Here is a 69,939-nt window from a genome sequence, read left to right on the forward strand (position 1 = left end):
GTAACCCGGCACCGGCAGAAGACAGTTTTTAGTCTTAGCCATGAGCGGAGAATGCAGAATGGCAGAGGAGGCAGTGGTGGAAACACAATCAGAAGTTGTGTGCTACGCTAACGCAACTTTACGGATCAAACCAACCGATGCTTATTTCGGTGCTTATGGTGGTCCTGACTTACGTTGACTGCTCATGTTTGTTTGTTTCGATAATATTGGGACAGCACCCGCATGATCACGATGCTTTTGCAGCGCACAAATATTTGTCTACAGTAGGACTTAAGGATATGGTGTTCTGGATGGCGGTGTATCTGCAAGGGTTGAAAATATTGCATTTTTATGTGGTGCACGGACCCGGGGCAGCACGGCAATGTTATTGAAGTTAATGTTTGGACAAAAAGCATATTCTATAAGTTTATAGGAAGCTCTGTTTCCTTTTTAAGAGGCTTTTGTTTAAGTTCATGTTTTGGCAAAAAAGCATGCTCTTTAAATTTATAAGAGGCTTTGTTTCGTGTGTTTAGTTTATCACGATCTGCTTCGTTCGTCTACGGTCCTTATGCACAAGTCGATGCTAGAATGTTTTCCGTGATAGAATCGGAAACTAACATAAGCCGCATGACACCACATCAGGATGTAGACTACCCAATCTTCAGGAGGACCTTTTAAGGCATAACACATAGCAATCGAACCCTTCTTCATGACAAACGTGCAAATTTCAGGCCAAGGTTTGGTTGATTATTTCTGCGACCGTTGTTAGGAGCCAATTGGCCCAGAGAAAAATACGGGAACGTTTAACGTGCGGCCATAAACGTATGCCTCATATGCACACATATACATAAACGTACACCTCGGTCTAAAAAAAAAATGTGGGATCCCTGTGCTTTGACTCAGAGTCTTTGAAACCGAAAGCAGCGAATAGTTCAATGTGTAAGCAATCGAATCATTTTCGGCTCGGTCCCCTACACTCAAATAAGGATATTTTATGCCAAGCTTAACTTAATACGCGGTTAAAAACAAATACGATCCTCAACACACGTTGATTTTAAGGACAATGCAATTGATTTGAGAACTGTCGCTGAATGGCCACAGACATGGCACCGTTCCAAATCAGATTCGGTGTAGAAAGTGGTCCAGTACCGGTCTATATTTGGGAGATGTTGTGATCGGATTGAGAAATCGGCGTTTGGCAGCCATCTTGCCAGCTGAATTGTTCAACGCCTTCAAATGTGCTGACTTCTTCGGTTCCTCTCTCTTTATCAAGGCTTGCTGCCTGGGACCACAGCAGTTTGCACTCTTGATGGTTAATGGATTACTGAACCACTTCACGATCGCAAACAGTTGTTGTGCTATTTGATTGTGTTCGGCGTTTCGATCACATTGGGGCATTCGTCCGTCTCTCGCCATCTATTACGACTATTTGACCAACTAAGGCCTTCCGACCATTTCCGGCGCCTCAGCGTCCCACGCGGCCATTGGGTACCTCTCGATTGACCCGGGCCTCCTGACGCTCTAGAAACATTCACCTCGCTCTTTTCGGGTTCATTTGACCGTCCCGGGGTCACAGGGTCGTCCTGGGGTCGCACCTGCGTCTCTCGAGTCCATTGATAATGTATTCCATAGAAAGGCCAAAGGATTCAGCTCGATTTGACTTGCTTGCATGAAAATGGACTGTAAGAAATGCATCTGGACGAGGGAGGGGTCAGGGAGGGAGGAGGAGGACCGCGTCACACGACCGAGACCTGGCCGGCCGGTCGAAGGGACGGGGCCGGGCGGAGCGAGCTCCCAGCCGGACGGCGACGGTGGCCCCAGGCGATCGAGGCCGGCCGCTGCAGCCTGTGACGGGCGGCAGAACTGACGTCGGCACCCCGCACCATGGCGGCGGAACCCGACCTGGTCCATTTGTCGCATGGGCTCTCCTGGTTGGATTCAAGGCCTTGCGGTGGTTGGGGGTTTTGACTGTTCATATGTTTGCGGGTTTTGACTACTAGTGCTTGTGGGTTGCTTAGTGTTCAGGTACCTGTGGGTTTTTGAGTGTTCATGTGTTTGTGGGCGTGTGACTGTTCAGGTGTTTGTTGGCTTTTTCCCTTACCGAAGTAATCCAGTGGCCGCATCGTGGTTTAGTGTCCATCTTTAGTGATTCACCGCTACATAGGTCTGGTAATTCTCAGTAAGATGTGCACAGACTGCTTAGGCATCTGAAATCAATGTCAAAGCCACATCAGGTTATCAGCCATATTCCGAGAGGGTGCAGGTAGCTTAAAAGTAAATCTTCACGCTTCACTTGGCAAATATCGAGCTCAGTTGTGAAGCAAAAACCAAACTAAGCCGCTTTGCCTTGCATTGCACAATTAGATATGCACCCGGCAATGGCGTTTTGGCGTAAAAGTGGTCTTACAGGTGTTTTCATGACATACTCGTGTAGCTTGTGATATCAAACCAAGACATTATGCACCTAGAACAATGTTTCGGAAACAAATGAGGTCTGTGATGATTTCAAGATATCGTTTGCGTGGAAGGAGTGACGCTCTTGGGAAGGAAAATCTGCAAAACAAGAAATATCCATGCTAGAGAGCATTCTTTAAGCAAATTCAAATCGTAATAAGATTTGGTCCATGTTCGAACTGAAAGTCATGTAATCCTGTGACTTAGATATACCTAAAAATTTGAGGTTATGGTGGAAACTGACGTGGAATGACGCACAGATGCTTGAAGAGCATGACGTGAGTGAATCAGTAGCTGTTCTGAAAAGTATTGCGAGTGGGTGAGCAGATAACACTGGTGCAATGGCTGAAATGTATCAACATGATGAAGCATCCTAAAATCTAGAAATTAAGCGATCAAACCTTGATCAGAAACTGGATTTTGGGGACTAACTAATTTGGGGGGACTAATAATTAACTGCTTTCAAGACTCGGCCTGGTACCCACACGCAGGTCATACCTCTACGTATGTATGGGGTCATCCTGGACGCAGCAGTCAACAAAACCAAACACTCACCTAACTTTGAATACGAAATGGCTCCTATTATCTGGAAAAAGGATCTGGAAAACCCGATTACTCCAATGCCGCCATGTTTTTACCACAATGATGGCGTGTGAAACAGCTTGGATTGGCATACAGAGGCATCAAATACACTATCATAAGCTGCAGTACAGCAAAGTCAACGTGCAGAATAACAAAAATGGCCAGTAGGAAAACGAAATCCATTCACGCCAGACGTTCAACATTTATGTGCTTTTTGTCAAACTATGTTTTCGAACTTACTCACTTGACGTTATTATTGCGTCACGGATTTCTGGATGACCTTGCAATAGTCTCCATGAAAAAATATGCACATTTTCGCGGGCGTTTAGCTCAGAAACTAGACGGGTTTATGCCTTAAGAAGGGCAGGGCTGTGAACTGTTCCGAATGATCTTAAAGATGGTCATTTCAGTTCAAAACCTCATTTAAATGTGGAGCATTTAAATGTATGAAAAATATCAACATATAACGCTAATAAAGCATTCGACAAGCACCGAAACGTGCAGTCAGCGGGACATGTGAAATGTAGAAAGAGTTCTTACAAATTATGTTTGCAATTGCGTTTTGTTCTCACTGAAGGTTTTTCTGTAAAATGTTACAATACGCCCGGTATTTATACTATTGCTAAATGTCAGTGTTGTCACGGGCAAATAGAGGCAAATATTCGTGATTAAAATAGTTACTGTTATCCTTGCCTTCACGCAATATCACACAAGCGGCTCGGCGGTGGTTGCGGGTTGGAACATGGATAATAGCAAGAGACAAATGTGGACCATATCAAAGCTATAAAGTTTTTGTTTGGTGTTGTCGCATGATGTATCCACTTAAGAACAGCAAACATCTGATACAGGACTAACTCTAGTTCTTAAATTCGTGTTACGGAATTGTGGCAATCGTGACGCGATCGGATTATGTCTACAACATCCGCAACTTGTGCTCGTGGACAGTGAAATAAAATGAGGAGACTTCCCATGACTTGAAACCATCCATCCATCCATCATTTTTTTTTTTACGTTCAGTGCAATGACATCAGTTGATGCACTCAATTTTAGAGAAATGGCCTGTGGTATATTGAAAAGGGGACAAAGGCGAATCTCCTTGGTATATCCGGATGAACGACACCTTTAATGTACTCTTTTTTCCTTCTCATTTGTAGTTTAAAACTGTCAGCAGAGTGCTTAAGATCTACTTTGATGCATTAGATATTACATTTTCCAGGTACATTGATTGCCGCTCCTTAAGCAACATCATAAGTGTTCGACAAAACAAAATGTTGTGCATTGGATGACACTAACGTGCCATTTTATGCATGCTTAGTATAGGTGTAAGGTTAAGGTGAAATAATAAAATGCATGCTGCAATAACTTAGTACTCGCGGATTGCTGGTTGGTCAGTGTCGTAGCATAGCAGGCTTTCGCGGGCTGGATCACCAGGCTGGGCGGAGTGGGCTGGGCTGCAGGCTGATGTTTTGAAGAAAGTTGCATCTCTAGTATGACCGATACCTCTCCTCGTGGATGAGACGCGTAGCTCGTCGCTGAACTCGCTCCGGTCGCTCCTCGTCCAGTTTGCCGAACGGGCCCCAGATGTTGTTTTACTGGAAATATGGGCGTATTATGGTCTTGAACACCAGTGGCAGCGTGTAAACATCGATGTTGGTATGTGACCACCCCACGACCACCAGCATCTGGTTGGTCTTTGAAATCGCATCCACTGTCTGCACGTGGAACGCAAGCCTGTGACCCACGAAGATTCCGAGGACCTTCTCGGTGGGCTCGACCGTGATTTCAGCGACGTTCAGGAAATAAGTCAGTCTCAGATTGAAGTTGCCAGTATGCGTTACTTTGCACCTTGTTGCATTGAAGGGAGCAGCCACTCCTCCGATCACTTGACCAGGACGTCGAAGGTTGGTCTGTAGAGCAAACGCAGTCGGGGGCCTCAGAACACGGCAGTACACCTTAGTGTGACCCGCGAAACATCTTGACCGCGCTTCACACTTGATCTTATAGGTCGTTAACGGAGATAATGAGTAGTGCTAGTCCCAGCACTGATCCTTGTGGGATGCCGCTGACAACGTCGATCCAGTCCCACTTCAAGCCCTGGAGCTGCACTCCCTACATCCGGTTGGTAAGGAAAGCCCTGATCCAGCGCAGCAAGTTGCCTCTCACACCATAAGCATGGACCTTGGAGAGCAGACGGTTATGAGGCACAGAATCAAATGCTTTTCTGCAGTCCAAGTACGTCACGTCCGCCGGTTCTCCACCCTCGACCACGGCGCTCCAATCTTCCACGACTTCCAATAGCTGGGTGACACAGGATCGCTTCGGGAGAAATCCATGCTGGGCTACATAAAGGAGTCCAGTCTCCGAGAAGTGGTTAATTGGGACATCTCCCACGAATAAGATGAGGAAACGGCGGTAAGGCTCACTGGGCGATAGCTTGTTGGGGACTGTCGGTTACCTTTATTAAAGATCGGGACTACCTCACCCACTTCCTGGGGGAGCCTTCAGGATGCCGCTGATTTTCAGAAAAGCGTGCTCAGGGGCACTGCTAGGACGTCTGCAGACTCATGAAGAGGCCTTGAGGGCATCACAGTCTGGGCTGGGAGCGCTAGAAGTCTTCAGTGGTGTCAATTCCTTTGCCACTGTCGGGATGCATATATCCACGTCATTCAGAAACTATCCGTCAAAATTGCAAGGCACCACAGGCACGGCACCGCACCCTTCGTTGGTTCAAACGCTGGCGAAGAATTTGCAGAGAACACTGATCTTTCTCTCGTTGCTGCTGGTGATGTTCGGCACATATTTCACCAGCAATCACAATTTACAAATGAAGTCAGGGCGGCTCAGACGCTGCATACGGGAGCTAGGGATTCAATCTTATGACTTTTCTTGACCTTTAAAAGATCAGTGCCGTTTGTATGCGAGCGCATTAGTTGGGAAGTGAAAATCCCCAAATAAGTATCACTACAACAGCCAAAGATGTCCAGCTTTACTGATCTGTTTGGCAGTTCTCTGGCCTAGCGTGACCGTGACCTAAGAAATTCGCTTCAGTTGGTCGCGCGATGATCGTCAGAAGGATGCCGGTGCGTTGGACGGCAATGCAATATTTGAGCGAGGATGACCAGGTCTGCCGGCGATGCCGTTGTCTGGAACAGGATGGCGTACTCAAGAGCGCGTATCTGCACCTATTAGCTTAGTTTCGGATGAATAGGCTCGGTAGTGATAAACGTTGACAAAATAGCGACTAGAATAAAGGTTAGATGGCCGGACTAGGTAGCTGGAGACCGTTCAGGTCTAGTGCTTTTTTCCAAAAGTACTTTGGCTGCTTCCTTCCCTTTACTTTTATCATATCCATCCTTGCTATCTACCTCGGTAGCACAAATTTACAGGTCAGGAGCTTATTCTCAGCGAAGATCTGTATTGTTCGCACGTCCTCGTGTGCATGTAATGTCTCCTCACGAGATGCGAAATGAAATTACCGAAAGTTTTGGGCCATATGGATGAAAAACAACTCTCTGCAACAAGTAAAGCCTATTTACGCGAACACAAAAGCAGATGCGCCCCAAGCTGTTCATTAAGCCTCATAATTAAGGACACCATTCGCCTTCCTGGGCTCTTTTCATTCCGAGGCTTTCCAGAGTAGTCCATATGAGCCCTAAAGCAGCAATGCCCGCACGTCCGAAAACGGGCTGTGCCACACTAACGAGCCCAATTAAAATTAGAACCCTTGCGGGAAATGATAAACAAGACGGGGGAGTTGACACCGGGATAAGCTGGGTGATCGCCCACCGGCACCCCGGGCGGTCGCCCGGTCAAGGTCAAAGTTGCGCCAACCGACGCCGATGTCAGCTGGCGTGACCCCAGTAACCGCGGTCTGTCTCTCCCGTTCGCGTGGTGCGCATCGTGTGGCAAAAGTTTCGTGACCAGCAGTGGCCTGTTTGCCCAGGCGATTCTTTATTATGTCATTTGGATACACACACTGGGAGCAACGTTGAGGCAAGAAGACCGTTAAACGAGGGAGTTTATCATGTCCTTCGGACGCATCCTGTTCCAAACGGAACGAATATGCCTAGTTCCATGACCTTCGACAATTTTGCGCTCAGAGCACGTGCACTCACGGGTTCAAGTTATATCATCAGAGTAAAGCATAAGCAATGAACGTAGTAGCAGATGCATTGTAAAAACACCAACGCGAATGCTAGCATTAGAAACCCATAGTTGCAGAAAACCGAGGAAGCTTCGTGGAGACCAATAAATGCTGGTGACAACGAAGAGAATAACAGATGCAGTTGTCAAACCCGTGCTGATACTGATTACCGAAGGTGTATGACGCATAAGTTACGCTTTTCACGCCATCCACGTCATAGCGTCTGACAACTCTCACGTTTGTTATGACCTAGCTCGTCCCTCCCTCTCCACGCGAGGCGTCCTGTTGGTAAGCACGACTTATAGGTGAAACTAATAGGCATTTGCATGCCTTTCCAGGACTTTCCAGAACAGACCTCATCCAAACCAGCATATTTATAAAATAACGCAAACTGACACCTGTGCGTGACGGCAAAAAGATTGCCTCCATGCCCAAAACAACTTTGTCAACATCCGGATTCAAGTGGAATTTCGGTCCATGAAGTCGAAACTAACAATACGTCACGACTGGATCATACACTCCGCATAGTACCTGTATTTTGAGATTTGCTGTACAGACCACGTCCACTTCACGAAACATAAAGCGCTATCCACGTTCACGACAAACAAATCCATCCTTGAAAGTCAAGGACAATAGCATTCGAGGGAGGTATACGTCAGGCGCATCTTGTATGCCTTTGGAGGCATACCTTTGGGGCATATTTCAAGGGCATACTCTAGTGAAACCTCATAACTAGCTACGCCTAATAGCAGCTCGGGTAGTGCAACTGCGGTACCATCAAGATATAATAAGGATATTAATTTTAATTATTTTTCCTTAGTCCCAGTTACACCATCAACACTTTGTAACAGCACTACGCTGCTTCCATTCAGTAGTGACCACCGTCGTTATGACAACCACCGTGCGCACCTTTGCTGGTAAGAATAAAAGAATGTTTGTAACTGGCACAGTGGGCAAGGACCTGCCACTGAAAAGCGCGATTGCTGAAGTTTGAGCCAGTGCATCACTTGGATCATGTGATGCCTGCATTCCCAAAGTCAAAGTGCGTCCTAAAAAGAACCACTTTGGCAAACACCACGGAGGAAAAAATCAAAGCCATAGTATGACGTTTCGCTGAATTTGCGGAAAATATCTTCTTTTTGGCATATTTTTTGCCGAAACAGAACATTCCAAGCTTTCCCAACATTTACTACACAAGCTTTTTTACACATTGATGTGTTACAAGCCGTGCAACGCATACACGTTGGAAAAAGCAAGGCAACTTAAATGTATTACTTTCATAGAAGTGGCAGGCAGTCAAATGAGGTTTCCTTTGCAGGCTCGGCTACTTCAAACCGAAATGCTGGGCTATTCGGAAGCATTTCGAGAAAAGTGATATTACCGATCAAAATGTACGCGTCTGGTGTAACACCAAGTGAAACTTAAAACAGGTGTGATTTAATTAAGTTGTTGGTTTTAGCTTAATGGCCTGTGTAACTACGAGTACACGGCTTAAACATCTACGAGTAATGCCTCCTCAGTCTAGATTACGTCGAAGAACGGTCCAGATACCTCTGTGAACACTCCCCCCCCCCCCCCCCATTCCGCTTGCCCTGTTCCTACACCTATGTGGCAGACACCAGCGAGTGCTGATACCTCCAGCGGCAGACGGCTAGAAACGCCGCTTCAACAGGCACCAAGAGCCTCCCCCAGCGGCAGACACGAAGGGACTGCATTTCTACCGACAACGTCACAGAGCAACCACGATCCCGCTGGCACACAAACCGTGTATCTTCCGGCGGCTGCCAGCAGAAAACCATGGCACCACCACCGAATCGCGACCTTACTGTCAGCCACGAAGTCTTGTCAGTCTCATTGTCAGCCATGTCGTCCTCATTGTCAGCGAGGAACCGTGGGTGCCCCTGGACCGAAGGAACCCGGCTGAAGAGCATAAGCTTCAGCCAGCCCTGAAGGCAATAAGAGCCCAGCGCAAGGAGGAAATCCCAGCGGGATTTTTCTCGATGATCCTGTTTACTGAGACAATTTTCCGTGCGATCCCATTACAGCCCACTTTGGCATGCGCGTCAAGAAGATTGCGACGATGAGCTTTGCAGTCAAATTTCAAATGCGACTTTGTTTTCTAAGTCGAGCAGGGCGCGGGATAAAAGACAGCTGCACAGTGTTAGGGCAGCGTTGGATTCACGTTTTTATGCGCAGCTATATGCGGTTATCCGCCTCCTGCAAATGGGCTTACTCACTTCAATAACATAGCTCACAGTCTTCACGGCACCGGACCAGAAAAGCACGTGAGGTGGTTAGAGGCTCCAAGAGCGGTCAAACCGATTCGATTAATCCCACACTTAAGATATCAATCAAGCGTTGTTGTATCCCTGATCTGTTTCCAATCACTGTGTAATGTTTCTTGTCAACATTTTATGTCAGGGCCTGGACCATATTACAACATGGCCCGGATGATCTATCTACTATCTGTGTGATTTTATAAAGCTTGCATGCGTCTACCCACAGAGAGATCTTGACGTGAATTCATGCAAACATGCTCGGGTTTTGCCAAACACAAATGTTGCATTCAACTAGAACCCTCCACAAGGCAGAGAAGTTCGTGCAAGTATCATCGACCTTGTAGAGATGTTATCCATTTTTACAAAAGGTAACGGTGCAAAAATTTTCTTTGTTTTTTTACAAAAGTTCAAATCTGTTCAAAAGTTGTTAACGCTTATTCCTAAAGACACGGGTTTTACAGAAGCTTTTCGGCTGGAATCCTGTTGCAGATTTAAATCCCTTAGACATTTAAAGACAGTTTTGTAAATAGATTGTTCTGAAAGTGTAATGCTGGATGCGTTCCCACCAAAACTCTTCGAACCTTTTCTTAAAAACTTCGGTGCCCTGTCTGATGTAAACGTGACGAAAAACTTTAGTAGCTTGACTAAGTTCCTGTGAATAGGTATATATCTGTTACAGAGCTGACTCACTTGGCATGGCCACAATTAATTATTATTTAATTGAATGGGCCTCGAAGGTTGCCTTGCTTCACTCGACACTGATGTAAACAGTAATGTTGCGGCCATGTATTCGGCGCCCTCGACCGATCCTACGCCGTTATATGGTCTGCTATCATTCTAGAAATTAAGTGAAGTAAAGGCATGGACTAAAGACGTAAATGCCCATAAAGAGGTTTGCTTTGCGTAACAAACCTTTTTCTAAGTTAAGTAAACGCGCCTTGGCTATTAGACGCGAATGAAAAAGCTTGAAAACCCATTTTCTTGTTATAGTGTGCAACTCATGTTAAAAAAATTTGAAAACATCTTACAAACTTATTGAAAATATTTTCAGCGCAAAAATTATCTGTGAAAACGCCTATTGCCCAAATAATTCAGTAAATTCCTCGAAGAATTTACCCAACTGTTCGCAGAACAAAAGGTTTTTTTCCACAATAATACCTGGCAATTTTACACTCCTAACAGTGCCGGTCCAGTAGCTCATTATATCGTGATCAAATGTCACTGCCAACAAGTGAAAAAAAGTCGGCAATTTGTGACATATGACCTCTGTGCGATTGTGATTAGTCATTTCGAGGGTGTAAAGGTGTCACGTTACTAACGTCATTGATATTTTTAAGGTTTCGAGGTCAAGATCGTGCTGGTTTTAATTTTGTAACTTATGTTAAACTTGCTTATAACCAATTATATCTTGAGACAGCGCGACTTGCGTTTACCAGTGGTACTGTATACTGTTTAGGGCCGAGGTAACGTCAGATGAAGCCTTTCAAAATACCCAGAATATTGCTAGCATATCTTTCACAACATATGCACTAATGTTGTGACGTCCATGGAGACCGTGCGTGCGACGTTCTCCGAGGTCGAGGGTCTGGTAGGTCATGAATCAACATTGGGTAACCTCTCTCCACCTCCTGGACATGACTGCTGGCACGCCTCCATTTGTGTCGGTTTCACTCTGCGAACAGACGCAAAGTTTTGTAGTTGCGGCAGAAGCGCAGGCGGACCTAGTTTGGTCCAAACGGACGGGCCAATTGTGGGAGGCGCTGGAACACGACCAACTTAAAAGGTGCAGGTGTAGCAATGGCCAGCACTTCCGCCGCATTCATGAATTTCTCCCTGTTAATGAGGTGTATGATGGGCAAGAGGAGCATACCAGCTTCCCCTTTACACCTAGGAAGATAGCGAAAGCGGCGAAGCTAACGGAGATGGTAATACGCCATCAGATCACGGACCTGACATAGCCAACGCTTGCAAATTGCGTTCGGGCGGACACAATGCTATGCTCTAATCAGCTTCGACAGCTTTGTCATAATGGCACAGCTACATTCAAATTATTCAAACTGATTTGTCCATGGGTGAGGCGGCACTACACATTGTGATTCTGCTTTAGCAAGTGCGACTCGCAATTTTCTTGCTTACAGAGCCACAACATTCACACTTAAACGCACCTGCTCTCATAAAGGTATTGTTATAGATATAGCTGTTAGCAAATCTGGCAGACTCCCACGCGAACTGCTGAAATTTCCAGATGCGGACGGGAACGGTCTAGACAATGTCCTATCAATGCCTTGGGTGGAGAACTAGAAGCTTTCCCGAAAAAAACACAAATTCACAACAGCCCGAAAATGGAAATGTCTAAATTTACAATAGCCCGAAATCCAACGTATGCCAAAACCCTATCATGTAGCCACAGTTCATTAAATGTCCCAGTTTTGCAGAATGTGGATCCTGTTTGTCACTTTGTCATCGTGCATTTGTTATTTCATCACTGGATATTGCCTATGCTCGGATGAAGCACACGCCGTGAGAAAATTTTACTTTGCCAGTATGTAGGATATTGATGTAAGATAGGTATTGTACATCATCTCCCTCGTTCACGCCTAAAAAAGTTGTCATGTATTCTAAGTTAGAAGTTTATTCATACCGTAAATTGAATGCGTTTCGGCAGTCGCAATTGTAAGCTCTCCAAGTCGAAAATATAGGCATGGATTGTAACTTAACGGTCTGAGCATCTGGTTCTCCGTGGCTGATGTGGAAAAGACCCATACACCCACACCTGTTACCTTCTCAATGATCTAATTTAAGATACCAGATTTATTTGGCTTTTCCACAGCAAGCGACTTTAAATCCCATTTACATAGGGATTCGGAGGGTAGATAAGCGTTCATTGGAAGACGTTGTTAATGGTTCTTGGTGTGAAACATGACAAAATACTACGCCTGCATTGTCTGCTGCGTGTCAGCTGACAGCGCCAACATTAAACCTTCAGTCTTCCGTTCCCGATTCTTACTTTTCCGCATGTTTTATACCTTTGTAATGTCTGTCTAAGTGCTGTCGATTTTCCAGCCTTCCTCTTCCCCCTGGTTACGCGATATCAGACGTAACGTCCCAAAAGAAGCATCCGTTTGGCCCCTTATTGGCCTAGAGGTGCGGCACAAATACCGAGTGCGTTCCTTGGCATGGGAGGACGGAGTGCATGAGAGAGGAGAGAGGACAACAAAGTACCTGGCCTTAAGGCTGAAGCTTTTTAAAGATTCTAGCACGTTTTGCAGCCACACCTGAGCGTAGCGTACCGCTCCCTAATTTTCTCCCTCCCCTCCCTTATTACGCTTCGGGTACGCTCCATCAAATCGCAATGTACGTGTCTATCTTGGGGCAGCGTAATTCATGAACGGCCTCCTAGATGACCGCCATAAGAGTTTCTGTTCTGCGTCGAGATAGAACCACACACTTGACGACTGAAGGTAATTTTGTTGAGCCCAAACTTAACGGGTCATTCGGTACCTACAGCAGGCATTTACAGCGGTCGCAAATAAGGACAGCTCATGATGTCGGATCTGTCAACCAGAGAAGTGTGAATACAGCAGACGGTTGAGCTGCTCGGTGCTGATATCCTTTGTCTGGGGAGGAATATAACAGAACGTTCCTGACATCAGGAGCGGTCCGCTTGGGTAAAAGTATTTGTATTTGTGCATCATGCGAAAACGCTGCTACTACGAATATCTTCAGCAACGCAACTATTTAGCAGCCCTTGCCGAGTCACTTCGTAACTCTGAATTATCTCCAGGGATTTCAGCAAACTTCCGGGAGTCGTATAATGATAACAGCATCAACGCATAATTGAGTTCAGCTAAAACACAAACTTAGTGAGCAAACTTGGCGGCGGCGCAATTTGCGCTTAATGGAAACGTTTCATCGTTATATGCGGTGTCAAGCGAATTTGTGTTAGCTTGCAGGCTGCAAATTCCTCTCTCTCGGGTCGGCAACAATGCTAATTTTGAACTACTTATCATCGACACCTTTTGGTGATAATCAGTTAAGATTCATTGCGCTTGGTCCTAGGTACTCTCCAGGTCTTTAATTCAAATTCGGACATGGACATTAAACAAAAATAGACATTAAATTATGAACACGTCAGTTGCCTGAGGCCAAAAAACAAAGCACCCCACAAGGAAAAAGCCAAATAATTTGTGACCTAGAACGAGACAGGCGCAGATGTGGTCATAAAAGTAAATGGTATTTTACGCGGCCAAGATTGATAAGCGTTTTACTTCGGGAACGTCGCCATGGTTTCTTGTGTCACCACATTCGTATGTGTTCAGGTCCACTCACCTGATGAGAGCTAACTGTGGCTGGCATGGGCAAAAAAAAGCTACCTCTGGTAACGCATAGTGCATTATGTAAGTACAGTACAAGCGTGCAGGAGCGCTCTGCTACGTTATGTTCACAGTACGCTCAATTGTCTTTTCGTCGTCTATAAGTCGGATGAATGTTTTGCCCATACAAACGTAGCATGGTCAGAACGTGGCCTCTGTGGTCTTCAGCGCAACATGGTCTTTATCTATTGGATTATGAGCCGGACAATGTTTAAAAGATTGACCACAGCAAACCGCCCGTTGGCAAGACGATCATGCCTATAGAGACCTCGGTCTCTCGGGAAGAGTCACTGGCAGCGGACGGCCATGTCAGCAAATTTACCACGATACATTTGTGTCGCACGGGCGGTTGCGACCATTGCTTCAGTTGAGACTTAAGGAAGAATTCACACTCCGAGAGGGTCTCCATGAGCATACCTCGAGTAAAATTGAAAACCAGAAGACCATACCTTGCTGCTCATGCCCGTTCACTTCAGCCCCTAAATCATTTCGTTTGTGTCGTTTATTTCATTTCTGGTGATTCAGTAGATCCGAGAAATTCCATCACGAGCTGTCCTCTGTTCTCAGAACCTCACCGAACGTTCTTTGTGCCATTCCCGCGCCCGGTCCGCACTCTGGCCAAATGCCAGTTCACCTCTCCATTCACGTCGGACAAAACCAAAGGATAAAAAATGAGAACGTGCCGGGGGCGGTTAACATCTGACGAAGGAGTTGTGACATCGCACAATTGGCCAACGCTGAAAATATCACCACTAAAAAGACCAGACATCTGTTTTTGAGTAAGTTGGAATATTTGCGGCATATACGTTTCGGTGAGCAGCTTCATAGCTCTAGTCTTGATCACCAGCGTCGCGATTAATAGCCGCTCATATTTATTGGTGTGTACTGGGCAGAATGCGCCAGTTCCTGCAGTCTCAACAACTAGTACTGAAGCTGCATGATGTTGATTGGAATGGAATGAATCTAGTCCTTCAACAATAACATGAACGAAATATTTTGAGGCGTTGAGGGTGATTTGGAGACATGCAGGAGACATGGGATTATAAAAGGCTTATCTGAAAGCCACCAATCGTATTCAGCTTGGATTCATCACTTAATAGCAACAGTAAAGATAAGAAGATAAAAATTTGGGAGGTAGTGATATCTGAAAGATAGCATGATAAAGATAGAAATATGATAACACACGCTTGATAGAGCTGATAAAGATATAATTTGAAAGATTTGAGTTCTATTATATTTAATAGAAATTGGATAACCAAGAAATCATATTCTCAACAAAATGAAGGATGCGGTTTCTTCGGCTGAAGCGCTGTGCGTTTCAGCCCAGGAAATCTCGATGAAGGACTTTATTGAGGTCCTGTTCTTTTTCTTCGGTCGGACCGCTGTGGTCTAAAGTGCTGGCGTAATTGGGCGCATGCGACAGTGCTTCGGACCGTTTTTAGGGCAAATATCGAAGTCGCATTTTCGTACGCATTACGGCATAAAGTGCCAACGGCTGGCACAAGATACAGGATGAAGATGTTGAAACTCTAGATACATTTAACCCAAAAATAATATCTTGCACGATCAATGTCCCGGCCACTGCGCGAACAGGCTTAATAACTGTTAAACATATTACTCAAATGCACACTTGAAGAGGAAGTGATCTTTTCATGGGTGGGCTGGTGAACTGACTGCCAACGTTAAGCTTCCATCTGGTTGTTGATAATGATGGGGTGATGCAAAACTAAAGTTGCGATATCAGGGAAAAGCTCGTTTGAATTATAACACAAATCACAAGTTGGCTGTTCCGTCGTTGGCTGGGATGGTTTTAAACATGGATCTAAGGCGCCATCATCTATTTCGTGCTATGTATTGTAGAGACTAGGCAATTCGACCATCTGAATTCCTTGATGTTCTCACGAAATGGACACACAAGACCCGTCATATAAATATTTCCTGAAGCATTCCAACATTACAATGTAACATGAGTTGCAAACTTCGTGAGAACGGTTCTTGTTCGTCATACCCATGCGGCCTCGGTTCCCGGCGTCAGTTTCGTGGCCGGGAATCCCACTGCTATCAAGCCTGAGCGGGTCGTTGCGAAGATTGACTGCCGACAGGGGGTGAATGTCTGTAGGAGCGGGAGCGTGGCGCCGCTGAATTCACTTGCACTACAAACTATTTGCTTCGCGTCTTCGCGCCACATGCCAGACGGCTGTGCCTGTGCTTTATGTGGCGCAGCTTTGGTCGGTGGCAAAGAGTGCCGGGGCCTGGCACGAAGTCAATGGCTTCCAATGCCTTTTCATCCCCTCACCCTTTCGGGAAGCATGACGTTTTGATGACTACAAAACGGGTCAAACGAACTTAAAACTAGCAATCTCTGGGGAGCACACGAGCAAGGCCTTGCCAATCGTGTTGAAACATTCACCGCCGTTGATTCTGTCTCCGCGGAAGACGCAAAGTTTCAAACTGTGCCCGCCCGGCGTGCCCTTTGGAAAGCATTGCCACAGCAGCCCGTGGTGACCTGGAGGTCACAGCACGTGAATATTTAGCTGTCAAGCATTGACCACACACAGACAATGCGGGTGAAACAAGACCCGATCCAGGAGCGTGGCCAAATGTCATCAAGACGGGCCTGAAGTCATTAAACCGGGCCAGCGCATACAGCTTGGCCAGGCGTCTGAAGTGATGCATAAATACTCAGTGGCAGTTTCTGCGATGAGTTCAGGCGACGGCCGCAGGCGTGGGCAGGGGAATGGGCGGGCAGAGGGAATGGGTAGGGAATGGGCATGGGCAATGGGTAGAAGGGAATGGGCAGGCAGATAAGACCATGGCTGGCCTCTATTCTGACGTGCGAATGAAGCTCGGCCGATTTCACAGTGTCGCAGACGTAGACCTTCCGAAGAACTTTTCCAAATACGTTGCAAGGAGAAAGTTGTGTTACCATTAAACCAGCGGCTCAGTTTCAGTCAATGCAGGAAAACCATACAACCGCAGTTCGTGAGCTTACGCGCCACGCCACACGCCAACCACGGAGCTCAGAGCTCGGCGCTGGGGCTGGCCTCGGAGCGGCCAGCCCCGGGTGACAAAGCTCGGTCGGTGTTTTTGCAGCCATCTGTGAGTCGCCCTGGCGTCACGAAGCCGACCCCCGGCATGACGGTCAGCCGCGATGAGTCGCAGTTAGCCAGACGTTACGGAGAGTGTGCTGTCCAGGCGCGGGGGGCCGGCAGGCGTAGCGGTGACACTTGCGTTGCACCACTTGCATGTGTTCGACCACCGCTGCATTTGCGGACATCGATCTCCACAAGCCCAGCGCACGCAACATTGCAAGCGCAAGGCCGCAAACGTCAACGTTTTCATCAAGAGGAGGGAGATGTCACGTGGTCCTCGAGCGGCATCTTGAACCTGAGTCGGTAGAGCTCGGAGCGGCTCGGGTCCGCCTCCTGACGCGGTCTTGTCGGCGTGTTCGGCAGGATTCGGATGATAAAAGATGGCTTGAAACCCAACGCTGATAGGAACGAGGCAGCGTTGGTGCGTGGTGTCTGTAATCGAGCTGGGAAGTCGGTCGGCCCGGGTCGGCGGCGGACAGCTGGCGCCCCCCCCCCCCCCCCCCCGCCTCGTCTCGAGCGGGCAAGAACACCGAAGTTAGGCGGCGTGGAGGACGCCCCGCCGTGCCTCAGTCTACGACAGCATGTTGAGCAGAATGAGGAAGTAGTCGTTTCTTCTAAGAAAACGTCCATAGGGACCGAACTTCCGCAAGTAAATACCTTCGTCCACGGGTTAGTGAGCTCTCTTTTGTGAGAGTTTATTGAAAGGAGATGCAGGTTAAAAATCCTATTAGAGCCTTTTTCTCTATTCGTCTCGTGGATAAGCGAAGCTTCATGCCTCATGGGCTTCGGCTGGTCTTGGCCGTTGAATGAGTGTTACATTTCAACATTCAGACCGCATTTAGAGCTCCGATGCCCGATACACTCGATGCTACGCGATACCGCCATTGCCACCGGCAGGGTTGCGCGAAGACGGGTGGTGTGAACGGGTGGCTACAATGATCCACACCGAGTGTGACGTTAAAATGATACTTGCCACGAAGATCAGGCATGATGAACGCCGCAGAAACTTTCGTACAAGCCATTTATTTTCTTACATCCTAGCACCTAATGTCCGGTACTATATTGGGGACTGCCCGAAACACAGACTGCTCAGCCGATAGGTTTTGGTGGCCGTAACAAGTTCAAGGATAGACAGAAACTCGCCGGTGGGCGCCAGTTTTCATCCGAACGATTACCTAACTATTCTTAAGCCTGCATAGCCTGAGTGATGTTTCTCAAACTAAGCCTCAAAACGATTTTCGTGCATCCAGTCTCAGACTTAGGTTACGGATGTGCAGCGACACTAATTAAGGAAAAATATCCGAACATTTTGATCGGATGATTATTTCTGGGACCAAAGTCCACGTTATACACACATCAGTGTTCACCTTTGTTGCGTGACCTCTTTCTCCAGCATCCGATCTCGAAATTCCAGTTCAGCTCTCGATTTGGTGGCGAAAGTTTAAAACACCGCGATGCTCGGCACGTCCGCCCAGCCCTCTGACCTCATCTGACCTTGAGTGGCGGCTGCCACCGTCCGCAGGTCATCCCAGCCAGCGGCAAAAGCGACGGAATATCTTGAGGTCTGTGTTATCTTTCTTTGCTGCTAATTTGCTTAGCTTAGAGCAGGTATTTGTCGCACTATGCTCTTTCGCTGCATATCGGTGTGTCACGTGCTCCCCTTGTGGTGCGTACGTTCTCTGGCAACGTGCGCCTACAACATATTCACTCAACCGGTCATCAACCCTGCGTTTTGTTTCTCTTACATGAAATATCCCTGGGCAGACGTGAAAGGATATGGTTCACGCTTCTTTGATACGTGTGTATTTTGTTCCAGTCTACACTCGCGTGGCAATCCTACCCGCAGCTGGATGTGCCGGGGTCCTTTTCTGGGCTGATCGAGCTATGCATTTACTTAAAGCCAAGACCACGAGTTTTATCTTCTTGCACGGTGTAACATCGATGCACGGAAGTTTATTTTTTGTTCATTTGCTTAGTTCCTTTGATCGCCAACAAAGCGGCACTCCAATAACAGGCGAAGTCGTTTAAATAAAATGCAATAAATACGGAGCCACTGTAATATGAAAATGATTGAAGGATGACATATCTCAAAGCTAATTGAAGATACTACAGAGTTTAAACTTACTTGATCACTTGAACTTTAAAAATGTCAACGCTGTCATGAAAGATATCCCGTGTTAATGGTGCTAGCTGAAAAGTGTTCCCAATGCTTAGCAGTCTGCAAGAAAGACCGCTTTACTGCTTACACACGAGAGTGAGGTACAGCGAGCAGAGTTCAGGTGCGGGTCGATCGAGGCAGCACAAGCAAGCGGAAACAGCTCAGCAAGATTTGAGAGTCCAGTTTACCTTAGACGATGTTTCTCAGGAAGAGTAAATCGCGCTGCACTCTCGTGATGCTAGAGATGGGATTTTGAAATGAAACGGATGGCTTTCATGAACAAGAGAAGCCGTTTGCCCGGAGGATGTGTAAGTAACCAAGTAAGAAACTTGAGCTGCAAGCGATCGGCCCGTACGGTGTGAGAAGTTGGCCGCCCCTTCCAGACTACGCTTCAGTATTCTAAAACCGATTAACACGTTTGCAAAATACGCCATCGCTGCGCCTCGGTTGAATTTTGACCTGCTGCTACCTACTTGGGAGGACCGAGTGAGGAGACCAAGTGCTCGATTGCCCCTAGAACTATGGAGATAATGTTAGTTTGGTCTCCAGTGTTACGCCAAGGTCCATATTTTACACACATGTTCAAGCGCATTTCTATCGATAAAATGCTTTGTCTAGATGGGGGATAGTCTAGACACCTGATGGTCATCATGAACATGCCACATTTCATACAGCTGGTAGTCAGCCCCCACCTGACCGACCACATTACCAGATGATCGAGATCATGCTGCAGCAGCAGACCGTCAGCCGGAGATGTAATCTCGCGGAATTTTTAAGACCCTCTGATGTCTGTCGGACAGATACGAAACAAACCATTGTAGTGCAGATTCCCTCAAATGGTCTACATGTTTTAGCTTGTGGATCAGGAGCTGATGATAAGCCCTCTGAAAAGCGGCCGAATAATCAGGGAAAATGACAGCCGTCTGGAATCCGTCTGACATGGCCTCTCGAGCCGATTTCAGGTAAACACATAAGTTCGTGCTGCACGAAAGCTTAGAAATACAACCATGCTGATCACTGCACAACACATACATACATAATTTCTTTGCAAACATGATTATTTTATGCTTCACTCACACATAATTTGTTTATCTTATCTTTCCACTGTTTCGTTGTGAGCCTGTTACGGCGTTAGATCGAGCACATGCAGCACAATCGGCAGGCCTCAGTCTAGCTCTGGGCACCCGTCCTCACGGACAAGAGGGATTGTTTTAGCTAGACTGCACTTACACGATATTAGATCAGGAAAATGCACCCCTTCTCTTTGCATACGTGGTACATTAACCGCTTACGTTATAGCCACGGCGTGCCCAAGTTGCAAAACCGTATGATGGGATAGCCAAGAGTGCAGCTCTGTGGGATAGCCGCCATCTAGGCGCATGGCAAAGTACATCGATTTTATTCCTCGACACACTTCACCACCAGACGTCCACGCCATTAGGGGAACACGAGGTAGACCTACACGCGGCAGCTGAACATAGTACAACAGTTATCAACCTTAAAGTTTATGTCTTAGCGGCGTCAAAAGACAGAGTGAAACTCGACATCTTAGGATTAATCTACAGACACTTTTCGCCTGAGGCTGAGCACACGAACGTGATTTGGGAGTTGGTTAGAGAAACGTTGCTCTGGGCATCCATGTTCAGAAGTTGTTCCCTAGTGGTAATAACTACAACCCGCTGGTAAATTTCTTCCTGTCCTCGTATAAGGACGGGGAGCAGTTTACCCGAGTGTTTTCTCTGAACATGTACCAAGTGCATACTCGGTTTGGGTCACCAAAACCTCCTGGCTTGGCCGCTTGCGCTTGGACCGGCCTTAGCACAGTGCCGTGCATCGGGTGCTGGGCCATGACAGCCTAAATTCGTTAGTGTTCGCGACGTTCGCGCCAGAACCACCACCTCGACAACTTCGTCTGCGCCAGCGTCACCCCCTAGGATAACGGTATGATGACAGCGAGCTGCATGCCGACATCTCATGCTCGCCCAGGCATATGGAGAGACGCAGGCAAGCGTGAGGACAGTTGCTACGAAGGCGCATCGCCACCGTGTTGAATTGTGGAAAGGTGCCGTGGTTTTTACATTTCTGTCGACTTGGTTCTGCTAGTGTTCGGAAAGGGATTATAGTGCTGAAAAGGGCTATGCACAATTGATGCCGTTTTCGAGTAATCACAATTGAGTGATCTAAATAGTAGCCAAAAAAAGGAAGCAGAAAACACCGTGAATGCAAGAGTTTTTTTTTGCTGAGACATCTGGGCTTTAATTGAATTTCAACAAAACTAAGGTCATGCGACTAGGCCGCATATCTACAAACCGTGTCTTTGGACACTGGTCTTGCGATAAAGGAGCGATTCCAGGCCTTTAATTTTCGGCAAAGAAAGGTTGCGTAAGTTGTTCAGTGCATTTACGAGGAAAATTATTCACATAGATAAAACAGTTGTAATAGCCTTATTCCTCGGAGCAAAAACCAGGAGAATGGAAAACCAAAATATTCAATGATTGAAAAGGCTGCTAGTTGGGAATTTTAAGCCTTATTATGCTGTCCAGGGGCCCTAGGCTGTTTCAGGGGGACCTATATGCCCACTTGCAGGATCACTCGCACCGTTAAGGAGCCTTCCACGTTGCCCCTGATTTCTTTGCGTTTGCTTGTAGGGCCGTGCACTGTTGTTGGGCCCTTCCTACTAGCGTGTTGGGGCGCTCTTCTCAATCAGGGGCCTTCCACGGATTGTTTCCATTTCCCGGAAAGGCTCTGTGGGTTATAACCGGGGCTCATCTGTTTAACCCGCCGGGGTATTCTTGGTTTCTCAGGGGCCCTTTACGTTGGTCTCGGTTAACCTAAAACAGTAGTAGAGACGCAGTCTACTACTGTTTTTTGTTTTTACTACTTGCAACCTAAATGGGCCCTCCGCCATTTAGACCATAGTTTGGGTACTATGGTCTACGTCGCCTCCCATTATTCGTCACTTCTTTAGGGCCCTACGCTCTTGTCGGGCCCATCTGTTAACCTGCCTATGCACACTCAGTCATTGGGGCCCTCCAAATTGGGTCTTGGGTGCTTTCTATTGGAATGCAGGGCCTTACACACTTGTCGGGGCCCCATCTGTTAACCTGTGCGGGCACACTGGATTTGAGGGCCCTGCACGTTGGGTATTTTACTGCAGTGCCCTACGCTCTTGTCAGGGGCCATCTGATAGCCTGCTCGGGAACACTCGATCTTTTGAGGGCCCTCTTTACTAGGCCCAGGGCACTTTTTATTTGAATGGGAGCCCCACGCTCTCGTCGAAGGCCTACCCGCTCGGGCAAATTTGATCGTTCGATAGCCCTCCACATTGGGCCTTATGTATAACGGGGGCCTATTTGAACGGGGGCCCTACACACTTGTCGAGGGTCCCTCTGTTCGCCTCTTCGGCCACACTGGCTTGTTCGGGGGCCCTGCATACTGGGTCTTGATGTTTGAATTCATGGTTCTACGCTCTCATCGGGGCCATCTGATTATTTGCTCGGGTACACCCTATCTTTCGGGGGCCTTCTGCACTTGGTTTTGAGCATTTCTTATTTGAATGGCGGGCCTTACGCTCTTGTCGTGGCCTCTTCTGATAAGCTGCTCGGACATTTTCGATTGTTGCGGGAACTCTATGTCGGGTCTTGGGTACTTTCTTTTTAAGTTGAGGGCCCTACGCTCTCGACGGGGGCTTTATTTGTTATCATGCTCTAGCGCACTCGATCATTCGGGGGCTCTACATCGTGTCGTGGGTATTTCATATTTGAACGCAAGGCTCCACGTCCTGGTCGGCGCCTCCATCTGTTAACTTGCTGAGGCGCATTCGATTGTTTGGGGGCCCTCCACATTGTGTTGTGGGCGCTTCCTATATGAATGGAGTGTCCTACGCTGTTGTCGGGGCCCCCACCTGCTCACCCCCTGGCCACACTGGATTGTTTCGGGGGCCCTGTATATTGGGTATTGGTGTTTGAATTTAGGGTCCTACGCTCCTGCCGAAGGCCATCTGGTAATCTGCGCAAGTGCGCTCCATCTTTCGGGGGCTCTCTGCACTGTGTTTTGGGTACTTCCTATGAATGGAGGTCCCTACGCTCTTGATGGGGGCCCTGTATATTAACCTGCTTGGGCACTGGCCCTACGCTCTTGACGGGGGCCCTGTATATTAATCTGCTCGGGCACTGGCCCTACGCTCTTGGCGGGGACCCCCTCTGTTACCTGTTCTGGCACACTCGATCATTCCGAGGCTCTCCATGCTGTGTTTTGGGTACTGATTTGAATGGATAGCCCTATACTCTTGGCGGGCCCCATCTATTAAGCTACTCGGGCCACTGATAAACACAGACAGGGAGGGGAAAGGGGAGAAGACGCGGAACCATGCCCCCCTGGATCATGCCGACGGGCCTTATAGGCTCCAAAGGGACGCACAACCGGTCGAACAGACGCAGTTTTCTAACTTAACAAAAACACAACCAAATTGGACGTCTTTGGGCCTACGGACGACCAAGAACGGTTGCTGGCAAAAGTAAAGAGCTTTCAAGCAAATGAAGTGTCAATTTTTTGCTTATTGTAGATGTGTTGCTTGGGGATGTTTTGAGGCTCATTACGCTGTCTAGAGACATTACGCTGTTGCCCGGACCCTAAATGTCCACTTGCCGGGTCAATCTGATCGCTAAGGTGTTTTCCACGTTGACCTTGATCTCTTATTGTCTCATATGGCCGAATGCTGTTGTTGGTACGCTATTTGCTTCCACGCCTGAACACTCTTATAGATCGGGTTTTCCTCCCGGGATCTTTTCCCGTCGCCCGAAAGGCTCTATACCTTTTTTCTGGAGCCCCATAAGCCAGGATGTACTCAGCTGCTCAGGCGCCCTTCATATGAGTCTCCGGTTCTTTCCAATTGGTTGGAGGGTCTTGTGCTGTTGCTGGGGCTCATATATGGTAAGACGCAGAGACGCTCGATGCCAGGTGGCCTTTCACTTTGATCGGGGCTCTTTCTTTTTAGCGGAAAAAAGCCCCGATCAAAGTAAAAGGCCCCGATGCTCTCATTTGTGGAGGACTCTTCACTCCTATCAAAGCTCTCGCTGTTGACCTCCCCATGCACTCTTGATCGCACAGGGGTATTAACTCGCGGTCTTGGGTAGCTTCCCTTTGCTCGGAGGGTCTTGTGCTCCGGCCGGGGCCTTGTATCTTAGCCTGCCGTGGCACTACCGGTCGTTTAGGGGCCCATCACATTGGTCTTATGTTCTTTTTGCTTGCTCTGAGGATCCTATACTTGTTGACGAGAGCCTGTTTGTTCGCCTCCTGCACCACCCATGATCGCTCAGGTTTCGTCCCTATTGGCCTTGGTGCATTAGCCTTAGAGCAGGAGTCGGGTATGCGCGATGAATTTTTACGCGCACCTGTCAGACGTAATTATACGTGCCCCAGACGTCGTACGTGCCATTTCCCTTTGGCGTTGACCGTGTGACTTATTATACTTGTGCACCACGTTTTCAGCATATGTTGGACGCTAGGATATTTTCAGCTGGTGGCTAATGACTGATACAAAATTTTTCCCTTGCTACAAAGTAGTACATACATATATATATATATATATATATATATATATATATATATATATATATATATGCGTGATGCGCGCGCGCGCGCGCGCGCGCGCGTGTGTGTGTGTGTGTGTGTGTGTGTGTGTGTGTGTGTGTGTGTGTGTGTGTGTGTGTGTGTGTGTGTGTGTGTGTGTGTGTGTGTGTGTGTGTGTGTGTGTGTGTGTGTGTGTGTGTTACATACTATTAATATAAACAATTATTGGTCGAAATGCGAGAATTTTTTGGAGGGGGCTCCAAACTTTTTGGGGGTCCCACAGTGTTTCGTGCCAGCCCCTTGACAAGATCTTGGATCTGTCCCTAAGTCTATTCATAGGAAGGCTTCTGCTGTTGTTTCGATAAAGGCATATTGCTGAAATATCGACTCATTTATATCCTATTCTCGTGGTTTTTCTCCAAAGGAAGATTGCCTTGAAGGAAATATAAATCCCATGGCGCACGACGTCCCAGGAGTGTTGAACATATGGGCATAAAGACATTAATGCATTAAAGAAAAAAATCGGAGGCCTGGTGATCCCTAAATTGATTTTCATATAAACCTAAGCACAGTTCAAAAATCAAATTAAGTGCTTAATAATGACGGCTATCTAGCGTGACAGATCACACAAGGTGGACAGTGATGTACTCTTCCTGAGTGCAAAACAAGGAGGCTTGGGAGCACCGTCCGTGCTTTGCCTTTACAGCAGTGAAACAGCTGGATCGTCGGCCGTCATCCGGCGTACATCCCCGTGGCGATTCATTTCCCGAAGGCGTCTGGCGCCGCCTCCAGTAAATACACTGTTCAGGAATGGATTTAGTGAAGAGGGTACTGTTAAAAGCAAACTAAGCGGTTCTTTCCAGACCCGCTCCAAAGATTGAGGCTTGATTCGCCCAGCCTCAGCCGGATGCGACACAGCTAGTGAGGGATGAGATACTGTGGCTTCATGATCGCGTCCTGGTAGGAAATCGTCCTGCTTTTCATCGTCGCTGGGATCTCTGGGGTACAAGACCCATTCACGACGTCATTGGTGGACAAAGACGATTCTTCAAGTATGACCAACTGCGTGCGAAGCATCCTGATTGCCGGATTGACCCGTTACTGTGCCAGGGTTAAGTTAATGCGATTTCCGCGAGGTGGAAGTTGTTGTTGATGTAAGTCGCAAAGTCACGACGGATGTCTACGGGAGCGGGAGATGCGCAGGTGTCCTTAAAAGCAGGGTAACAAGAGAAGTCACTCACTGCTTTAAGCTCTAAAGAGCTGTACTCTTTTTGGGATTAAAGACACGCAAACCGAAAGCCCTCCTCAGACCGAAATCGGAGGGACTGGCCCGGAGGCATGGATAAGGTACCTGAATTCGCCTAACGCGACTGAGACTGCGAGCCCGCGAGCACGTGGGTACCCTTCGGGGTACCCACGTGCTCGGGCACTATTTCATGCGCTTGTGATCAATCTAATGCTCAAAATCCCAAATGGCGTGGTAAGTTTTGGAGTGACATGAAGTTTCTGTCATTTGACCTAGAATGCGACCTAAATGGTCACGAGATATTGAAAAACTAGACATCAGGTTCGAAAATACTATGCTGTAACTGACCATCGGTGGCGTTTTCATGGAAATGGGAATTCGTCGCTAAATAAATCGCTAACTGCACGGACATGGTAACAATATTTGCAGCAGGTGTGCTCAAAACGACGTTTGTATGGTCCCCACCTGCACAAGTCTGGATGTCTCGTGGCGTCAGGATCGGTCAACAAGGTATTCGTTTGAGGGCGCTAGAGATTTGCAACCACTGATTCGCGATTTTGCAGATTTTGCAAACTGTGTAACTTGAGTTAACTAAGATAAAAGTGCGAGAAGTACAGCGAACGCTTCCATTCAATATTGATGCCGACGTTACATGCATGGAATAAAACATAACCAAGATTATGACAAATGTTTTCGGAGATTTGACTGACATCTTGCCTTGTTTTTCAGTTAATGCAAGCTCTTGTTTGGGACCGTATTTCTGGGTATTATACCCAGGAGGACTACAAGAGATGCAGAACGTTGGCGAGAAATGTGAAAACATTGTGAATTGCACGAGGCGTGAAGATAATGAAAAATAAATGTGCCACTCTGGTAGCACTGCAAACGGTGCTTGTGATGAACAAAAGAAACCTCAAACACCCTGACACAAGCGCTCGTGGTGCGTGAGCTGCAAACAACGTTTTGGTAGTTCACGCAGCGATTCTCACTTAAATGAACATCAACATCAACATGTCCGCAACTTACTCCACTGTAGCTTGTCCTTGCTTCGCGTTTCTGATGAATTTCACTAGGTCTTCTTGTTCTAAGGACAACATTTTGAAGGAGATGAGCTTCGATATGGTGTGGGTCCAACTTACCTCGGGTAGGAGTAAATCGAAGTATGCTGCAAGACCTTATTCGCACGCACACTATTCATGGACGGCATGACCAATCATGCTTTTAACAATACCATTACAACCGGTACAAAACAAGGGTTCGTGCGAGCAATGGCAATTATTTAGTCGGCCAATAGCGTCATTCGTCAGCGTAGCATATCGCTTTTGAGTCCAACCCGCACGCAGAAAAGTTCCTCAAATGACGTTCCAAAGGAGGACCGCATTTCAGGCTCCATGGGATGTCCAGTTTAAATGATTTCTCATTGGAACTCAATCCATAGCGAACATCGGCACCGTGAACATGCATCTTTCAGAGAAACAGGTATTGCAATCATCAGACACGATACAAAGACAGCTACAGCTGAGAGATCCTGCGGGCGCTGCGCGCGTGGAACAGCGTTGTGGTGTCCCATTTATCCACGAGGGTTTAGCAGCTCCCAAATGTTAACTGCGACACAGTCCATACTGTCGATACTCGAGTCAACATTACGTCACGGGCGGCAGCGCCGCTGACACCAACAGCGCCGCCTGCTCGCGCAGCGAAACAAGCGGAAATCACTTTGCGGTTCAAGACGTCAAATCAAGAGGCCATCAAGACGCCGTACATGACACACACAGACATTCTTGCGCTGCCGAACACAGTATTCTGCGACTGAATCGCACCTGAGGGTGAATACCGACGAGGAAAATATTAAACACCAGTTTGCGCCTCGGTACCAGCCTAACCTTGTCAACAACCGACCCGCGCTCAAGGCTGGTGTCAGTGCGGTGCCAGGCTTTTGATAAATACTGCACCTCCACTAAACTCTCACAGCGACCTGGACCAGTGCAACTGTCCATCCTCGACGCCTTCGCGCGATGGGAACTAACTAGAGGTGCAATTTTCGAAACGCCGGGTGCCGACAACAATTTAGACGCATCCGCCACCGACCTCGAAGAGGCGACGCCGCGTCCGTGGTGCCCAGCACCGGGTCCCGCCCGCACCGCATTCCTGGCGGGGCCGTGTTCCCCTGGTACCGGTAGTGCCCCAGGGGCTGCTGGCAGCGTAGCGCCGCCCTCGACATTCCCCGGCAGGCTCCCATCAACCGTACGCCGGCGCAGCCGGGAGCCAGTGACCTTCTGATCTTGAAGTTTCCGATTTCTGCGGCGGTTCTAAGCCCTGAATCGAGCCTTTGTTTCATGCCGGCGTGTATGAGAGACGTGTCGCGTCATCCGGCATTTGGTGGCGCCTTTCAGCGAACCCGAAGCGTCAGTTCGTCGAATGACCATTGTGAACAACGAGCAACGCGATACAACGGCGAGGTTCTGAAATCCCTCATGAATGGCACTTCGCTGAAGCGTGGATTTGGACCATTACACCCAAGCCGGCTTCCGCAGGCGAAAGATACTAGCGGACCCCAAGAGCTGCGTGAAGACGAAGTTCGAGATTCCATCTGAAATGTCCCAAAACAAATCAGAAAAAAATCCAAAAAAGTAAGGCGGTGCCCACAGGAATGCAAACGTACCCTAGCGCCAGTCGTGAAGCCGGGACAATGGCGGGGAATGGGATGACACCCAGTGATGCAAGTGCAATGATCAAGATCGGCGCAGATACAACGCATGGTGCAGGTACCCGAGATGAACGTGCACCCCCACCTCATGTGGCGTCTCATGTGGCGTCAAAAACCGGGTGAAACACGGCACCGGAATTCAAGAACGAGCATACCCGGTACTCCCCTGCAGCGAACTGGTCCAGATGAACAGCATTTATTTTGGAAAAAAACTACACGAGCCACACTGTATGTACAGTGAACATGGGTCGGCCGGCGCCAGAGTCGGCCGCGGTCAGCTCGAGTCAGGGCGCCGGCTATGTACAGCCCCGCCAGCCACAGCGTGGCGAGCCAGGCCGATCACGAACGCGCGCGAACACAGAGCGGGCGCCGGGCCACCGTCCCGCGCGCCGCGCGCCGCGGCGGGCGGGAAACGGCGCGCGAGCGGCGCGGCGGCGGCACCGCCGGACGCGGCGCGTTGGCACACAACACCGCGGCGGGCCCCACGGCCGGGGCCGCGCCGAGCAAGCGTCACGGAATGCGAGCGAGCGAACGAGCGAACGAGCGAACGGGCGAACGAGCGAGCCAGCGAGCGAGCGGGGCGGGCGGCGGGCGAGCGGGCGGGGCCGGCGGTTGGCGGGCGCCGCCCTGAAAGACGCCCCGGGACATTTGTACGCGGTCGAGGCGCGGGGCCGTCGCGCCATACCAGTAGAGCCGACGGCGACGGCCGCCGCCGTCCGAGATCACAGCGCTAGCCGGCGCCGGCCGGCGGCGCGCCGGCGCGCAGCACGCACCCGACCGCCTCCTTCACCGCGTGGTACAGGATGTTCTTGATCTGCAGCTTGTCCTCGTGGCTGGCGTGCTCCGGGCAGCGCAGGCGGCACCGCTGCGCCAGCTCGAAGCAGCGACCGACGCTCTCCGGCGAGACGAAGTCCACGGTGACCTGAACGCCCGAGTGCAGGCAGCGCACTTGGTGCGGCGCGCCGGCCGGCACCAGCAGGGCGTCGCCGGCGCACTGCACCACCGCGTAGCCCTCGACGCCGTACTCCTGCTGCAGCCGGCGGCGCAACGGGCCGTCCAGGTACCAGGTCTGGTCGTGCAGCGGGTCGTGATCCGGTGCCGCCTGCTCACCCCGCTCCGCCGCCACCTGCGCACGGGCAACCCCAGGTCAGACACTGCAACGCCGCCACGGGGCCGGCAGGGCCGGCGGGGTGGATGGCCAGGTGGGTCGGATAGCGCATGTGCACGGCGGGCTCGTGGACACGCGGAGAGTGTGAAAGCGGCGTGCGCATGTCCAACACGGGATGGGGAAGTGCGCAGATGCAAGGCGATAAGTCCGCTGGAGATGCAGAAGAGAACGGCAAAGAGAAACGCCAAGTTGACACGGACTCAGAATTATCAGCTACATTACACGTGTGAGACCCGCATAATAAGTCATCAGCCCAGGCAGACGCTCCAAGTCATGAATAGTGCACATACACCCCACAGCTCGCCACCAAAAGTCGCATGACAATGCGACCAAATGAACGCACGCCACTTGGGCTACCCTCTCGTACGCCTGCCCGGCATTCCAGCGTCGTGCCACCCCCTCCCCCCCCCCCCGCCGGGGAGCAGGCGCAGGCCGTCGTGTCGGCTCGACGGGCGCCGCGGGACTGGCGCCCGTCAGGCGGCCGGCTGTCAGACTTGCGGCCGGTGGGACCGGGCCGGAGGAGACGGGTCCCGGCCGGCGGCGGCCGCCTCCCCCCCCCCCCCCCCCCTCCTCCCCCCGGGAGCCGGCGGGTCCGCAGCCGTCCATCACCAGCTGCATGTGCCGCGCCGCCCGGGAGACAGTTGACCCGGACGGCGGCGGCGGCGGCGGCGCGTGGCCAACGGACGCGGAGCCAGCCCGGCGGACGGCGAGCGCTCTTCAGCGGGCATTGGTGGCGCCGTCTGTTTCCCTTCTCCCCGCCCCGACCTGACCCGCCCCGGTAGACCGCGATGACGTCAGCTGGGGTCGTGTCCGGCGCCGGCAGGAAACGGACGGCCGTGCGACAAGCGACTTAATTGATGAAGCCACCTATCGATGGAGCAGCCATCTCGCCCACCGCATGGGGAGAGAACGACAGCGTGGCGTCCGTCCGACCATCTTCACCCCAAAGATGGGCGATCTTTGACGATCAAAGACGATCAAAGCGTACCGCCATGTTCGCTGGCCGCCCAGCGCTCTGCCGGCGACCAGCGGAAGCTGACCTCGCTGGGGGAGCCATGTGCACATATTTGCAGCGCGATGGTCATATCTGGCCGGCGGAGCGGAGGCACTGCTGGTGGAATGCCGCCCTGACAATGTCACGAGCCGCAATCACATATGCGTCGCTCTGCTTTACCGCACAAACTGTGACTTCTGTTGATATTCTGAAATTTAGGTGGACTAGAAATTCTGACGGATGTTCTGAAATTTAGAACATTTAGGTGGAATTTAGGTTCAATTTAGGTCATCGGTGGGTCAATATGATTGGCACGTCGTTGCTGAAAAGACGAAAGAACCGAAAATGATTGGATTTACCAGCTACACCACCGTAATCCGTCGGACCAGTCCAGCGATGACTTTTTCTTGCCTTGCGGTACTCTCAACGGGCGATGTTCTCAAGTGTTGTTCCGCACTCTCAGCGGGCTCATTAAGTTTCGACCAAGTGGATAGCGTTGCCAGAGCCACAGTTTGCCAGAGGAAAAGAAAAGACGCGCCCCATTCGCCGGGATAATAGAACCGCCAGAATGACACAATTTCGCCAAGAAAAGGCCACAAGCACTTGTGAAACGGCTCCACATTACACTTCGCCGGTCCCCCACGTCCCACAAACCGCCCGGCGCGTGACAGCACACTGTCGCGCGGCGGTAATGCCCGGAGACAGTCAGGACGACCCGACATTCCGATCCGGCAGCGGCGCGGCGGCAGCGACCCCGCGCCCGGCGGGCGCCAGGTGGCGCGCGCCGCGCGCATGCCGCCCCGGCAGCTCCTGGACACGAGGCCGACTAAGATGCATGGCCGCGGGGCATGCGGCGACAAGCGGAACCTTTTAGCGTCAATGAGCACGCCCGGATGGCAGACGCGCACGCGATGACGGGTCGGTGCGCGGGACGGTCGAGAGATGGCGCGCGGGTGGCGGACGGGCAGACGGCCGGCGGGAGACCGCGCCGTCGGTTGGGACGGTGCGGTGCAACGGTGTGAGAGCGCCCCTCTTCCCGTGCCCTGTGTTGACTTGAACTAGCCGCGGAACGCTGCTGCTGGGAAACCGCTCGCTCTGTTCCTCAGTTGTCATGGTTTGGAAGTTCTTCGCCTGCAACTGCGGTTAAGCACCAATGCCTGTCTTCCGGGACTTTGCTCGCCACGAAGGACAGACGCGCACACAACACATCACGCGCCTACTCTGTTCGCCCAACACCTCTCGCCTCCCACCTCTCTCACCCGCGTGGAGACAGAACCGCTCTCACCTTGGTGAGCAGGTCACGGATCTTGTCCGCGTCCGCCGCGTGGTAGATGTGCCACAGGGCCCCCGGCGTCTCATCCTTGACGCGTCGCTTGGTCAGCTGGTCGCAGCCGGCCTCTTCGGCGGCGCGCAGCGCGGCCGCCTCGTCGGCGTCGCCGCCGGCCGGCGCCGCCACGTGCGCCAGGATGTGCACGGCGTCGGCCACGTCCTGGCACAAGCTGGCAGAGCCGCGGCCGGCGGGCAGCGCGCCGCCGTACGTCGCGCACAGCTTGGGCCCCAGGTCGGGCCGCACGAAGCACTCGGGCAGGCAGGAGGCCAGGTTGAGACGGCCGTCGCGGCGCGTGTACTCAGCCAGCGGCAGCGCCGCCGTGAGGTCGGCGAAACGCGCCGGCATCATGTCGGCGAAGTCGTCGCCGGGCGACCAGTCCTTGAGCCTGAGCACCATCGGCCGGCCGTCATCGTCCCTGAGACGCTGCGCCTCGCCCGTGAAGCCCTCCCAGAAGCGGCGCAGCAGCCGGCCGCCGCTGACGGCGCCCGTCGCGCAGTCCACCAGGTCGTGGCGCTCGTCGCCGAAGTCGTGCGCGAACGCGTCGGCCGACCACAGGGACGCGTCGAGCGCGTCACCGACGCCCGAGCAGAGCACCGGCTGGCCGCGCCGCCACTGCTCGCGGAAGAGCCGCTCGGCGTCGACCGTCGCCGAGTCGTGCAGGCGCAGCAGCCGGCCGTCGCAAAGCCAGTCGTGGCGCACGGTCGGGTACAGCCGCGCCGACTCGCTCAGCGACATGGCGCGCGGCGCCAGCGGGGGCGGCGCGTCGCCGTCCTCGGCGCCGGCCGCCTCGCTCGCCGCGTGCGACACCTTGGCCAGCAGGTCCAGCGCATCGACGGCACCCGGGCCGCCCTTCTTCGGCCGCTCCTGCCGACGCGGGCGGGGAGGTCATATCGGGCTGCTGGTGGCGCCACGCCGTGGACAAGCTCGACGTCGCGGCGGGCCGCCGGCGAGCCGCCGTAAGTTAGCGCGGGCTTAAGGCGTCACCACCGGCCAAGTGCACCGCGCAACTTTGGCGGCTCGCGCGGCAAACGTGGCAGCGCCAAGCTTAAACATAGACGAGACGTGGCGGCAGCCGCGAGCCGACCAAGCCCACACAAACGAGCAAGGGTAATGAAGGGGTGCGCTGCTAACGTGGAAGGCAGGGGCATCCCGCATGCAAACTTTGCAGAACAAGCTCTTGTTTACGCGGAAGGCCCCTATAGTTACAGACAGAGCTTTTAAAATCCTATCCGACCACATGGCAAAAAACACATCCATGCCTTCCCACCAGATGCACAGCGATTATACCACCGTCCACCGCGCCAAAACGGGAGTGCGCAGGCCGACAGGCGCACCTTTTTCGCCGGCTTCTCCTCCAGCTCGCCGGCGTCGTTGGTGCGTATCAAGAGTTTGCGTAACGTTGAGACGTCCTTCTCGTTGTCCGGCTCCGACTCGCTCTCGCTGTTGGAGACCTGGGCGGCGACACGAGGCGGCCGTCAGTATCGAGCCGGCGCGACACCATTAGTCAGCGGCCCGCGCGGGCGAATCGTCTGCCCGCGCTGCGACAGCTCCGTTATAGACCTTTGTGACGCGCCGGCCGCCGATCACACGCCGGAACCGGCGCCGCCGGCGGAAAATGGCGCGGGCGACGCCGAACCAGCGACCGACGCCTCCGCGGCGCGCCGGTCCAATCTCGCGAACAACGGCGCGCGCGACGAGGGCCGCCGCCAGTGCCAGGCAGCGCGTCGCGCCCGGGGGCAAGACTGGACACAAAGGCCGAGACGGAGCGAGGGCGGGCGACGCCGCCGAGACATAACAAACGCGCGGGTAGACAAACACCGACAACAGTGCTCCAGTCGAGAATGACGTGAGCTGCCCAGGAGCACAGCGGGCACAGACGGGTTATAGCGTCATCAGGGGCGTGGGCAGGTTCTTCGTAAGCAGCGGGACACGGCAGAAATCTCCGATGAAAATGATGCGCAGTACTGGTAACATTCTGATGCAAGGCAAAACACGAATGTTCAGGAATGTGCATGCACACAAATCCACGAGAGGGCCGGGGGCGCCGTGTGATACTTCTAGACACACTCCTGCGCGTAAGGGACGTCCTTTTCGATCCTATTTACCTGCAGCAAAAAAGAACGGAAGAACAGAAGGAACAACTATCGTTACGCTGCGTCTTGGGTACATCGATACCATCAATGTGTAAATATCAAGAAAACCTATGGAGGGGTAGGACCCCGAAGTTAATCACGAGGGATGATGAAAACGCCAAAAGAAAGTGTTTGCGTTCGCTGCTACAAACTCGCAGACCACGGCTACAGGCCGCCTTTTTGCGTATTGAGGAGATGACGGAATAAAACCATCCTCCCCACTGCAAGCAGACTGAGATTTTCCATGCGTTCTACAGACATGATTACTCGATCCACTTGTCACACTCGGTCGCTCAAATTTGATTTCCCAGATGAGCCTACATTGCAAAAAAATCCAGTGATCAACCCCGTGAAAGCATCAACAAAACCTGATCACTTCGCCAATCGCGGCAGAAATGACGAGGGCCTTCCGGCTGCCGCGCGCAAGCCAATGACTTCATCACGGGAGTTATGGAACGAAAACGATCTCACGGGAAGTTCTCAATCGCGTGCCGAAGTCCACCGACCATGTCTGATCCTCGACCCTGCGGCCACCCCTCGGCCCGTCACCTCGCACTCACATCCGAGTTCTTCTTCGAATCGGAGAGCGCCACCTCGGCGAGCCAGGTGAGCGGCTGAGCCCTGCTTGTCACCCTGCTCTCCCGGCTGGTAGTCCCCGAGCTTGTGCCGGGCGCCGTTGGCCACCTCGCCGGCGTCGGACGGCGGCTGGAGGCGGCGCGCCGCCGCACACCGGCAGGAGGCCGGCAGGCCGGCCAGCAGGCGCGCCTCGTGCACGTGCCGGCCCAGCGCGGCCAGCGCGTCGCCGGCCACGATCTGCGTCAGCATGAGCCGCTGCTGGTCGTGCGGTTGTCGGCTGCTGCACAGCATCCACTGGAAGCGGTCGCGCTCGCGGCCCGGCTCCGGCCGCGCCTGCGCAGTACCGTCCTTGCGGCCGCGGTAGCAGTCCATGCACACGGCGAATCCACACTTGGAGCACACCCAGTGCACGTTGAAGAGCGTCGTCTCGCACACGTCGCACATCTCGCGGCAGCCTTGCACGACCCGCTTCCAGGCGACGGTCTTGTCGGCGCTCATGTGCGCGCACGCCGCCTCCTGCTCGCCGCCGACCAGCTCGCAGAACTGGCCGCCGACGTGCGCCAGCAGCAGCTGCGCCACGTCCTGCTGCATGGCGCCCGGCGGCGGCGACTGGTCGCGGTCGGCCGGCAGCCACAGCCGCTTGTCCTCCTCCTCGGCGTCCTTTTCCGGGTCGCAGAAGCCGGCCACGGTCAGCACGCCCGACTTGGTGTACCGCAGCCGCCGAAAGGCGGTGAAGCGGCAGTAGATGTTGGTCAGCTTCTTGTTGCGCTGGCCCTGTGGGATGCGGCACTCGCGGCATTTGGGCAGCTTGGACGACAGCTGGCAGCAGAACAGATCCTGCACGAAACTGGCGCCCGACTTCTTCAGTTTCGAGATCGACGGCCTCTTGAACGCGTCGGCAGTCACCGTCTTGGGCGGCGACGGCTCCTTCCGCTCCGGCTTACCGCCACCGCGCTTGGCCGCCTTCGCCGGCTTCTCCTTGGTCCGACGGCCGCGCTTCTTGTTGCCCTTGACATCGGCCTTGCGCGGGTCGCGCGGGGGCGGCGTCTCACCGTCGCTGCCCTTGTTGCTGTCCGTCTCGCTACCGTCGGACGACGCCTTCTGCTTCTTCGCCTCGCGCGCCGGCTCCGCCTTCTTGGCCGTCTTGCGGCGCGGGGTCGGCTTCCGCTTGGTCGCCGCGCCGCCCGAGCTGTCGCTGTCGCCGTCGCCATTGACGGTGACGGCCGGCTTCACGTCGGCCGCCGGTGGCGGCGACGGCGGCGAGGGCGCGGCCGGCGCCGGCGACGCCGCCGCCGCCGCCTCCGGCTCCTCGGCCTTCTCCACCTTCACGCTGGCCGGTGGCGAAGGCCGCGGCGGCGCCTTTGGCGTCGCCTCGGCACTGCCGTTGGACAGGTCAGGCGCGTCGGCGCCGTTGAGCGACGCCGACGACGAATCGTCGCCGCCGGCGCCGGCGTGCCGCTGCAGCCAGGCCTTTTTCACCTTGTGCGCGTACGGCCGCGTGTCGGACGGCTCCGGCTTGACAGCCGCATCGGCGGGCGCCGGCGACGACGTGCCGGACGCCGGCGCCGACGCCGTCATGGCGGCCGGCGCCGGCGGCGCTGGCGGCGCCGACCACGCGTCGCGGCCGGGAGCAGCTGTCGGCGCCGGCGCCGCCGGGCCGCCGGCCGCCAGCGTGCGGGCGGCGCTCGTCACCAGCGCGAGCGGCTCGTCGGCGCGGCCCGGCGGCGGCTCGGGCCGCGCCCGCTTGGCCGGCGACACGCCCAGCGCCAGACCCGGCGTCGAGGCCGGCCGCTTGGGCGATTCGACGACGCCGAGCGCACGCGAGCCTACGCTCAGGTCGAGCGTCTGGTGGAGCGCCGGCGGCGTGGCCGGCCGGCGGCCGGGGATGGCATGCGCCGGCGGCGGCGGCCCGCTGGCCGCGCCCAGGTGCGCCGCCGCCGGCGGCGGGTAGACGGGTCGGTGCGGCGGCGGCGGCGCCGCCGGCAGGTACGGCGAGGCGCTGCGGTCGCCCCCGTGCGCCGGCGCCGGCCGCGGCGGCAGGCGCAACTCAGCCGGCGCCGGCGAGCGGCCGTGCGGCGGCTGCGACAGCGCCGCCGGCTTGTAGCCCGGCTGACCTGGGGACAGAGGGTGCCGTCAGCGCACGTTCACACTGTGACCGCCGGTGGCGCGTTCACACGGGTGGTCCGCCCGGCGACATCTGCGGTGCCACAAAGCCGCCCATCGCCAGCGGGGTAAACACTGACGTCAGTGCCGTGTGCGGCTCGCCGGCGTCAAGTATCCGCCCCGACAGGCCCGCAAGCCACACGGCGGCCACGTAAGCAACGGCACCGAGCGACCCTTCGACCCCACCGCCGACCGCAGCTGTCGTCAGCACCGACAGACGGAGCCGCCCGTGAGCACGGCGCCACCTACTCCTCGTCACAGGCTCGCACCGCCGCCCGGTGGATGCGAGCGTCCCCGCGCGTCCGTCTCCGGTCGGTGGCGCCCCCGGCGCGCGCCAGCCCGTCCTCCCCGGCCCACCACCACCACGTACCGGGCGCATGCGGCAGGAACGGGCTGTGACGGTCGGACGCCGCCGGTACTGGCGGCGGCGGCGGAGGCGGCGGAGGCGGTGGCGGCGGCGGCGGCGGCGGCTTGGCCGAGTGCGCCTGCACGCCCCGCACGTGGTCGTAGTAGGCCATGAAGTCGGCGGCGTAGCCGGGCCGCGCCGGCGCCGGCGCCGGGCCCGGCTCCGGCTTGTGCGCGGCCGGCGGCTCGGTGCTCTGGTACAGCCGGTGTATCGAGTCGCGGATCATACGCTCCGGCTCGGAGCTCTCGCCGCCGCGCACCGACTCGTAGCGGCTGGGCGGCGGCGCCGGCGCGCCGTGCAGCCCGGCGCCGGGGCCCGACGGCGCCGGGCCCAGCCGGCCCTGTCGGCACGGGTCAGCGGTCAGCGGGGGAGAGCGCACACGGCGAGGGCGGGTCACGCAGACACGGGGCACCGCGCAGGAACACGGGGCAACGGCGCGGCAAAGCGTGGCGCTGTCGTACATACCAGCGGTGGCAGGCGTTCAGGTATGCTGTCGAGACGTCAGTCACCCACAAACACAGCGTTTTTACGGTGGCCCTCTCCACATCGTCAGCGACGCTGCGGCCGGTCCCGAAGCCCCCCCCCCCCCCTTCCCCTCCCCGCACTCGCTCCAGGAGCAGCAGCCTCCCTGCCGGCGCCGTGTGTTTGCCACAGCCCCCCCCCCCCCCCCCGACCGCGGCCTTCAGCAGATGGCACCGGCCGGGCGCGCCGGTTCGTAAACAGACCCATTGGGTGGACGGCGTGCGGCCGGCTGGTCAGCTATTGCCGGCCGCGCCGGTCAGACGGGTTTTTATCGGGGCGCGGCGGCGGCGGCCCGACGCCAAACGCGGCGCACCACGTGCCGGACGGCGGCTGGGCGCCTGGCCGGCAGCGAGGCCCGATCCCGCCGCGCACAGCACGTGTCCTGGAGCCCACGCGGTGTTTGGGTTCGGGGTCGGCTACAGAGACCGACCGGGCGCGGCCCAGCACCCGGCGTAAATAAATACAGAGGCCAGCCGCAGCCGTGGAGCTGGAGCACCAGAGGACACATCAGAGCCAGGCACACCCGGACACACGGGCGCACCCCTGGAGGCATTGATACAGCTCCAGAGAGCACCCATGGAGGACTTGGAACAGCTCCAAAGGGGCGCGCCCCTGGAGGCATTGATACAGCTCCATAGAGCACCTGGCATACAGGCATTGATGCATTGATACAGCTCCAGAGAGCACTCGTGGAGGACTTGGAACAGCTCCAACGGAGCGCGCCCCTGGAGGCATTGACAAACCTCCAGAGAGCACCTCTGGAGGCCTCGGGTCCAAGGGGCGCTTCGTCTCGTCGTCATCATCGTCTCCGTCCCTCCTCGTCGTCGTCGTCATTGGGGCTTCACGACACACTCAGCTGCTGACGCTACATGGCGTCGCCTTCCTCTTACCCTGGCAGGAAGGGCGGACACCGCGAGGAATCGAACTCCGTATTTCTGATCTCTTAGACGGGCCTCGTTAACCACCACACCATCGGTACCCGGGGGGGGGGGGGGGGGGGGCTATCTCTGGAAGCTCCGTCAGAGCTCCAGAGGGGGCGGGATGCGTTTCTGGCGGCCTCGTGCCGTGCCAGTGCACCTGCAGTCACAGGAAATCCTGACATCTCTCCTGGGCGATGTCCAGTTCGCGGGCGCAGTGGGGGGGGGGGGGGGGGGGGAGGGGAGAGGCAGCCACAATCGTAGGCACTCCGAAGAAACGGCGACGGGAATGACTCACTATCAGCTTTCAACACGCAACACCACAGCGCTTGCCCTAAATGTTTCCAAACCTGGCCGCCGCACAGCCCACCCTTCCGAGCTCCGACCATACGTCCCCGACAACGGTGCCGAGCAGGGAGACCGCGGCGAGACCGCCGCATCGCCGGCCCCGTGCTCAACCTTCGGCCTGTTGTTACCACCAGCCCGCCTCAGCGCGGTGAGTGACGCCACAGCGACCAGCCGCCACGCTACGCGGCCTCGGGTGCGGGCCAGACAACACACACCCCGGTCCCGCTACGCCGGCAGCCCGCAGGAATTCAATGGCACGAGCCCAACCCCTGTTGACATTCATGAGCGCTGAGACTCCCCCCCCCCCCCCCGTCCACGAGCGCATCAGATGGGCCTCGTATGGCATGCCCAGTGACCCGAGCGCCGCGACACGGACCAGAGCGGACGCGACGTGACCTCCCAGTCAGCGTTCACGGGTCCCGAATCAGCCGGAGACCCGCTTCCTCCCCCCCCCCCCCGATCACCGTGACGGGGCGACTGGAGAGTGGAGCTGGCGACACGCTGCTCGAGAGCCTCGGCCGCGGCGTGTCCCCTCTCCGGGGGGCGTCACTGCACCACGCCCTGCGGTGGCGCAGCAGCCGGCCGCCTGCGGGCGCCGCGGAGCACCGGCCGGCGGGCCGGCGCCGGGTGGACAGCAGCGCCGCGCCGCTCGTGCGGACGGACGGCGGCGGCGGACCGAGCGGACACGCGACACTGGGGCGGCAGCAGGGAGCGCGGCGACGCCGGACAGAGACGCGCCGCCCGCGGCCGAGGCGGCCGGCCGGACGGAGCCGGACCGGTCGCCACATCAGCCGCCGTCAGCCTCACGTGACTCGGAACCGTCAGCCTCACCACGGGGTGGCTGGCCCGAAGAAGACACCGCACCTCGACCCCCGACCCACGGCAATGCGGGGCGGGGGCAGCAACGGCTCCCGCCGCAAGACTGGGCCCCGGGACCGGCTCACTGTCCAACGGTCACGAACTGCTGCGGAATTCGGCCTGGGGCTCGCTGCTACGAAGACGTCAGCTGATCGTGGGGTAGAGCAGGGAGTCCAAGCGTGGTTGGACCAGCTCCGGCAGCCGCACAGCCGGCAGCGGAAGTCAGACCAGGCCAGATCAGGCCAGACCAGACCATGTCAGACCATGTCGGACCGCGTCAGCCAAGACCAGACCAGACAAGACCGAGCTAGACAAGACAAAATTAAACCAGACCAGGAATTGCCCAGAAAAGACCAGACCCGACCCGACTAGACCAAACCAGACCAGACCACACCACGCCATACCAGACCAAACGGGCCGGACAGCGCCACAGCAGCAGCGCAGCCGCCGCTCACGCAGGTGCGCAGAGCGCCGAGCAGGACACGCAGTAATGGGATTACGGCCGCCATGAAAGCAATCTCCTGCGGGCGAGAGTTCGCCGAGAGCTGACCTTTTCGACAGCCTCCCCATCCCCAACCCATTCAGCCTCTCCATCCCCAACCGGCCGCTGGGCATCCGGGCGGAGGGGAGGGGAAGTAAGGGACCGTACTTCTAGGAAGTGACGAACCTTAGGACCACAGTCCGTGCTCGATTTCCGCGCACCCCCTAACCTGAGAGTCGATCCCCGAGCCGCGACGTTGAGCGCGCCTCTGCGACGTGCGAGCCACCCAAATAAGAGCGGAGCAGAGGCCCGCCACGCGACCTCCCGGAAGCCGGCGCCGTGGCCGCGGCCGCAGCCTCGCCGCCGGATGACGCGGTCAGGTGGCGATCGCGCCGCGCCCTGTCCCGGGACCGTTATCAGCGTCGCGTCGCGGCCGGCGCGCGCCCCTGACGTCAGCGGCGGGCCGCCGGCGCACCCCGGCGTTTGTTTGCTCGCGCGCTGCCGCGCTGCATATGGCCGCGACCGCGCCAGGACAACTGCAGTGGAGCACGTGACGGGCGCGGCATGACGACGGCCGGCAAGAACGACACGCGGCGGTCGGGCGCATCGATCCACGCGCCCAGCGTACACTGTAAACCACGTCCGGTCTGCGGTGCTGCAACATGGTGCGGGGTCGTATGTCGTCGCTGATCGCGGCCGAGCACGGCTGTTCGGGGTCTCGGCCGCGTGGAGGGCGCCGAGGCTGAGCAGCGGCCGGCTGGAGCACCGCGCGATGACGTAGTCGCACGCAGTCCATGACAAACAACGACGTGACATGACATGACAAACGACGCGTGTCACTCTCAGGTGCGATCGTCCATGGCCGCACGAACTCCAGTCAGCCTCAGCGCGACTGACGCTTCACGTGCGTGCGAACAGCGCGGCATGTGGAGCAGCACCTTCACCACTCGAAGCACAATTGGTTAATTGGCGGCACGGCGGCGGCGACAACAGCTTTCCCCGGGCGGAGCGCGCCGCCCCGCGCCCGTCAGGGGCCGCTGCGTGAGGTACTCCCCCGGCGCCCGTTACCTCTGCAGCGCGGCGAGGCGCGGGCGGAGTCACGGGTCGCACGGCAGCGGGCGTGACTCAGCATGCGACCCGAGCACTCGCGGTGGGGCGGCCTCAGGCGAACTCGGCCAACCGCCATCCGCCGGCGGCGCCCAGTCATTCCCGGACAAACCACCACCGGCCGGTTTCGTAAAACACGCTCTATCGACAATGGAGCGCAACGCGCCGCAGGACGGGGGAGGGGGGGGGGGGGCAGGGCAAACACGTCGGCGGACCGTCACCCAGATCTTGATTTGATCGCCGCCCGCGCCAGTCGGCTCAAGGTCAGCCGCGCGGCCGCTGACAAAGCAGGCGCCGCGGTCGAGGTCGCGCGGGTCAGAAGGCCGCCGGCGCGCGTGGCCCGGCGGCCTCCGCAAGCTGTCGCCGGGTCACGCGGGTCAGGACGCCACGGGCGGCGCGCCGGCCGCTCCTCCGCCGCTGGCACGCTGCCAGATCCGCCGCGCGCCATTCGGGGAAGCGCCGCCCCGCATCTCGAGGTCATCTGCCGACGAAGCGCTCGGCCCGCCCGGCTCCGGCAAGGGGGGGGGGGGGGAGACGACGTGTCCCGCCGCCGCTGAGACGGCTCGGCCCGCTCGGCTCCGGCGGGGTGAGGGGGGAGGGGAGTCGGCGTCTCCCGCTGCCGCTGGGACGGCTCGTTAGGCGTGCGCGCGAGAGTTCAGCAGCAGCTCACTGAAGCCACGCTGTCAGCGGCGGAAGGAGGAAGGGGTAGCCGTCTCCCCCATCTGTGTGGAGCATTCCACCTCAACGCCTGGCGTCGCACGACACAAAGAAGGAAAATCGCGTTTGCCACCACACATCCGGAGGATCCGCCGTCACTGCGTCCCACCGCTGGCCGACCGACCCGGCTCCAGCAGCAGCAGCAGCCGCCGCTCCGCGAGTCCGGGAGAGCGCGACCTGAGCGGGCCGGCGCGGCGGCGGCAGCGGCTCGCGACGCCAATCGATCCGCCATCTGGCCAGGGGCCGACGGCTCTCCCGCGGCGACGGCAGCGGCGCCGGCCGGGCAGGTGCGCCCCACCGCGCGGCGGATCTGACGTCACCGCGCCGGCGGCGGAGGACCGCCGCAGGCCGGCGGCGGCGGCGGCGGCGGCGGCGGCGAGCGACCGGCAGACATCCGGGCAAAGGACACTAAGCGACGCGACAAAGCAGGGCAGTTGAGAACGTCCGAAGATCGTGCGTGAGTTTGGGAGGCGGAGCGCCCGCGCGATGCACGGCCGAGGTGCCTGCGTTTGGGACACGAACGGCACGCCCAGAAGCGCACAGAATGCATGCGAGGCCGAGTCCACGGCCAAATGGCTTGATCCCCGCCACCCGCCTCGCGCCGACCCCGCTTCTATCCGCCGCCGCGCCGGCCGGACGACATGGAACGTCCGACAGCACGCGCCGAGCGGGGTCACGACCCGCGCCGGAGCCGCGTCCCCTCGGGCGGCAGCAGCCTACGCCGGCGGCGCGCCGGCTGTCGGCAGGGCGGGCGGAGCGGTCGCGAGCCTCCAGCGGGTAACCACGGCCGCGACCCGGGGCGGTCGGCCGGCGACCTGGCGCGGCCGATGCAGATCGATCGCGTCATACGTGTCGAGCGCGCGCCTCGGTCAATAGGGCCGCTGACGGCGGCGGCTGGCCAAGCCGCGCGCGCGCGCGCACCTGTCGTCATGGCGATGGCGCGCGCTCCGCGGCTGATCGCGCCGGCCGCGCGGTGCGGGCCCGACCGGACGCTCCCACCGCGCTTCCCACGGCAGCGGCCGTTGACTTTTGGCCCCGCGTCTTTGTTGGCGGCGGCGGCGGCGGTCGCGCCCAGCTGCTCCTACCCCAACAGCAGGTGTCCGAGGGGTCGCGGCCGGCACTGACGGGGTGAGGAGCAGGTCATGTGCGTGCGCACTGGGGCAATCGGCGGGCCACGGGCCGCTGCTGCAGACGGGCGGTGACGCGCCGGCCGGTTAATCCGAGTCAGGGACCGGCTCCGCCGCCGGTGGGCAGTCGAGCTCGTTCGAAGTGCCGGGAACCGGTGGGATAGGTCGACTGGGGCTTACGACGATACGGCGCCGTGAGTAGGCTACAGATAGCCGTATCGCACACGCCTTGCCGAATAAGTCAACAGCCGAACGTTGTTCAGCGGTTTTACGATTTGCCTACGTCATACGCCTTACTGACGAAGTCCACACTTCGATCACACACACACACACCTCGATCCGCCGTCGCCCGCGCCATGAGCCTAGCCCTCGTCACCCGGCGGCCCCCTCCAGCAGCGATCTTCACCGCCGCCCTGAGGCCGCCGGCCGGCCTCTCCAGTCGAACGCCGGCGGCGGCGGTGGCTTCCTCGCGGCGCCAGCGGCCGCGCCGCCGCCGCCTTTGTTCTGCCGGACGGCGCGGCCGCCGACGAGCGGCTGACCGGCGCCGCCGTCGCCGGGCTGAGAAACGGCGCGGCGACGCGGGCCGCCATTGGTATGCCGGCCGAGGATCGCGCGGCGCGGCACGCGGCCGGCGCCGCTGATTGATGGTGATCCAGGCGTGGCCGGCGCCGACAGATCGCCGCCGCCGCCGCGCGCGCGCGCGTCATCACTAGGGGCAGAGCAGAGGTCACAGGGCAGAGGCCACCTGGTCGACGAGGCCGCGGAAGCCCACAGACACGCTGCAAAGGCCAGCGGCATTAGCCGGGGGCGGCGCCGGGCCCGGCGGCGCCGCCGGCCGGCCGCGGCGTGCATCCTGCAGAGGTCGGCCACCCCTGACCGGCGCGGGGCAGCGACAGCCCACCGCCACCTGCCGCCGGCCACCGGTCGGCGGGGCTCCGCCGCCCACCGTCCCGCCCGCCCTGACACCCGGCGCACGTGGGGCGGCAGCCAACCCCACGCCGCGCTGACAGGCGTCCACGTGCGCGCCGACGACCGGCCGGCCGCCTGCAGCCGCGCGCCAGCCTTGTGCCGCCGATCGATCGGCCGCACAAGGCCGCGCCACGCTCGCCGCGCCGGGCACGGGCGCGGCGGCGGCGGCGGCGGCCGAGCGGCCGCGCGCGGGCAGCGGCTCCAGGAACGGGCGGCGTGCCATGCAGCGTCACGACAGCGCGTCCCTCCGCGCCGGACTCGGAGACGGCGGGAAAGCCGCGCCGCCGTCGGCCGGCCGGGCCCACGCCAGCTCTCCGGCCGCTGGCCGGTCGGAGGGACGCCCCCGTCCGCCGCGGCCCCGCCGCAGTCCCGCCGACGGCCCGTGACTCAGCCGCCGCCACGGACGGGGCGTGAGTCACACCGGGCTGCTATTGACCGGCGTCCGACCGGCTGGCCGCACCGGCCGCGCCGGCAGCGGCGCGCGGCGGCCGCCGGGTCGCGACGCGCCTCGCCTCTTCCCGCCCGGCGGCGGCGGTGGGAGTGCGCCGCGCCGCCCGATTGCCGGCTTCCGGTGCCGGCCGGGCGCCAGCGGCGGCGGAGCCGGTGACGCCGCGCCCCTGGAACGCCGCTCGTGCCGGAAGCGCCCCGGGTTGGCTGGTGTCTTCGCCCGGGCCGCCGCTTCCGCGAGCGCTCTGTCGGGCCGCCCTCGGCAGTCAGGCAGGGAATCTCGGACAGCGCGCGGAACGGCACGCCGCCGGCCGGTCGGCGTCTCGCGTCTCGGGTACGATCGCGTCCGAGCGACCCGGTGCGGCGTGCGTGCGGACTCGGTCCCGCTCGGCGGAGCCGACGCTTCCGTCAGCTGTCGACGAACGGCAGCGCGACTTCGCTGTCAGAGCACGTTCCCGCTCCCTATTGGCTATCGCTACATTTCTGACGACTTCGTCCCTCTGCCGCACCGTCAGGCGGCAGTGGGGCGGCGTCGGGCGGCCCAGCCTTTAACTGTGTCAGCGCCAACTCGGATAAAAACAGGCGGCGGCGCCTCGCCGGACCCTCCCCACGTCACGTGCCGCCGCGGGCGCGCGCTGGCAGCGCGCCAGCGCGTCCGGGAAAGTGCATCTACAGGGCCCGCACGTCAACACAAGGCCAGCGGCGCCGCCGCCGCCGCCGCCGCCGCTGCTGCCGCTGCCGCCGGGACAAAGAGATCGCGCTCCCAGGCGGGCGGCCGGCGACGGGAGGTGGAAGGCGGGACGGCCGTGTCCCTGCCCTGCGGCCGGCTCTGCCCGGCGCGCGGCCTGACACCATCGCCGCCGTTGCATAACGCCGGCGAGCCCGGCGCGGCGGCGGCGGCGGCGGCGGCGGCGGGGCCAGCCTGTGCAGCATGCGGGCCGCCGTCAGACCGAGGTCGCGGCGGCCGGCCGCCGAGAGATACCCGACGACCGGCAGCCGGCGCCGGCGCCAGAGCCGCGCCGCCGCCCACCAGCCCATCTGTGCTCGCTCCGCCGCCATCCAGCGCATTTACTACTATTGGTGAATATATCGTCTACTGGCGTCTACCCATGTTCGCATTATCAGCATCTATCTCGTTTCCACATTACTGTTATTTCCCTGGTGATGGGTAGCGGGTGATTCCACTCGTATCGCACTGAACCCATCTCCAGTGGCGCCTGGCTTATTTCTGGTTGCCAGGCAGCCCAGCAGACCACACCAGACGGTACAAACAAGGCGCCACCACTGCACCACACGGCCCCCGTCAACCCGGCGGGCTCGGCACCCTCCACATCGCCGCCCACCTTCTGCTGCAGCAGCCGCATGGACTCGGCGAAGTGCTGCGACACCGCCTGCTGCTGCTTCTTGCGCTCCTCCTCCTGGCGTAGCTCCTCACGCTGTTGGCGCAGCCGCTCCGCCTCGCGCTGCTGCTTCTCCACCTCGCGCTGCTGCTTCTCAGCCTCGCGGCTGCTGTCACGGCTGTGGGAGAGGCGGGGGTCAACTGGGGCGAGGCGGGCGCGAAAGCACGAGACCGCGTCAACTTCGCTAAGACTCAGGGATGGACCGGGCGCCGAACCAGCGTTGTTGCGGTGGAGCGACAGTCGGCGCAGCTGGCCGCTCGACCTCGCTCACTGGCCAGAGCTCATCGCCGTACATCAACACCACCCACACCTCCCGGCCCGCCGTCGTGGCTGCCGCGCCCGTCGGCCAAACCCATCCAAAGCCCCCCTCCCCTTCCCCCGATCCGCGTCCGCCACCTGTAGCGGAGCCACGGGCGGCCCCGCCCCTCCGTCACGCCACCGCTCGGGAGAGAGCACGTGACCGGTGACGTCACCGCCCGACCAGGACGCGGCCGGCCGCCCGCGAGCGAACGAAAACAAGCCGCCGCCGGCTCGGCGCGCGGGGCGACGTCCTGGCCACCGCCCCATTCACGGAAGCCGCAGCCGCAGGCCTGCCGCCGGCACGTTCCGCCTAACGTTGCGAAACGCGCTCGCGATGCGCTCGCGGGTCGCGGAGACGCCGCGGCACCGGCGCGCCCATCGCGACGTCGCCGCCCGTTGCCCAACCGACGCACAAAGCCGGGGGCGCGCGCTGGCGCGCTCCGATGGAACGCTTCCCATCGGGCGAAAGCGGGACGGGCGGCGAGCGGCGGCGGCCAGCACGTGGCCGCCACCGCCGCCGGGCTTCTACGCGGCCCGTGCCGGACCACTACGCGCGTCAGAAGCACGGGGACCGGCGCTTGAGCGCGGCGCGCGGGGCGGCGGCACGTCCCCGGCCGGGTCATGATGAGCCTGGCGGGCGCAGACGGCGCAACAGGGCAACGGCACGCTCTCGGCTAGCTGCCAACGGCACGAGAGTGAGGGCAGAGCACTCCCAGTGGTGCGCGCCGCGGCGCGCCGGCATGGCGGAGAGGAAGAAGAGGAGGACGAGGACGAGTGAAACACTGCGTGCAGCTAAGTGAGACAAACTCAAGTCCCATGGGAAAATATTTCAGCCAGCGCGGATTCGGATTTGACGAGCAGCGCGGGTGCTTACATGATCACGGCAATTCACAAGGCCAGGTCCCGGTGTATCCGAATTGCAGCCGCAAATGGAAACAGGGCAGAGCGGCGACACATGCAAGCAGCTGTTGGCGACACTAGCGGAGCGACGCACTGAGGGCTCTCTAAGACAATGGCGGCAAAGGTTGCGGTCTGAAAACGGAGACAGCTTTACCGGTTTGTAGCATATCTGAAGGGCGCTGGGCCGCCGCTTCGGCCCGCGAGGGCGGCAGGGGAAGGGGGAGGGGAAACGGACCGAGGGGACAGTCGACCGTCCAGGCGCGGCAGGGCGGGACCCAGCCACGCAGAGCAGCCGAGTTTGCTCCGCTCCCCCCCCCCTGCCCGCCGCCCCTCACCCCCACCACCACCAAGCACTACAGGGCCTCACCCTTTCCGCCCTCATGCCCGCCCGTCACCCAGGTGATTTTTCTTCAATGACGTTATCGTATCGTGTCACGCGAATACATAAACGACATGCCACGGTGCGGACGGCCGACAGCGACCAAACGACAGCACCATGCTGCAGGCGCGCACGACTTGAGGAGGGAACCTCGCGTGCGGTGGGCCGGTCTCCTCCGCAAGCGCGTACAACTTGAGGAGAGAACCGTGCGTGCGGTGAGCCGTCTCCTGCGGTCTCCTCCGCCCCGGCTCCGGCCGCCATCGAGAGGTCAGACGTTCGCAGCCGCAGGTCTGCGGTACGGGCGACATCACTGCGGTCGCCGTGGCGGGCGGCGGGCTTCCTGCGGTCGGGGGTGCAGCGGGCGACACCCGCGGTGCCTCTGAGACGACGGCGACGGCGGCGCCGGCCACGCCGGGAGCACCGCGGCGTTTTTGGCCGACCCGCCAGCACTCGGATCTAAGCGCAGCGTGCCTTTGATGCAACAAACCACATCCTCAACAGAGATAGATGGTGACAGGTACAAAGGCGGATGAGTAAGTCAGCGATTGGACGCCAACCACGCGGCGGGCGGTGCGGGCGCCGGTGGGTTCCGACCGGCTCCGGGCTCCTCAGCGGCGGAGCCCCATCCGACAGGCAGGCACACAGCAGGACCGCCGACACTTGATCTCGCCACCCGGCTGTTGGTGCTGGCGGCGGTCCAGGCCGGGCCGCGACCGCGGAAACCCGGGATCCCGCCGGCATCAGCTCGCCAGCCGGGTCAGTGAGCCGACCCCGCGCGACCACGCGGGTGCCGGCCGGGCGCCGGGCGCCGGGCGTCGCGGCCGCGCCTGCAGCCCCTGACGGCGGCCGGGCGTCCCCCCCCCCCCTCCCCCACCCGAGACTCGTCGGGCGCCACGGCTCGAGCCGGGCAGCGGCGCCGGACGCCCAAGGCCACGCGGTGCCAGCGCCCGCTCAACGGAGCCGGACTGGGACAGCTGCCTGTCGACACGTCTCTGGCGCTGGTCGGCCAACTTCTGCGGAACTTTGAGGAAGTTTGGCCGTTTAGGAGCGAGGCACGCGAGACGTCGGCACATGAGCGGACGACTGGGTACTTCTGCCTGTTTCGGGGAGAAGATGGTGCGAAGTTACCGTGGCCAGACGTCAACAGCGACCAATGATCGACTAATATATGGTGCGCGTCCGCCCCGTCAGTGCTAAATCAGGCAGAAGGAGTCGGCACAGCCGCGCCGTAATTGGCAGACCTCCCGACTGAATGCCGGCAGACATGTAAGCCGATAACGCATCAGTTCGCCGCCGCTTGTAGAAGGGAAACCATCGGAAATGGCAGTAAGCGGCTTTTGCACGACAGGAAAAGCCGCGTAAGCTGAACTCAAGGCAATGCCTACTGGCAGCAAACCGTTCCCAGGACAGAAGGCACCCGAAGCACGAACGTGTCTTCCGCCCGACGCACGCTGGGTGTCCACCACAAGCACGCCCGAGTTGCCCGTGTCAGCGAGCGATCAATACAGGCGGCTAAAATTAGCCCCCAAGCACCCCCGAAGCGCCCGTCATTGCAATCCGCCGAACTGCATCGCGTCAGGAGTCGAGCAAGCGTGACGCAACGCTGGATACGTAGTCGGTTATGAAGCGGTTGTTTGTGGGGCGTCACCATGGCAGCAGGTTGTTCAGATGGAAAAACGCAACTCTTTTTCTTCTTGTTCGCAGGCGTGCAGCCGCGCACAAAACAAGACAGCGTGCAAAGCACTGTGTGCACTAGACGCATGATTGTTAGTTTGTCGGCTGCCAAGCGACGCCCGACTCCTAATTCGCCGATCGCCGTCGGACGGACAACCAGTTGCAAGAATGCGGCGCGGATCGATGCGCGCCGCGGCTGCGACCACCCACGTCGCGCCGCGCGCGGAGAGCAGAGCGACGACAGCACCGCACGTGCGCTGACTGACGACACGCGCGAGCTGATCGGCGCGGCGGGGCTGGCTGGCCACGTGCCCGCCCGGGACGTGACACTACGCGCGGCCCACGTGAGCGCCTGCGCCGCCTCCCGCGTCCCGCGCCACCCGCCGGCCGACGCCCACCGCCAGCCAGCGCCGCTCGACAAACCGGCTCCGGACGCGTGGCGGCACTGGTGGCCGCTCACGCCTCCCCGCACGCGGTGGCAGGCCGATCGCCGCTATCAGGAGTCACGCACCGCGAGGTCGGCCAACGAGCGCAGGGTCGCGATAGGCCGGCATCACGTGTGCGGTCGTCAAAGATGGCACCGCGTGTGGCCATGCACAACTGGGTCACCACAGGGCACGACCGCATTCTCCCGTATCAATTTTTTTTTAGAGCTGTGCCAATGTATGCTAGAACGCGACGCTACACAGCGCATACTTCGGGCCCGACTAGTTGCAGCGTTAACAAACAAGGCGTATGCACTCGATCTATGCTGCGTTCAGCGTATGCTGCGATCAGCCGACTACTGCACGCGCCTCGTCAGCAAGCGCTCGGCGGCGCTCACGGCGATCCGTCCAGTCCTCGGGGCCGCATTCTCCGCCGACTCAGAGGCTCCGATCTGCTCTCCAGCCCGGCGAAGGCCTCCGGCAGTCAGCCTCCACCGGAGATCAGCAGCGAGCTTCACTATGCCACGTCCACGCGGCCGGGCTGCCGCGGCGCGCGCTTACGTAATGCAGCCGCTGTTCGCGGCCGTGCTGTCGGCAGACGAGTCGCCGGGACTGCCGCGCCTGTCAGCCGGCCGCGCCGATCAAAGGTCACGTCCCGGACACTGTGCCGCGCGCGCGCGCTCGGCGGTGTGCCCGACGCGCACCGCCAGCGCGGCAAGCGGCAGGCGGCAGGCGGCCCGGGCCTGGACACTTGGCGGGGTCGCGGGGAGGAGGGACTGGGGAGGGGAGGGGGCGTGGCGAGAAAAGACGCTCAGGTAGGGCTGGGGAGGGCGGAGGGGGGGGGGGGGGAGTGTCGAGAAGAGACGATGTTGGGAGGACTGAGGGAAGCCTTGATGGAGGACGACTGGGGAGAAGCCCGGAGGGGAAGGACAGGAGCAAGACACCCAACAAAAGAAAGAATGGGTACACTGATTCCATCGACTTCATCCACTCCATATTGCTGCTGTTCCTTGATCGCCCAACGCTCCATCTCGTGACTGGACCGAGAAAACTCCCGTAATGATGGCCTAGAGGACCAGCCTGACGGCCGCCGGCCGGTTCGGCCGCTCGTGCCAGCCGCGCGGGCGCGCGTCCGGCCGCGCCGTGCTTGGCCTTGCCGCGTGCGAGCTGCGGCCGGCGCATTCCCAGGCCGTCGGCAGCGCCGGCCCGGGAGGGGCGGGACCGGCTCGAGTCCAGGGGAGGGGCGACACGCGCCGCCGGTGCCGGCGGTCACCGGAGGCGGCGACAGCTGACGCTGGACACCGGACACCGGACGCGGCGGCCGCCGACGGATCGCCGCGGCGTCGCCCCGTCGCGCCGCCTGACGTCGGACCGACGCTCGGGTTCGAGCGTCGGCCGGCGCGCGGTCGACGGCAGGAGCGCCAGCCGGCCGAGATCGGACGGCAGCGGTGCGTCGCCCTGACACGTGTTTCCATGGCGGGTCGTCTCGCGGCGCTGCCGTCTGACAGTCCGTACACCACCTCCTCCGTGAATCGCCGGCAGCGCAGCGGGCGACGACACCGCCGTCCCTCGCCCCCTCCCCCTCCCCGCCCACAAGCCATGTAATCTACCAGCGCTGCCACGGCCCGGCCGGCCGGCCCTGGACCGTCAACACTGCGCAGCCGGCCAGCCGACAGCCCCACGTCCCGGGGCCGACGCCCACCGCGCGGTGTCTGGAGTCGCGGCCCAGCTCGGCGGCCGGCCGCCGGTCAGTGGTGCAGCGGCCCCGGACGCTCGCCGGCCCATGGGCCCACGCCGCCAGCTGACCGGCGGCGGACACGGCGCAGCGCGGCGCCGCCAGTGGCGCAGGTTCAGCCTCGTTGCACGGCGCCAGGCACGGAGCGCGGAGCCTGCTCTGATCTGCCGGACGGCGCCGCAGCAGGCCACCGTGCAGCCGCCCCCGCTGGAGCTTTGCACGTCACTTGGGAGGGCCTTCCCCCCCAAGGTTTGCCCCAGCCTCGATACGTAAGGCTTCAGCCGAAATCTATTCCACAAAGGCGCTTCCTTTGAGACACTGCTGAGCCACCAAAACAAAACAAAAAAAAAACATTAATTTGTGCAGTTGTTCTTTGGCGCGTCCCTTGCACAAAATATATGAAACAAGCACCGGTGTCGGCTCTGCCGGCACGCAGTGACATCCGCGGCGACGGTCCACGCAGGGCAAAGGTCACCGCGGTCGACCGCAGGCGGCAGCGCAACCCCGGCCGGTGACCTTCGCCGCCGGCGAGCCGCGTGAATCACTTGCCCCCACGCCCGCGGGGGGAGGGGGCGGAGGCGTCCAGCCGCAGCGGGGGTGGAGATGGGCGGCGAGAGCGAGCCGCGGTAACAGAGCCGCCGCCGCCGCGTGTTTAGCAGACGGCCGGCCTAGAGATCGGCACGGTCGGTGTGTCGCGCCCGTCACCAGCCGTACAGTTCGCCGTGCACGCTTGACGTCGGCGACATGTGTCGGCGCGCATGCTGCTGGCGACAGCGAGCTGTCAGCGACCGTGCAGAGGACACGGGCTCTGGAAATAAGGGCCTCGGCTCGGGCCATCCCGCCGCCGGCATGGTGCAATGCACGGCATTACGTTCCCCTGGATCTCTTCTCCGCCCCGGTCGGGCTCCACAACACATAACCACAGCTCTACGCATCGTTAACTTAAATCGCGCCGCAAGAACACGCGTACCATCAACAACTTGGTTTCAGAGACGCATACTTCCAGTGAGTGACTGACACATCGGACACCGGGATGGCATACAACGGCCCGTGACTTGGCAAGACGTGCTTCAGCCGTGCCTAGCTCTGCGGTGTTGGGAAGCTTGGCCTCGGTGTCAGGTGATGTCTAAGACCGGGGCCGCCCCGGGGCCGCCCCGACGCCGGCCGAGGCCGCCGCCCCGCTGGTGTACGAACACATGGAGCACACGGGACACACGGACCACAGCACCGCGCGGCCAAGACAGCACGCGCGGAGCCACACCCACGGCTCCGCCGGGCGCCGACGGCGTCACTCCGCCGGCGCCAGCTGTTCCACCTGCACCGTAATCACACGGCAGGCCGCGGCCGCCTCGGCGATTGATGGCAGTCGGCCGGCTGCACGCCCGGCGACCTCGGGCCGACGACTCCGACCGCAGCACTCACCCCCCCCCCCCCCTCCCCTCCCCCAGACCCGACCAGTCGTGCAAAACTCGCCCGCGCTCCCCGTCAGATACGCCATCGGTCGGCGAAACGCCCGACTACTCTCGCCTTGGCGGACGGCCTCATCTGGGCTTGGACCTGCGCGTGTGGTTACTGCCGCCCCCGGAGTGAAATCGTCTCACAGTTTCGGACGAGCCATCGGTGGCTGCCCGTTTCGTGCGGTCGGTGTTCCCGCGATAAGTTGTGACGTTTCGGACAGACGCTGGCGGCGCCGCTTTTGAGCTGAACAGATCCGCGATCAAGGCGTCTCCGGGCTGATCACGGTCCTCAGCCGGGTCGATATCGCACCCTCGGGCAAACAACGCTGCTAAGCCGCACGTTGAGAATGCAATTACTACGATAAAAAAGATAAAGCACGAACGTCAGGCATCACTCAAAAGATGAGGTGTCATGCACTGAACGGAGAGGTTCACTTCGCAAAGCGATAGCGTATCTTCAGTCATCTTCAGCCGATTACCAACCCGTTTCAGGAGGTGGACGCGTCGGTCGCCTCGGCCATCCTCAATGTTACCAGTCATTGATGCTCCGGATCATCGCCAACTTCTCCAACTCCCAAAGCGCGGGCCGCCTCTTCCGCAGTGCAACAGTCTTTTGCGGGTGCAGGACTACCCGGACAGCATCAGCTTAATCCGAAGTTCACCGCACGTAAATAAACTCCAGACAAAAACTAAAACAAACACCCGGCCATCGGACGACGCCAGCGTGTCACGTGGGCGCCCTGAGCCCCCAGCGAGCATGCTCGGTATCGACTGGGAGCTCGGTAGCGATGCCGGCCGCTCCGGCCCTCCCGTCGCCGCGCCACCGCCGCGCCGCTGGCACGGGTCAGCTTCGTGCCGTCGGCGGACGGCAGCTGCGCGCGTGGCGGCCAACCTCGTGCCGCCGGCCACCGTAGTGACTCAGCGCTGGCCTCGGGCGGGAGGTGGCGTCCTGTCCTGTCCTGTCCTGTCCTGTCCTGTCCTGTCCTGTCCAGCCCTGCCCTGCCCTGCCCTGCCCTGCCCTGCCCTGCCCTGCGCTGCGCTGCGCTGCGCTGCGCTGCGCTGCGCTGCGCTGCGCTGCGCTGCGCTGCGCTGTGCTGTGCTCTGCTGTGCCGCGCCGCGCCGCGCCGTGCTGCGCTGCGCTGCGCTGCACTGCGCTGTGCTAAGATATGTTGTGCTGTGCTGTGCTGTGCTGTGCTGTGCTGTGCTGTGCTGTGCTGTGCTGTGCTGTGCTGTGCTGTGCTGTGCTGCGCTGTCCTGTTTGTTGGACCTGTCGCGGGCCATTCCTCGTCGTGGGAGCGCCCGTCACGCGTGTTCCCACCGACGCGTCGTGTCCGGCGCTGGTTCGGCTCGAGCCGGGCAAAGTCGCGCCGCTCTCCTCCGGGCCGCCCCGGTCGCGGTCCGGGAGTACTGCGGCCCGTCCGCTGCCCACGACTGGCGCGCTGCTCACAACTGGCGCGCTGTGAGCGGTGGCAGCCAGACAGGGACCGTCCCCGGGCGCGCCGCCGCCGGCCGAGGGGATGACAATGTGAGGTCGGCGGACGACTGGCTGGTCCGACCGGTGAGATGCCAACAGAGATGCAGAGGGGAGCTGAGGGTAAGACAGGGTACGCGACACGGAGATGGCATGGAGAGAGAGAGAGGGGGGGGGGGGCGAGGAGAGGCAGTATGCGCCATATGTAAGAGATGGGATGAGCAGCCGGACGCGCCAGGAGCGAGAGCCGTCCGGGACGTCCACGCCTCACCCTGCCCGGGGACGCGGAAGGGCCGCGCCTCGCACCGGCGTCCCGGTCGCCGGAGCCGGCCGCAGCCTCCCCCGCTCCCTCCCCAGGCCTCGTCGGGCCGTCGCCGCGCGCGAGCGTCGCGCGACCGGCGGCGCTGGCCGCCAGATGCCCCGAGGGCCGGGCGCGGCCTTGCCCGGGCGGCGGCAGTTCCGGCGGCGGCCGGTGACGTGGGCCCGGTGAGCGCGCCTCATCCCGGCGCCGGCCGCCCACCCGGCGCTGACGTCACGGCCAAATACAGCCGGCGCCGAGTGACGGCGGTGGTCGCTGACCTTGGCCGGGTGTCGAGCGCGGGGCGCAGCTGGGGCGCCCGGCGCGGCGCCGCGGTCACGGCCGGCCACGCCCGGCCGCCGCGCCGCCGTCTGCCAAACAATCGGCGTCAAGTTCTACTCGTTGGGAAGCCGACATCCGGAGCTGGCAGCGTCGCTGCCGCGCCGCGCAGCGCGGCAGGAAGTTTGAGGAGGGCGCCGGCCCGGCTCGGCCGCTGCGTAGTTGGTGCGGGCGGTGACCGGCACGGTGAAGAGCCGGCATGTGGTCCGCCTCGCCGGGAGCCGGCGCCGCCGCATGGCGCTGACAGCGAGCCTCCGACGGCGGCGACAAAAACAACGGCGCCTGGCGAGCGCCCGCCCGCGCCACGCGACGCCCCGGGGCCGCTCCTGCCGCGGCGGACGGGTGTCCCGCGGGCGGTGCGTGACAGCGACCCTCTCCCGCAGCGGTCCGGTGTGGCCGGGATGCTGCCGATCTCGCGCCGCTCCAGAAATAGTGCCGGTCGATGCGGGCTCCGCCGTGAGCCGCTGCCGACGGACGGTCACGCACGGCCGCCGGCCGGCGGGCGGCGCACTACCGGCGCGACCCCGGCCCGCGCGGCGGCGCGAGGGGGCCGGGCCGGGCCGGGCCGGACCTGGCCGGGCCTGGCCTCGCGTGACCGCTCCAACACGCTCGGCCGCGCCGCCCGCCCCGAAAAATCGCCGCCCGTCCCGGCTCGGCCGGCGGCGGCGCTCTCTCAGCTCCAGCGCGCCAGCCGCCGGCGCCCGCTCGGCTTGGCCGCGGCCGGCGGCGGCGGCGGCGGCGGAATGTCGCGATTGCCCAACGCGGGGCACCTGCCAATGATTCCGGTCGGACGGAGCCGGTAATGGCTGGGGAGCTCCGACTCTGGGCGTTGCGTCATGCCGCTCGCCGCCACGTGACGCGTCGCGTGCTCCGCGGAAGGCGTGCGGGGGCCGGCCACGACGCGAGGCGGCGAGCGCTCGCTGCCTTTCCGTGTGCGCGTCGCCAGCAGCCCGGTGCGGTCTGTTACGCAGTTACGCAACGGCGGCCGGCCGTCTGCGACCGCTAGTGGCGTGTTTTGTTGCGAGCTCCGGGAGCTCGGAGGCATACCGCCATCGGCTGTGCGGTTCGCCGTTCGTCGTCGGCATGTCCCGTACACAAGTAGCGCTACTCGCGGCAAAAAGCGCCTGAAGGCCAGTGACGGCGTGCTGCATTCTGGCGTGGAAACGGATTTGGACTTTGGACAAGGTCAACAGTTTGAACAAGCGGTAGACAACTCTCAAGTTATTTCATTGGCTCGCACGGTGCTACGTTCACGAAGAGCGTTGTGAATAGACATCATACTGACTGCTGGGGAGGGGGATCTTGTAAAGCACGTCGTCATCTCATGCCATATACGCATGGCACACCGAGCACCTTCACCCACCAGTTCACGAGAGGCAAACTGACAAGGCATCCGCTCACAGACCAAGGACGGTTTAAACACGGCGCTGAATCAAACTGAGAATGGAAGCCGAGGCGAGCTCCGCCGTCGACGCCGGGTCAGCAGGCCGCGAGGGTGATGGATCACCAGCCACATGCCTCCCCAAACATCGTACCCTGGCCACGAGCCGCACCAGTAGGCTGTCGATCACACGGCGGGGCCGCGTGAGCCCCCGAACTCCGCCTCGCTACTACATCGCGATGGCGTTCACAGCTGGAATTGAATTCACAGCTGGCGGGTTCTTTATTTTGGATCGCTATATTGGCCTCGGTGCTGCACTACGCCACGTGTGAAACTGTACACACTCGGCGACGTGGTGCTATCAAACACTGGACTTCGATACGGTTAGACGGCTGGCGGATCATTCAGCTAACATAACAAACCCCCGATTCTAGCGCAGACTAATGCATTTGTGGCGTGCGTTCTCCCACTACCAGACCAGTATTCTGCCTGGCTGCGCAGTGTTCAGCCTCCCCAGCCACGCCATCTCGGACAGACTCCGAGCCAGCCCGGCCAGACAGGTCAGCGCTGTACGGCGTCTGACGTCTGACGTCTGACGTCGGCGTCTCCTCTCCTCCTCCGCGCTCCTCCCTCCTCCTACTCCTCTGCCCCGCGCGAGGCGCCGACCGCCAGCCGTCAGCGGCTAACCGTGAGCGTTCGAACGGACGCCCCCGGCGGGGCGGAGCGGCGCACTCTCCGCGCCGCCGCCGCCGCCGCCGCCGCTCTCGAAGTCCCGCTGCTGAGCCAGCGCCGCGCTGCCGGCACGGCCGTGGGGCGCGGACACCGAGGACGCCGAGCGTGCCGCGTCAGCAGCTGCCGTCCTCCCTCCCGCGAGGCCGGCGGCGGCGGAGATCGAGACAAAACACCCGTCCGCTGGCGACGCCTCCTCTCGATCGCTGATGTCGGCCGCCCGCGAGCTGCCGCCGGAGCCGGGCTCCGCGGCGCCGCCACCGCCGCCGCGGCCCCGGCCCGCCCGGCGACCCAGTGGCGCGGGATCTGAGTCACGCGGCGCAGGGACCGGTTCCGAGCGGGCCCGCGGCGCCGCGCGGCCGCGCCGGGACGCCCTCGGCCGACTCAGCGCGCGCGCGGGCTCGACGGTCCGCCGGCCGCGCGCTGGACGGAGCGGGCGCCGGCCGCGTCCATCCCAGCTCCAGCAGCCGCCCGGCGCGACGGGAGTGGCCGCGCCGCCGCCGCCGGCGGCGGTCAGCGAGCGGCCGCCACTGCCACGCCAGGTCGACGCCGCCGCCGCCGCCGCCGCCCGGAACGGGTCTAAATCCGGCGCGGTCATGAGCAACAGCGGTGCGCGGTGACGACGCCGCCACCGGGGGCCCCGCATTCCTGGAATTGTGCAGCGCCGCGGGCGATATGGTGCGACTGTGCCCGAGGTTTGTTTATGTTCCCGCGAGACTTGGCAGTGCTGGGCTGGGCTGGCGCGGGACGGACGCCACGTCAGCAAGAACACAGCGATCGCCGCACAGCCGGGCGCCGTGAAGTAACGGCTGTGGGGCGGAACAATGCGCTAATGACGGGCACGCACCGGGCGGCTGCGGCATCGCTTTTCGGACTTCCCAAACTCAGTGGGTCAAATGTCCCGGGCTTTCTGCCGGTTGCGGATGGAAGAAAACACGACGAGAACCGATCCACAACAGTCACAGGACGCATGTAGACACTCCGCACATGCGAGGGGCGTTTCTTTACTTGCTGTCTGCTTGTAACGCACAAGGCAACGCAGATGGGTTGTGTAAACGTAGAATTCCAATTTGTGCGCGATACGCGCCAAACTATCAGTCTGGTACTTATGTCGCATGTGCTACGTGTCTGCGGCATGTAGCTTGGCCTCTGAAAGCGTGGCACATAGTTTGGCCTCTGAGACTGATCTTGTACACCACCGATGACGGACCATCCGAGGAGATGACAACAAACACGACGTCTAATTTGATTATTTCCCTGGGCGCCACTGCGCTAATGCTAATCGTTTCCTGAGACAGGAGGATTGTCGCTCGCTGCATTCCCACCTGAGCCCGCCTCCCGCACGCCCGCGGCCCCCAAAGTCATCATCACGTCACGTCACGTCACGTGTCAACGACATCTCGAGCATGCCCTGCCCGTGCAACGGCGCCAGCGCGCGGTACAAGGCACAACAGACAAACGCACTGACCTGGCTGGTGGCAGCGGCTGCGGCTGCTGCTGCTGTTGTTGTTGCTGCTGCTGTTGGCGGTGCTGCGCCATCAGCCGCTCGCGCTCCAGCTGCTGCTGCAGCGGCTCGTCGGCACCCGGGTGGCCGGTCAGCAGGTAGAGGGGCGCGCGCGCGCCCGTCCCCCAGTGCTGCATGAGATGCGACAGCGGCAGGCCGGTGAGCGGATGCGCGAAGCCGAGCCCGCCGCTGACGGCTGGCCCGGCCGGGTAGGGCCGCGGCGGCGGCGGCCCGGCCGCGCCGCGGCTGTCGGGCCGCTCGCCGGTCAGCGGCGAGCCGGCTTTGCTCGGCCGCCAGACGGCCGGCGGCGGTTCGTACGGCCGCGGCCCGGCCCGCAGCTCGGCGGCCGGCGGCGCCGCGCGCGACTTGGAGAAGTCCTCGGCCATCACTGCACTGGAGCGGCGCCGCGCCGCTGCGCCATGCGCCGCCGCGGCGTATCACTGTGCGCCGCGCGCCGCGCGCCGCCGGGACCCGGCTGGTGTGCGCGGCAGCCTGCGCACACGCGCTAGCTCTCTCCCCCGCCTCGTGCTCTCTCGTTCTCGCTGAAGGACGGCGGACCGACGAGCGGGAGCCACTACATGCCGCGGCGGCGGCGCGGGCTCTCTGGAAACGGAGAGGCAACTGTTACACGGAGAGAGAGGCAACTAACTGTCTCTGGAGGGGCAACTGTTACACGGAGAGGGGGGCAACTGTCTCTGGAGGGGCAACTGTTACACGGAGAGAGAGGCAACTGTCTCTGGAGAGGCGACTGTTACACGGAGAGAGAGGCAATTGTCTCTGGAGTGGCAACTGTTACACGGAGAGAGAGGCATCTGTCTCTAGAGGGGCGACTGTTACACGGAGAGAGAGGCAACTGTCTCTGGAGGGGCAACTGTTACACGGAGAGAGAGGCAACTGTCTCTGGAGAGGCGACTGTTACACGGCGGACCTTGACGCGCAAGCGCACCGGAGCGCGTCAGCCGGGCAGAGGGCGGGGGGGGGGGGGGGGGGGGAGGGACGCGAGACGCTGGTGCGTGTCAGACAGAACATGGCTTACATATACCATGGATGGCCCACATCACACGGCTGGGGTTCCAGATTGCGGCGCCAGGCCAGATAACATCTGTTCCGTCGTGGTGGGCGAGGGACAATGACAAAAAAGCATCGTCATCACAAAACTCCGCGCCACGCACCGGAGTGCACGCCGCCAGATCCACACCCCGAGAGCGCGGCCGCTCCGCTCTGATGGCGAGCAGACCCCGCGGCAGCGCTAACGTGCTGCCAGCCGGCACCGCGCCGTCCCCAGGTGGGCCTCCGTGCTGTGCAGACCGGCTCTGCAGCGGCGGGCCGACAGCGGACGCCCCGGCAGCGCCGCATTCCCACGGACGCCCGGGAGGCCGGCGTCAGCGCGCCGCGCAGCCGGGCGGCCTGACGCGGGCCGTTTCCAGGCGATCAGGCCCGGTCGGGCCAGACCTCCTGTGGCCGCGCGCCGGCCGAGCGCGGCTGGACGACGGCCGGCGCCGGGTGGCGGCCAGGCGCTCCACTTTCCTGGCGGCGGCCCGGCCCGCCCAGCGCCTCAGCCGGGCCGCCTCCCCAGCTGACACCGCGCGGCGCGGCGCGCCGAGTCGTGCGCCGTCCGCCGCCGCATCCGGCCGCGTCGGCGCGGCAGAGCTCGTCGCAACTCCCCGCGGCCGATACTGCCACGTCGAGATGACATACCATCGGTCGGCAGGGGCTCCGAGCGGCTGGGCACGCGGCGACTGGTCTCGCCGGCGCAGCGCGGCGCAGCGCAGGCAGCCTCGTGCTGGCACCGGCTCACCGCTCAGCCGGCGGGATTTCCGATAACGCCGCCTGATAGCGCGCACGACACCACCTGTCGACGCGCCCGCTCCAGCGCGAGGGGGGGGGGGGGCGACCGGGCGGGCCGGCTCGGCGCGGTCAGTCATTCGGACCGGTTCGGAGCGGACCCCTGCGGCTGCACGCGCCGGAGGTGCGGCGCGGCGCCGATCGATCCGCGACAGACGTCGGCCTCCCTCCCCCTCCACTATGTCGGCCGTCGAGGGCGAGGTGTCTCCGGCCGCCGTCACCAGCTGATCGGCACCATCTTGCCCCGGTCCCGCTCGCCTTCAGCGGTCTCAGCGGTGCGACGGCGCAAAGACGGCCGCGGTCCACCGGGACAGCGCGCCCGTGAACCGCGCCGTGCCGGCCGCCGCGTGGCGCAACAGGCTCACACCGCCGCCGGCGGTCCGTGTCCGGCGCCGGGGGCCGCCGCCTGGCCGGCCGGGGCGAAGGTCGCCGCCGTGCGAGCGGCGCGGGCCCGGCGGCGACGGCCGTGCGAGCGGCGGCCCGCGGCGGCGTGATTCACCAGCCGCTGCGACGACGCCAGCAGATAGCCGCATCGATCGGTGCGCGCAGCGGCGCGATAGCGGCCGCCCGACGGCGTGACGCTCCACGGCGTCACGCGTCACGCCGGCGTGACGCGCGAGCGGCCCGACCCGGCGCGCGGCGGCCGGCCGCTGGCAGCGCTGCGACACGCGCCCTTGGCATCCGCGCTCGCTCCGTTTGTCGGCCGGCGCCGCGTCTGGCGGCGCGGCCCAGCTCCCGCCGAGGGGAGCGCGGACCTTGACGCGCTCCCCTAGGCGGGAGCGCGTCCCCACGGCAGGCGGGCCGGCCGACGGCCGCGCCGACGGCGAGGCGTCGGCGAGGCGTCGACGGGCAGCAGGCGCCGTGCTGTCGCGACTCTGAGGCCCTGGGTGATCCCGCTCAGAGTCTCCAGCGGTGCGCGGGCGAAGGTGTCGCCCTCACGCGACTCGAGGCGCACAGGACGCTGTCTCGCCTGCCGAACACTTACCGCAGCAGATGGGTCGATGTCTGCCCAAGCGATCCGTGCACGGTGGGGTCCGGGGCGCACGCTATACGGAGCGCAGGCGAACGTAGCCACTCCGTCAGCACCCGCTTGCTAACTATCGGACCGCGCAAGGTCCGTGGGGCGGGCGAGCGACCGCCGCCGACCCGCAGAATTTACGGCCGTAAAATGCCCGACACGCGACCCAACCGAATCGTGTCACGCAGCTCTGTCCAACTCAGAAAGGGATGTGCGACTTCGCCTCCTGCGGCTCCCGGGCCTGCCCCCGTTGCGCCGCAGGGTGGGGTGGGCGGCCGCCGCGGGCGTCGGGCGTGCGGGCCGCAATCCGCCAGCTCTAGCCGGCGGCGACGGCCGTCCGGGCGCCGCGCCCGGTGCCGAGCAACGGTTCACGGGAGCACGGCGGCGCGCCGGCCGCGGGTAAACAGGCCGCGGTCGGCGGGCCGCGGCCGAGGCGCGCGGCGACCGGGCCGCCGGGCGCCCCGTCTGAGACGGCCGACCGCCGCCGCCGCCGCTGCCGCGTCCGTCTCCCTCGCGTGTAATCGCCCGCGCAATCTGCACCTGCACCGGCGGCCGGGAGGCGGCCCCCGTCCCGGCGCCGGCGCACGGTCAGAACCGGTCCGGGGGAGGGCGCTCTGGCCCAGTCCGACCGCTGCACGTGTTGCTCGGGCCGCGCGACGCGACGGTTCTGTCGAGACCAGCGTCGGCGCCGTTCTCCCGCGTCTCTCGGCGTCCGGTCCGGCGCCCCGGCGGCCGGACGGCGGGCGAGCGGACCGACGCCGCGCGGCTCGCCCTGCCGCCCCCGGCGTCACGCGGCGCACCTGCGCGGGCTTGCCGCTGGCGGCTGTGAGTCAGCCACGCGGCCCCGGTCAGCGTCGCCTCGCTCCGCGCGGGCCGACTCAGCACGGTCCCGAGCGCCGCCGCAGACCACGTGACCCGCGCCGGTCGCGCCGGGCCGCACCACGTGACCCGGTGGGTGCGGCGCACGGCACGCCGCCGCCTCACGGCTGCCGGGCGGCTCCGGCGGACGGCACGGACCCGCGGTGAGTAAGCGGCTGCCGGCGGCGCGCGCCGTCAGCGAGCCGGTGAGTGGAGCACCGCCCGCGCCGGTTGCCACACCGGACAAACCGTGACGCGCAGCAGGAAACTGACGGCAGTGGTCACGATGGCAGCTCCGGTGGAGGAGCCGTCGGCGCCGCCTCCAGGTCCTCGCCGCCGGAGAGCGGCCGGCGAGGACCGCGGCTCACGAGCGCTGGCTGCTGTGTCTGACCGGGGGCACGGAAAGAGGCGCGAGCCCCCACGTCGAAACGCTGGGAAGAGGAATGTCGAGATAATCGCGAGCGTCAGCTTCGATTCATCCGGTGAGACACGATGGGAGAGCGTCCCTGACGTCACCATGTCAGGCAGACCGAATTGGAACCGGCGCCTTCGCAGCCGTCCAGGGATGGAAGTGAAAGGCCCAGCGCCGTGGGCTGCCACAGAGAGGAGAGGGGAGGGAGAAGAGAACGGGCCCCGGACTTTTCCGCAATTGGAACATTACACCTAGCGTGTTGTACGAAAGCAAACTCTTTAAAAGTCTTCCACGGGGATCCTCACCAACTTCTGACCCGTAGCGGGGCCAGTGCTCGATGGGGTGCCTCTGGCAGACCCGGGATGAAAAGTGCGACCCCGCCCCGGCCAGACCCGGGCTGAAAAGTGCGACCCCGCCTCGGCCAGACCCGGGCTAAAAAGCGCGACCCCGCCCCGGCCAGACCCAGGCTGAAAAGCGCGACCCCGCACCGGCCAGACCCGGGCTGAAAAGCGCGACCCCGCCTCGGCCAGACCCGGGCTGAAAAGCGCGACCCCGCCCCGGCCAGACCCAGGCTGAAAAGTGCGACCCCGCCTCGGCCAGACCCGGGCTGAAAAGCGCGACCCCGCCCCGACCAGACCCAGGCTGGAAAGCGCGACCCCGCCGCGGCCAGATCCGGGCTGAAAAGCGCGACCCCGCCGCGGCCAGACCCGGGCTGAAAAGCGCGACCCCGTCGCGGCCAGACCCGGGCTGAAAAGCGCGGCGCCGCCCTCCGCGGACCCCGGCCAGACCCGGGATGGAAAGCGCGATCGACGACCGCCGCCAGGTCGGATCGGCCGACCAACTGCCGGCCGGGCGAAAGCCAGCCGGCCGAACTCCGACGAGCCATCTGCCCACGAGCGGCGGCGGCGGCGGCGGCGGCGGCGGCGGCGGCGGCGGCGGCCGGTCCGGTGAACCGGTTCTGCCCCGCCCGCGCCCTCACGGCCAGGACTGGTCGGGCCGGCTCCGCGTCCCGCCAGGAAAACAGCGCGCCGGCCGGCCGGCGGAGCGCGCCGGAAAAACGCCCGCAGACAATGGCGGCGCAGCTTTCCCCGAGCGAGACGCGAGGCGCACAAAAATGGCCGTCGCCGGCGGCCGGCGGCTGGCTTCCGCACGCGGGCCGGGTCACCGCGCCGCGGTCAAGGCGGCGGTCAGTGCGGAGCGGCCGGCGGGCGAGAGGCGGGCCGGGCGCCCAGCCGCAGCCGAACGCCGCGCGAGCGAGCCTAGCGTGGGGGGGAGGGGGGGGGGGGGGTGAGAGGGTCTCACATGCCGCGGGTCGTCGGGGCTCCAGCTGGCGCCCTCGAGACAGGTGGCCGCTCGTCGCGGCGTACAGCCATCGGACATGCGGTTTTCCCCCCCTCGTAAGCGTCTCGAACTTGTTTTACTGACTCACACAGGCAGTAGAGCTGAATGAGGTATAACATCCCACCACAAAGGGGTGCTGCGCGACCGGACGTGACGACGAACGCGACCCCACGACGATTCCGTTGAGGTGCAATCACCAATGCCGTGATGGGAAGACTGCAGCGATAAGCCTAGACGGCAGGATGGCGAGACTCCCTGCTGCTGCAACTGCTCTCCGCCCCCCGCATTCTCGGTGCCCCTCTCTACCCAGGAACTCTTGCGTCAGCTGGGCTGGACCGTCGCCCTCCCACGAACCGCCGCCACTCCAAAACGGCCGCGTGAGACGTCACAGCCGTCACACGACTGGCGCCCGACTGTGGCAGCGAAGCCAGCAGCACGTCACGACAAAGCAGACGAACTTCCGCGCCGAACATCCGCGCCGCCGTGAAGCCGGCCGACTTCCGGACCGGCGATCCGCATCGGCGCCCCCCGATTTGGCTTTCCGACTCGGCGCCGGACGACGCTGCGCCCGGTCTCGTCGCGCGCCCGCTGCATCGCGGGAGGGCCGAGTTCACGAGCGCTCTCGCCGTCTCGTCGCCGCGTCCGGCGCTGACAGTGGCTCCGCACACATTGGGGCGGCCTGGAGTTCCCCTGCGGCCGCACGCCGGCGATTTACGGCTCCGACCGCTCCGACCCGGCCCAAGTTTACGGCCGACAAGTTCGCCGAAGTTCCCGGCGGCCGGCCGCGACGGGTGAGGAGGCTTCCCGAGGGCTCGCGCGCGCGGAGATCGGTGCGGGGGCGGGAGGGAGCGCGACGAGCGAGTCCGTCCGCCCGCGCTCACCGAGCCCCGACCCGCGGCGATGGTGTGGGACCCTCCGCCACGGCCCTCCGAGTCACGCACGGGTCCCGATAGGTTCGCATCCCCTCCCATCCCCCCCCCCCCCCCCCGACTGCACTGCGCCGCCTCGCCGTAAATGGCGTCTGCCCCGCTACGATATACTACGCCATTCGTCCCACGCGCCGGCTTCCTGCCAGCCGGCGCCGGGCTGCCTCCGGTGCCCGCCAGTGCACGGCCGGTCCGAACGGCTGAAATCGAAAACCGGGCGGCGCGGGCGTGCTGTCGGCGACCTTGTGCGTGCCCGCTCCCTCATGACCATACCGGTCCGATTAAAGCAGGTGGCGAAGGTCAGCTCATGCTGTCCGGCGGGGGACGACTGTCACGGAAAGCCGCCGGATGCGGCGGACAGCTCCAGCCCCGCGGGCGTGAGCCCGAGCATTCCCCGCCGCTAACACGCCGTGGCGGTCGTCCAGAAGCTTCATGTCGTGGTCACGGCGATTCCCATTACGGCAGAGCGGCCGGTCTTCAGACGTAGGTCACGCCGCCTGTGTTGGTGAGCTCATCCCTTCCCGAGCGCCGGCGACGGCGCGGGTATCTCTTAACGCCTCGACGCGTGATGACCCATTCAATGCGACGGTCTTCTTCACCGCTCAGGAAGGTCAGACCATTGTTGGCCGCCGAGGCCATGGCGGCAGAAACTGCGGAAATGCGAGGACCTACGGAGACCAGGCAGCCCCCCCCCCGTGGTACGCGCTTCTGGCTCCGCCCGTGCGTGGGTCGCCGGCCGCCCGGTGTCGGACCGTGACCTCTGCCCCTGGAGCCGGAGCCGGAGCCGGGCGGGAGCGTCGCGCGCGCGCCGGAAACCGCAGAGGGCGCCGCCGCTCTGGAAAGCCCGCTCCGTCACGTCTAGCGCCCGGCCGGGCGGCATATGGTCGGAAGGCGCGGCTGGCGACTGCCGGGATCGGCCGGGACCAGACTGGCCGAGATTAGACCCGTGGAGGCCGGACCAGCCGAGACCGGGTGAGCCGGCGTGCGCTGCCCAGTCACACCCGACTATGGACCCGCTCCGGCCCGGACTCTGGCGCCAGTCCAATTTCGTTCTCGCCACTCAAGCTCCACTGACACTAACCAGCGCGATTCCGAGAGAATCTCCCGCCCTGACCACTCGCCCCGACTTCTCGCAGTCCATTTTCCCAGCAGCAGCTGCCAGCCCCGCTCGAGCGCCTCCCCTCCCCTCTGACGTCGTCTCCGCCCCGGCGGAGCTCCGCACGTCGGCGGCGCGACCGACCGGTGCGCGCGCCCGGCCGTGTTTCGCCAGGTCGCCGAACGACGCCAAAGGTCACCGGGCCGCCGGCCGGCTGCCAGCGCCGCCACCAGCCGGCCGGCCGCCGCCACCGGCCGCGGCCCGCCCCGCCGCCGGAGCGGCCGCCAGCACAAAGCAGCGAGCGCAGCCGCGGGCTTAATCACCGCCCGCGAGCGGAGCGCTGCATCCAGCGCATTCCAGGTAACGTGACGAGCGGCGGCCGGCGCCGACGGCGTCCGCTCAACCTCACGCAGACGGCCACCCGGACAAAGCGGGCGAGGCGCGCGCGTGCGGACCGGCCGCTGCTCCGCCGGTGCCCGCGCGCCGGTCGTGGAAGGAGAGCACCGGCGCGCCGCGACCGCCGCCGGCGCCGAGGCCGGCGCAATCGCCGCAGACAGCAGCTGTGCGGCGCTGTCGGCCATCGCCGCCCTGGGAGACGCGGCGCGTGCACAGCCACCGCCGCCCCCCCCCCCCCCCTGCTACCGGCGCGCGCCGGCTGAGGGGGGGGGGCGGCACGCAGCGCTCCAAGGTCAGAGTGGCCGGCTGGGAGGCCCGCCTTGCGCACGGTGGCCGGCGCGCGGCGGCCGAGTGTCCGCAGGTGCGGATCTGGCGCAGCCGGACGCGGCGGGAGCGGATGACTCGCTGACCACAGTGCGTCAGTCGCCGTGACAGCGCACAACCTGAAGAGAGGGCGACGTTGGGAGACGGCCGGCGGCGACGCCCGTCCCTGCCGCGGCACGGCAGACCCTCGGATCACGCGCTGGCGCCGTGGACCGGCGCCGCCACGCGCGGCTGCACCCCCGCTCGCGCTGCCGCGCGGCGACGGCTCGAGCGACGGCCGCACGCGGAGCCCGGCGCCAGCTGGAGTGGCTCCCGCCCCCCGGAGACCGGCACGCCATCGCGCCCCGTCGCCGAAGGCGCCAGCTGAGAACGGTCGGCGGCGCGGCTCCCGACCGCCTGCTGGCGAGCGCGAGCCTCGTGCGGTTTGCCGCCGCCGCCGCGGTCCGGCCGCAGCGCGTGTCGCCGCGCGCGGCCCGGCGACCGGCCTCGGCCGCACAAAGACGCGGCGCGCCGGCGTCCGGCACGGACGGCGGAGCGGCGCCAAACCGGGATGCTGAGCGGTCGCTTCAGGCGCGGAACAAGGCGCGAGGCGGCGGCATCGGCATCGCGCCGACGCGTCAGGCCGTGCGGCGCGGCACGTCGACGGACGACGCGCCGATGTTTGTACCCCACCGGCTCAGGGCTTCCGCGCGCCGGCGCGGCCCCGCGGCTGGACACAGAACAGAGCCGGTGACGGACTGTTTATCTGGTCCGACGATCCGACTGGCGGGAGGAGCCAACCGTCACTGTACGACAACACGCTGCGAGAACGCGGGGCACCGACGGGGTCGGCTGGCACCACCAATGGCGCCGCTGACCGCGCCGCGTCAGCCACGTTCGTCACGCGGGCTTCCGCTCGTCGACCGCCTCCGCCAACGCACCAACCTTGACGGTTCAGAAAAACGATGTGAGGGAATTGAATAATGAAAGGCGGCAGCCGATGCCGCTTCCAGAAATCGTCGCCTCTCTGACCGTCACGAAGGTCGGGCCGTGCACAGGTCAGCAAGATCGACCGCAGCATGTCACGTCCGGCGTCGTGTTGGGTCGTTTAAATATGCAGCGACCGAGTATTGAACATGGCGCCGGCCGTTCACGGGGCGAACGCCGCGACCCCGGGCCGCGCCCGTGGGAACAACACTCGATGATGCACCGGAGACACCGATTCCCACGTCCATACCTCCCACGTGCCGCCGCATACCGTGCCTGCCCACGTACCGCTCATCTGACAGTTCCCCGGTTGGCATTTGATGAATGGGGTCAGGCCGCGCTGCCGGCCGCCACAGACGACACGGACGTGTCGCCGACGCCGGCCGTAGCGCCGACCCGGTCCTGCCTGCGGTTCGCTGCAATTCCCGGTGACTCAGCGGCGGGCGCGAGGCGCGATTTCGGCCCCCCTTCCGGGCATCGCCGGGCGCCAACACACACAGACGTGATGCGCCGACCGGCCCAAACAGCCGCAAGAGACAAACAGCGGGATGGGGGGGGGGGGGGGGTGGATGCCATGGGGGGATGGACAACACGGGGGGATGGATGCCATGGAAACCCAGCTTCTACGAGAATGCCGAGCATTTGCCTCATGGCGACGCATGGAAAAATCGACTTCGAAGTATGTTTTGAAAGCTCACCTTCTGAGACGTTTCTTCACCTACGCCAGACAGGATGTACATGGTGCATGAGCAGCGGGCAACAACGCAGATACCGGCTTCGGCGGTCCGGTTTGTGAGGCTAAACAGAAGCGCCTGGCACTGGGCCCTCCCCAGCTCTCGAAAATAGGCCCTCCCCAGCTCTCGAAAATGGGCGCCATCCGGTATGGCAGAGCCGCCCAGAAAAAAGGGACGCGGGTCGGGTTAGATACACGCTTAAGCAGAAGCTCCTGATTGACCTCGTTGACTGCTAAGGGTACTTCACCAAGCCAAGCTCCAGCACCACCCGGACCCTGCTGCGGCGCAAATGCTGCCGTCATCGCATTAGGGCGTCCAGACGCGCGACCCCGAGCCATTTCCGTCAGCCAACGGCACGACCTGGTCCGCCCATGAGCCAAGGCACTTACCGACCACACGCTAACAGTGCAGAGTTGTGGCGACAGCAGAGTCCGAAGCACAGAGTCCTGGCGTGATGTCGCCAGCACGCGCACACGGCAGCGTCCACTGTCCGACGACGCCAGCGGCTGGCCCACAACGAAACCCCATGTCGGGCGAAACTCGTATGCTGCGCTGCCATCTTCGTGGACTTTTAATTTAGCGCAAAGCAGAACGCGCGGCTCGATTTACCAATTTGAGTTGAATATCGTACGCTAGTGTAACCGTTTTTACAATGCAGCTCAAAGTGCGACACATACCTAAGTCGGTTAAGGAGTGCTGAAGTCTTGTGCTTCGCTAAATATTGTTCACACATAATTGTTAGAGCATACGGTACACTGAATTATGTGATGTTGCTCTGCATACAAATATAGGTGCACGAAGCGCGCCTTGTACGAGCCGGGCCATGCCTGCTTAAGAACGTAAACGTCTAGGCAACGCAAATAATGAGAATCGTCAGCGAATCCAGGAACTGCCTATCGATTATGACGTAGCGGAATAATGTTTCAGTGAAAAACCAGGATGGGACTAACCGCCGCGTGGGACCGCAGCCGCCCAGTTACGGCGGAGCGAGGGAACGTGCCCACCGGACCGTAATGGCGGACTTCCTATGCTGGATGACTCGCACTCGCAGTGCGAACCCTGATCCACCGATGCCGGCGGGCAGCGGGAAGCGCCGTTGGCGCCGGCTTCAGTTCCCGTCGCCCGTGCTCCCGAAGCCTGTCGGATGGCATCTCTCTCACCACTGTCGCCGGTCATAATCTGAC

At 60.7% G+C, this 69,939-nt stretch overlaps 2 protein-coding genes across 2 annotated transcripts; both read right to left on the reverse strand.

Annotated features, from left to right (window-relative positions):
* Positions 1-29,179: 29,179 nt before the first annotated feature.
* LOC119109366 (lysine-specific demethylase 3B-like) lies at positions 29,180-36,339 on the reverse strand (the record flags this gene model as incomplete). Its single annotated transcript, XM_037232979.1, is given in 5 exon segments — positions 29,180-29,711; positions 32,033-32,941; positions 33,412-33,528; positions 34,770-34,970; positions 34,972-36,339. Coding segments are annotated over 5 exon segments (2,991 nt in total), but the record flags the coding sequence as incomplete, so codon positions are not given.
* A 590-nt stretch (positions 36,340-36,929) lies between these two features.
* Positions 36,930-58,842, reverse strand: LOC119110017 (glyceraldehyde-3-phosphate dehydrogenase, testis-specific). The gene is made up of 4 exons (XM_037233765.1): positions 58,804-58,842; positions 46,191-46,365; positions 37,319-37,694; positions 36,930-36,934 (listed from the first exon to the last, which is right to left on the reverse strand). The coding sequence occupies exons 2-4, from the start codon at positions 46,209-46,211 to the stop codon at positions 36,930-36,932; spliced, it is 402 nt and encodes a 133-aa protein (XP_037089660.1). The 5' UTR covers positions 46,212-46,365; positions 58,804-58,842.
* Positions 58,843-69,939: the final 11,097 nt, after the last annotated feature.

Source organism: Pollicipes pollicipes, unplaced genomic scaffold (genome assembly GCF_011947565.3).
Source record: "Pollicipes pollicipes isolate AB1234 unplaced genomic scaffold, Ppol_2.1 Scaffold_7231;HRSCAF=8579_pilon_pilon_pilon, whole genome shotgun sequence".
Taxonomy (NCBI): Eukaryota; Metazoa; Arthropoda; class Thecostraca; order Pollicipedomorpha; family Pollicipedidae; genus Pollicipes; species Pollicipes pollicipes.

Excerpts from the sequence above, each read along its gene's own strand:
- LOC119110017 (XM_037233765.1), bottom strand. The coding sequence starts at position 46,211 with ATGCGGCTGCTGCAGCAGAAG. Across the intron at positions 37,695-46,190 it reads TGCGGCTGCTGCAGCAGAAG|GGCCGGCTGGGCCCGGCGCC; the intron begins GTGGGCGGCGAT and ends CCGTGCCGACAG.